At 42.1% G+C, this 71325-nt stretch overlaps 2 protein-coding genes across 3 annotated transcripts; one reads left to right on the top strand and one right to left on the bottom strand.

The window, feature by feature from the left end:
- Positions 1-16842: 16842 nt before the first annotated feature.
- GPALPP1 (GPALPP motifs containing 1) lies at positions 16843-39098 on the bottom strand. Its single transcript, XM_074859627.1, has 8 exons — positions 38947-39098; positions 32628-32772; positions 31517-31612; positions 27458-27566; positions 23769-23903; positions 23374-23538; positions 22857-22955; positions 16843-20627 (listed from the first exon to the last, which is right to left on the bottom strand). The coding sequence occupies exons 1-8, from the start codon at positions 39029-39031 to the stop codon at positions 20409-20411; spliced, it is 1053 nt and encodes a 350-aa protein (XP_074715728.1). The 5' UTR covers positions 39032-39098; the 3' UTR covers positions 16843-20408.
- Positions 39099-39192: 94 nt separating this feature from the next.
- Positions 39193-65273, top strand: NUFIP1 (nuclear FMR1 interacting protein 1). 2 transcript variants are annotated; one of them, XM_074859626.1, is made up of 10 exons: positions 39193-39789; positions 40057-40145; positions 41267-41371; positions 41997-42059; positions 42384-42460; positions 49454-49546; positions 53462-53718; positions 57729-57857; positions 59640-59872; positions 63008-65273. In XM_074859626.1, exons 1-10 carry the CDS (start codon positions 39312-39314, stop codon positions 63344-63346), a joined length of 1863 nt encoding a protein of 620 aa, XP_074715727.1. In that variant the 5' UTR covers positions 39193-39311; the 3' UTR covers positions 63347-65273. The 2 variants fall into 2 exon arrangements, with proteins under 2 accessions (XP_074715727.1, XP_074715726.1); XM_074859625.1 differs by lacking the exon at positions 57729-57857 and having other exon boundaries at positions 39229-39789.
- Positions 65274-71325: the final 6052 nt, after the last annotated feature.

The following is a 71325-nucleotide window of genomic DNA, read 5'->3' as shown; positions in this document are numbered from 1 at the left end:
CTGACTTTCACTTGGGATCATTGAGCCAGGAAGGAGACTATTCCACCAACTGCTAATACTCTGACTTCATTCATTCCTGTCAGACAGCCTTCTCATTAGCAAATTAAGGTGAGCAGGGCACTCATTTTGGAAAACTAATGGAGTGAGATTGTTACAGAGCTGCTTGTCCTACTCTGTTACAAGTACCGCACAGCATCAGCAGAGCTCTGCTGGCCAGCAAGGGTCTTTCCTATAGCCTGAATGTCTGATTTTTCAGCCAGCAAAGAACTCATGGCTTCACAAGTTTGCAAGAATTAAATTTCAAAACTACCATTGAACTGCCGGGGCATGCAAATGGCAAACTTTTGACATCTTCAACTGTGATGCCTCATTCTCTTGCTTGCACTGCAGATGGTCTATGTAACCTGGAGAAAAGAGAGGAAATAATCTGCAGAGAGGCAAAAAACTTCTGGGCAGAACATGATCATTTATTTTTGAATAAGAGAAAAGAAATCTGTGTAGCTTATTCCTGAAACAGAGCATGGGCCATCTATTTCCTCCGGCAGCAAAGGATTCTCAGTGTGCCTCTTTAAGGCCAAACTACATGTTGCAGCCGTTGTGTTTTCAGATTGCCTTTGAGCAATACATTAATAACAGACTTGTTCACCCCAAGCTGTTCTGTGTCAGACAGTGCAAAAACATCAAGCTCATGGCAGAACTCCCATTTCAGTACACTGCTAGGCAGTATGAAAACTTAAACATCACACTTCTGCCTGAAAACACAACTCAAACCCCCAGTTCTGCTCAGACTGCAATCTTCATTCATTAATTAATCCTTTTTAATTCTTTCTGTATGTTTACAGCCATACATGTTTATGTAGAACACCTAGTTTTCAGGTTAGTGGAATTGCAGCTGTGCTCACAATTTCATCTATACCATGTTTTCCATCACATTAACAACGTGCAGTGAGTTTAACTGTAGGCAGCTTGGCCTCTTGTTTGTCTGGATTTTCACCATATCAAGGAATGAAAAAAAGAAAGAGAGAGAATGGAAAGATGCAGCTGCAAAAATTTTTTAAAAAATGGAACACGACACTTGCCAGAGAATTTCAGAGATACTTGATCTGAACATAATTTAAAATAATTTCTTAAAACGTGACCATAAAATTGATATTATCACTTTAACTCAAGGTCCCTTTTGCCTCTCTCTGGCATAAAAAATTATTAGCTAGCATTTTTCATCAGCGTCTCTCAAGAAGGAGTTTTAAGCATGCATCATTTTTAACCCAGTAATAGTACAAAGGTAATGTAAGCTCTGAGCAGGTTGTTGCTTTCTAAAGTACTCATTGTAGATGAGTAGAAGATGTTACATAGAACTGAGTGCTACCCATTCTCCAGTCCTCCACTCCTTTATCTTTTTTCTGATCCTTGAGTTTTCTCTGGTGATGTACTACCTCAGCACAAAAGGTCAGCGGTACCTATAACCACTCATCTCCTGGACTTTCTGCTAATGACAGTGAAGAGTGGGGCATTTTCTGTTCAGCTACCAAAAAAACCATTTTCAATGGATTTATTTCCCTTGTGTTATAATTAAACAAACATGATTATATGCCAGTGATATCACCATAATTATGTCAGTATAGAAAAGGATGGTTGCCAAGGTATATTATTGATATATAAATTATCTCGTGATGGACTACTGTTTTGCACAGGGAGCTTTCCAATGACTCTAGGACAAGACTGTGTGACTAAGCTGAGTTAAAACAACATTAGTGACCAGAAGAACAAATCTAGAAAGCTACTAAAGAAAAACAAGTTGGTCCTGTGGGGAAGCCAGCCAGCCTTTTGTATAGGGGTTTGAACATGTATACAACTGGCTGACAACCTGCAGATGCCCACGGTTGAAAGTGTAGGCAGGTATATACAATTTTGATATTGTGTATATATATAAATGCAATAAAGGCATCTCGTTTGTGGGTGCCACTGCTTCGGAAGTGATCGCTCTGGTACCCTGCAATGCCATATATTTAAGTGCTATCATTAAATGAAACAAACCACAAGTATTTGGATCCAACCTCATATCCCACCCTTGCACCTGCTCGCAGCTCAGCCACAGCAGCGCCTCCCAACAAGCTCAGAATGAGATAATTAACTGGAGACATCAGAGCATCTGCTTCATTACTGCTGAGCACCGCCTGCAGGTTCCCTCCAAAGCCTTTCCACCTAATGGCCTATACTGCCAGCTCTCTTTTTTCTCTAAGTGCCGATTGTTGGCACTTCTCTCAACAGTGCTAATGATCTAATAAATATGATTATACGTGACTGGTTTGTCTCCTCACTGCATAAGCCAACAATGCTACTACAGACCAGAGCAAAATATGTTCTCTTTGCCACGGAGAAAGGCTTTCCTGCTAAATTGAAATGAATAAACTGGAATGAGTAAAAAGTGTTACAGACCTACAAGTGGATTCTATTTTACTGGATTTCTGTTGATGGATGAGGTTAAATAAGGTCTGAGATTTTGCCTTCTAGTTAATTATTACGAGTTAAACATGAAAGAAGAACAGAAACGACATTTCAGTCAGTGGGAGGAAAATAAGCAGGAGAGGAACAGAGGGAAACAGCAAATAAAACCAGTAAGGACAAGAAGATCCAATGAGAACCTGGGTGCCAAAGGTTGGTGAGAGGGGCAGGGACCGCAGCTAATCCTGACGGCCTCATGTTTCTTTGTTTTCTCTTCTGGCAAATGGCACATGGGGCTGGGGGAAAGAAATACAATGATTCTGGGATTATTTATCATCAGTCTGCTTCTTGCTGAAAACTGCAGGTTTATCACTGAGAACGCTTTCTCCTGGAAACCAAGCATTTGGCAGCAGCAGCCATCAAATCAACACTTGCAGCTTGCAGGATATGTCCACCTCCCTCCAGAAGCTCACACCCTGTTTCACACATGCTTATCATGTTATCATGCTTATCATACCCAGCCTGATCAGGAGTTCAACTCTTTGTTTCATATATTCTTAAGGATGAATCACTGAAGCTTTATCTAACAAAGCTGAATGTTAACTTCTTTCTTAAAGTTACCAGGAGAAAAAAAATAAATAACAAATGGCCATTTCTGACTGCAATGAGATTTCCCTTCAGAGCCTGCAATACTTTTACTAGCTTTGCAAACTTCTCCCTGCCCCAAGGCTCGCAGGACCTTTCCTCCTTTCATCCTCTGTTTTACGGTGGCTCTCATTGCTGTTCTGTCAATTCAAGCTCTTGGCCCTCATTTTATCATGTTACTTAATCGCACTCCTTTTTAACATGCATAGTTGTCCTCACTTAAATAACCTTCCCGGTTGTTACAGATTTTTCAAGGCTTTACCAATATATTGTTATGCATACGCCTTCCTAAAATCCCCATCTCCCACGCAGCACCAGTGCTACATCAATCACAGATAATATTATCCTTTCAGGATTCTTATTAGCAGAGAATTTGCCTGATCTGTCCTTCCTCAGTCTGGGGCTCAGAGCTCTTCAGCAAATTAGCAACGTCTTGCTTTTCTACACTCTTCTTTGAGAAAGAGTATTCCCTCTCTGCCTGCCTTGCCTTGCCCCACGGATCTGATTCATGCCTGAATAACACATTGCCTAGTTATTTCTTAGAGAACAAATGGAACATAATCATTTTAGGAACACCCCGATATGAGCCACAACATGTCTTCTACCTTCAACATCTCTGCCTCTAATTTACTGATTTGCTGTTAAAGATTTGCTGTTGTTGCTGACTCTGAGTCAGCCATCTTGCAAATAGACACCAAAGAACAATGCTGGCCCCAGCTGAGCTTCTCGCTCATCTTGCTGTCCCTGCTGTGCATCATCAGCACCTCCGATGGCCCCTGGCTACCACTGAAGATCCTAACACTTTTGATCAGGAGTTGAGACAGCAATGACTTGAAGCCAGCCATAGGCTTTATCTTCATTTGCTGGCATGTTATGCTAGGCAACAACATCTCCCTAACAGCATGGTGGTTAAATTACCTGAACTTTCTTTGTTCGTGTGGAGATCTTCTAGGGCAAGAGAGAAGGCATCGTTCTGGCAGTGTTAGGAATAATGAAGTCTGATTTCTCATCCACCTGTGTCTCTTGCTTGACTGACTTTGAGTCCTTCCCTTGTTTTGAACAGGACTTCCGAGTCCTTCCCTGTTCCCTTGGACAGGTTTTCCCCCACTGTTAAATATTAATAGTACATTAACAGCTAAATGTTACTTTTCAACATGTAGAGGGTTAAAATTGAAAAAGGGAAAGATTTAAGGATTTTCTCACCATGTGGAGAGTGGCAAAGCTGCGATGAAATTTCTGGGACTTGCCTTCCTTGCCCTTTTGTTCTGATCTCAGTGACATACAGCTGTGCTTCTGCTGGAAATCCAGACATAGGAAGTCCCTTGTGCCTTCTAGACCATTGTGGGCTTTCTACGCATACGGAGTCCGTTACAAAGAGGAGTCCACTGCTGTATTAGAAATGTGAACAACATAAAATCATCGAGATGACTGCTCAATAAAACTCAGCTTTTGAAAATCAAGGCAGGTGTCCTCACTTCTCGATGAGTTGTAGGTTTGGCATGACCTCCATTTCGAGCACTTGTGAGTCAAGGCATTTTCCCTTTTTTAAAACATTATTGAACCACAATTATGGTTTTGATGAAGAAGTTTGAACTGGCTGTTGGAGTAGCAGGTGAATTCACACAGAGAAAAGCAAATGTAAGAATGGGTAGCGGTTTCCTTTGGCCCAGATGTGTACTTATCTGACATGTCTGTGCATAACAAAAGGCCTGGATATTAAACCATCTGTTGCATCTGCTGAGTGATGGTGCAAATTATTTCTGACAGCTATTCAGAGGTGCTTCAGTTAAGCACCCAAAACCGTGCAGCTCTTCACTAGAAAATTGCTGGTATTTTGAAAACATTGTGATACTTCCCTAGTCTCAGAAATCATTGACAACCTGTCAAAGATAAGAGTCAGCATCTAAGTCTCTGCACTAATAATTACTCCTGTAACCTGCTAGAGAAAGTGCCAGATATTCACCTTTCTCTTAGGAAATATGAAATCTCTGGCAGCTAATAACATATTTTTAACGTATTCACACCAATTGTCCATTCTGACACTCTCCAGAAATGTAGCTGCTGTAAGCTGCTTTTGAGAGCACTGGGAGAGTGCTGGCTGGTGGCAGATTCCCGTTCTTTCACTGTTGTTATTCTGTACTTGTAAACAGTGACCCAAAATAGAAACATGAGTGTTGTTTGAACAGCTAATATTTGCTATGAAGAAAGCGGCTCCACAACTAAGGGCAGATCCCACAGCCTCTGCTCAAGTGAGTCATCTCTCTGTGCACAAGTGGTGCTGTCAAGTTTAACAAGATTGTCCGTGCAAGGCTCGACGATCAGACTCATCAGCCTCCTGTCATTTGTGTCATGGGGACAAAGATGTGGATGGCTTTTGCATTGCTGATCCTCTGCATATTTGTGCACGTGTTCGTGAATCTACTCTTAGTGGGGGAGAGTGTGTGGAGGAAGAATGAAAAAAGGTGAAAATCAACACAAAATTAAAAGGCATCTTCCTCCACCTAAACACATGCCATCAAAGTTAACGTGACATTGCACAAGGTATTGCATTGCATGTAAAAATGCTTCCTTGTAAGAGTCATTAAAATTGCAAAGTCAAGTAGCCAAAGGTTAAAAGAGGCCAAAATTTAGGCTGCCCACACAGCATTATTTCTGTACATCTATGTTTCTGCATTATAACAGAGCCTTGAATGTCATGATTACATAGCATTTGGCTGGTTTTCCTACGGGAAGGAGGTCCCTGTGATCATGCTGTCTGTGTAGGTGTATGTCTGCTTGACAGTTGTCCCCTCCCTAGCTTTTGAAACCATCCACCAGTTTCAACCAAATCTCAACGATACTATACTGCCATAAATATATGGAAATTGAAGGTCCAATTGAGGAAAGAGATCCTGCTAGAGATCCACTGAGAGAGAGAGAGCAGTGTAAACCAATCCCTTACTAGACACCTAGAGAAGCAACTTCAGGGAAATGCTAAAAATACTCCAGGTATGAGAAAAGCCTCAGCTGGTCTCTATGCTTTATTAAACACTTGGCCACAGTCAAGGTTTACCTCCTCTGTTGGTTCTCTGAATGGGATAAATACATATTACAGTGATACTCCTTCATTCAGTAGGTCACCCTGCAGGCTGGCTACCTGCTGGTCCAGAGCTCCTCGCTCTTCTGTACAGTGTGTTGGGTTTGTGTGTGTGTGACGGGGGTTTTGGTAGTGGAGGAGGGGCTACAAATGTGGCCCCTGTGAGAAGCCTCTCGAAGCTCCCCCAGCTCCAGGTTGGACCCGCTGCCAGCCAAGGCTGAGCCAATTAACGACAGCGGCTGTGCCTCTGTGATATCATATTTAAGAAGGGAAACCTGGGACGAGGAGGAGTTGTGAGGGACAGACCTATGCAAATACCGAGGTCAGTGGAATACAGGAGGAGGGGGGGTGCACCAGAGCAGACTCGCCTGCAGTCCGTGGTGAGAGGTCAGACTGTGCCCCTGTAGCCCATGAAGGTCCACAGTGGAGCAGATGCCCACCTGCAGCCCATGGAGGACCCCACGTCAGCGCTGGTGACTGCACCCAAAGAAGGCCACAACTCTGTGGGAAGCCCCCGCTGTTGTAGTTCAGTGCTGGGAGAACTGCAATATGTGGGAGGTACCCACGCTGGAGCAGTTCATGAAGAACCACAGCCCATGGGAAGGACTCATGTTGGAGAAAGTTCGTGGAGGACTCTCTCCCATGAGAGAAACCCACTCTGGAGCAGGGGAAGAGGGTGAGGAGTCCTCCCCCTGAGGAGGAAGGAGTGGCAGAAACAACGGATGATGAACTGACCACAACCCCCATCCCCTGCACCGGTAAAGGGGAGGAGGTAGAGAAATCAGGAGCAAAGCTGAGCCCAGGAAGAAAGTAGGGGTGGGGAGAAGATGTTTTTAAGATGTGGTTGTATTTCTCACTGTCCTACTCTGGTGAATTAAGCGTTGGTGGTAGTGTTGTTTAAATTAAATTGATTTTCTTCCTAATTGAGTCTGTCTTTTGCCCATGACCATAATCAGTGAGTCATCTCTCCCTGTCCTTGTCTCAAGCTCTGAGACTTTTGTTGTATTTTCTCCTCCCCATCCCTGAAGGGGAAGGAGTGAGTGAGCAGCTGCATGGTGCTCAGTTGCCCTCTGGGCTCAAACCACGACAACAGCCCAGCCCCATACGGTCAGCGCTTCCCATGGGGAAGCTACAGCATTGGCTTAGCCCACATGGCGTGGAGTCCCACATCCTCTGCCCTGCATGCTGCCTTCCACGAGCAATACTCTCTCTCCGTGGGATCTTCTGTGCCAGCTGCTGCTTTAGCATGTGAGGGCTTCGCAAACCTTGGGTAAGCCATGTTCAGAAGCTCCCGGTGAGGACACCTGGCTTCAAGGAAGAGATTCAGGTCTTCTCCTATTGCGGAAATGCACAATAGGGGTATTATGCAGGTGCCCTGGAAGGTATTGGTAGGACACACTGTCCTATTCATGCAGTAAGTTGTCAGTCAGATGCTGTACAAAGCCCTGGAGGAGAGCAGTGCGGAGGAGAGCAGTGCAGGTGGCTCCCTGCAGAGAGACTGGCCATGGTCAGAAGCAAACAGGAGCGGTGATGGATAAGCAGTGGGGGTGATAGCAGGCTGGAGTGGGTAAGCCTGAACCTGTCTTCCCAGGACTGAGGGAGACCATTACCTTTTTACTCTACAGATGGGATTACCTTTTTTTTCTATAGATGGGAAACTGAGGATCAGTGAAAGGGCAGATCAGATTTTGCTTCTCTTCCAGACAGGAGAGTCCTGAAGAAAGAAGAGGTCTTTCTTCCAGGCAGGGGCTGAAGGAGCGAAGGGGAGACTGAGCTGCACTGGGGCTTGTAGCCATGGATCAATGTTGGTAGTCAAAAATGAACACTGTTTTTAAACTAGTGCTTAACCCCCACTGTGTCCTGCAAAATAGAATTTAAGATCTTCTGTGAAGCATGTCATAGTGTTACACCTCTATTTTTCATAAACCAGACCCAGTTGCACGCTGCTCCTCCTATTTCCAGTATACGCAGCCTTTTGGCATGGCAGTATTGTTAGAGACAAAGGTTTAAAGATAAAGATTTTTATGTAGGTGTAACAGCTTTTATGAAGCTAGTTAATATAGCTGGAGAAGGCAGATAAGGTTTGGGGCATGCATGCACCTCAGGAAAGACACAGTGAATTTCAAACCTAACTGCACATGGGGAACAATTGTTCTGGGTTTAATTAGACCTGTGTCTGAGCTAGACATCTGACAGCACCCGTGGAATATAAAGAGGATATTGGTGGTTATCTCCTAAGGGGAAAAGAGAGGCAGGTAATTTGTAGAATAATAGTAGCACAATGTAGAGCACTGAGAGATTAGTGGGAATGGTGAAAAGAGGAGGATGGTAATGTGCTCTAAAATGTTAGTATTCAGAAAAGTGATGAGATACAGTTCCCAGATTTACCTAGGGAAGGTTTTGTAGGTTTTCTTTGAGAATCAGGGCTGGGAGATCAGAGGTGGAATGACTATGCTGTAAGAAATGTTGCCTGTTGGAAGCATTTCATCCCAGCTGACTCGTACGAAGATTTGAAGATTGTATCTTTTGACAGGTTGAGAAAAAAGCTTTCTTTTGCCTTTGCAAAGTTGTGCCTATTGCATTTCAAACTCCCAAGCATTTGGCAGATCTTCACTGTCTCAGCTTAGCTGCTAAACCAAGAATTCCTCCCTGTGAAGGGTTTTTAATGTGACTTTGCAACCAAAACTGCTCAGCTGCTAATTGAGGGGTGTGCAGCAGTCAAAATAGGATGACGCCTCAGCTGCCTGCGTCGTGTCTTGTCTCACTCATTGTTGATATTTGGATGCTGGTGGGGGTCCCTGCCTTTCCTGTGTGCCTAAAGCCAGACGAGAGGTTCCAAGTCCACTATCCAGCAATAGGACATAGGACAGCAGGGATACAGGAGGTGTCAAAGGAGGAAGCCTGATGTTCATGTCCCAGTATGTATCAGACTGTTGGGCTGTGCCTATCTCCCAGTGCCAGTGAAGATCACCACCAGCTGGTGGCCAGGCAGCTCCTTCCACCCTCAGTTTTCCAGGATCTTGATGAGCAGGTTTCGAGACATGGGGATGTGACAGAAATTTCTCTGGTTGCCTCAGCTGATGGTGAGACATCATTTCATCCCAGGAATGGACAAGGCAAAGCGTGTATCACTGTGTCCTTCAAGAGATTCCTGCAGGCCAGCCCAGCCACATAGGGGGAGAAGACTGGTCCTGTGGGGTAGTCAGGCTCCCTGCTGACAGATCTGCTCAGCCTGGCATTGCTGCAGCTCCTGCCTGCCTGGAGAAGGAGATGTCAGCTGGCCCCCTTGCCTGGGGGCCAACATCACCAGTGCAGGTCTCAGGGAGCTGCTCCTTAAGCTTCAGCCAGTCTCTTCTCAGCATCTGCAACCTGAGAGGGTCCAAGGCTTGTAGATGGGGGTAGATTTGATAAAAAACTAAAAAATCTAGTGAGACTCCCAAATTTACCTCTCCCAGACTTAAATCCATATTCCAAACCAGAGCTTCTCAACAACACAGAGCTAGGAAATCTTCAATATCAGCAGTGCTACCAGAGTTTGTGCTCTGAAATATTTGAAAAAGAAAAGTGACGTGGAGCCTTGTTGGTGGATCAGAACTGACACCTGGGGTAGGTAATGCCAGCTGACAGAATACTTCAGGAAAGCCGCAAATACCTGGAAAGGAGGGCCTCTTGATGCCAAGTTTTTCCGACGATGTTTGCAGCAGGTGTCATTGCCAGGTCCCCTTCTGGTTCCTGACCATGAACTGGTTCCTGCCAGAGCATCAGTACTGTGCAGAATCCTCCTCAAGAGCATCACCCATAACCCTCAGCACTGCGGTAGTGGTCTTGGGCTAGCTTCTGCCCTAACAGGCTCAACCTGGCACCTTCATCCCTCTCCCAGCCAAGGCCTGGGCTGCGTGAAGGTGGTGGAGAGAAGATGCTGGACCAGGGGCAGCAGCAGTGCCACAACCTGGGCGTGCATCCGTGAGCTCTGTGGGAAGCTGGCATTTTTGGGGTGGGGTCCCTGCCTGTGCACAGCATGATAGTGATAGGAAAAACCATGTGAAGCCTTTGGCAACAGCCTTGGTTTCTCTGCTCTTGGAAACTTTCTTTTTGTGGAGAATAATGTGTACCTCAAAGAATTAAAGTATTGCATTCACTGTGAATGCATCCTCTCACTGCTTTTGTTTTCCTCTCTCATGCTGGTTTTGAAGAGGCAATTAAAACCCAGTGGCTTTTGTAGCAGGCGGTCCAGAGGTAAGCAGCACCTGACCCGTGTGATCCCACACATCTATAGCTACCTGGTTTTCCTGTGACAGCAGCCCAGCTCTCTTGTGGTTGCCATGGAGATGAAGTTTGGGAAGTCTTTCCCCAGAAGACCCCGGGATGGCCTTGAGGCAATGGTAGGGCCCAGCTGGTGCTGATACCGGCCAGTAGACTCATAGATGCTCTCAGGTGATCATGCAGGGAAGGTCAGAGCCACACAGCGTGGGCATTGAGGAGCTGCGTGTTAACGGGGTCCCTGGGCTCTCAAGTCATGACTCCAGCTGGAAAGCCACCTATGGTAATTTTGAATTACCTGGCTTCCCTCTGGCAGCAAATGACTCGTGATGGTTCAGTCGCGGTGGCCGAATTCCTCGTTCCTGGCACTTTGCCTTGGTGGGCAGGTGTGGAAGGGCAGAAGGTGACAGCTGCTAGCGGAGCAGCTGGGGTAACAAATGGCATTTTGTGTGCATTTCGTTTTCCACCTCAGATCTACTATTTGTATTCTGCCCACATGCTCATAAAGGCTGGGCCTCACCTGGGTTGCAGAAGATGGAAGTTACCTTGGAAACCACAGCAAACCCTTGATGATTTCTAGACAGCTTCCCTCCAGGCTGCAGGCTTTGTCTCCTTTTCCTGAAGTTGCTGTTTTTCCATCATGTCTTTTCTCCCCGGAATGGGAACTGACCACTTTGACTTACCATCTCCTGGTGCTCTGGGGGCATCAGATGCCGAGGGCATCGCTCCAGGAGGCTGCAGTGGGAGGTGAGCTTGCTTGCTTTCACACAACGCAGACATTCCTCCAGGTAAGGCCAAATCTTCATTGCCCTGACAGGAGAGGTACAAAGCAGCCAAACAGAAAAAACAAACCCCAAGCAATGGAAAGGATCATTAGTCTTCCATGGCCTCAGTGTAAGTGCTCTCCAGGCCTCCTGCATTTAGCATGGTCAGATCAGCCTGCGCGAGGTAGAGTGGACCCAGTCCCCATCGCACTTGCCGAGCGCTGTGCAGTGGCTGTCCCTGACTGCCGGTGAGGTGGGGACAGCCTGCCCACTGCAGCACCAGGCAGTGGGAAGGGAGAGGCTCATGCTCACATGGCTTAGCGTATGGCTGACTCATTTGACCCCGTTGTGTCCTTCTTGTCATCTGTGCCTGCCTGAAGGGCCCGTGAGGCCAGTGTGTCATCCACAACTCCCTCATGCACCGTGCAATGGGAGGAGGGAAAAGACAGGCATAAGAGGGAGATGACAAGAAACACAACTCAAAAGCACAGTAATGGCACATGGGTATGGAAGAGCCAGGAGGGGAAACACCACCCTCTGTCCTCTCCTATGAAAATTGTTTCTTACAAGGAGTCTGGCTCCTTTTCCAACACCAGCCTCTACTGGGGTCCTGGAGACCCCACTCCCAAACTTATATTTAGCTCCTTAAAATTACACTATAGAAGTCCCCTTGTGAATGACAAATGGCATTCAGGAGCTTCCATACCTAACACCTTTCTTGTGTCCATGGGCAACCCTATCCCCAGAAAACCTCCTTTGCTGGAGGACTTCATGGGGGAGAAGAGAGATTCAGCAGCAGTAGAGCTCTGATGAGAAGCACAGCATGGTGTGAGAGCCCCTGCAGAGCATGGACATGACCTTCTTGTGGGTCATGGAGAAACACCTAAAGGTATTTAGGACAAGATGATGGGTATAAGACTCATTATGGGATGCGGTGGGAAAAGAATTTTTGGGATTGTCTACAACTTATTTTGGGTTGTTTTTAAGGGGCTTGTGGGAATGTGCAAGACTTAGTTTGGGATGTTGGGGGATGGACTAAAAGTGGGGAAAGGAAAAGAGCGAGGTGGACTGGGAAGGAGCAAGTGTGGGAAAAAAGAGGATAAAAAGGGCAGGTCTGTATGCTCGCCTGAGCCTTGCCTGCACGTGGTCGCTGCAATCTGTTCTGTATTCTCATTAAAAACTATTCTTATCTGGTTAAAACCAGAGTGTGCTCTCTAGTCTGAGTGAGTATGTGTGAGCACAGCAAACGTGATGCTGGACTGGTTGGTGAGCAGGAGAAGAGGGCTGAGTACCGCAGGGCTGTGAGTTGTGGGCTTCATGTCCAGGTACCAGCAATGGGGAGAGCAGGGGATCAGGGACCAGCTACGGGATGCTGTGTCCAAGGACAGTGCATGTGTGTGTATGTATGTGTCCACATACTGTTAGTGGTCTTCAACTCTGATCAGTCATTGGGGAGGAAGAGGATGGGGTGACAGGCTCCTCTGGCAGGTGAGAAGACCAACCTCCTCAGAAGAAGCAATTGTCAGCACAGCAGGACAGATCTGAAGCTTTGCAGAAATCCCCAAACCTTCAAATTCATCACAGTTCTAAAGATGGGAATTTTTCCTGTCAAAGGTCTTAAGATTTTCTTGTTCTGGGCTTTTGAGTTCCCAGTGGGGGCTTTTTTTGTTTTGCTGCAAAATACACGGATTGCACTAATACAAAAAAGTTAAAATCAGATCTACAGATTTGGAAGAGACAGAAGAAGGCTGTGCTTTTTTCCCTCATAAAAATCAGCCATCACTAGGAGGAAATAATCAAAGGAGTGTACCAGGAGGGAATGTTACCACATGGGACTTCCACAAGGCTCAGGAGCAAACCATCCACTGGACTGCCAAGGGGTCTGCCACTAACTGTGGGGCAGAGGAGTGGCCATCCTTGATTCTCTGATTTCTTCTGCTGTATTTGTAATGAACACATTCAAAGTAGTGCAGGACATGGGATACCCTTCATATACCATCCTGTTTTAGAAATAATATGATAGTTCTAGTTGCTGCAAAATACCACTTGAAGAAAGTCTACTTCGATGCTCTACCACTGGAGATGAAGTTGAAAGCATGTTTCAAAGGTCTACAAGACATTACACCAAAGACAGTCTTTACAAGACATTACAAGACAGTCTTAGAGACTCATGTAAAATAAGCTTTAGACTAAATTGCAGAGAGGAGAAAATGGGAAATTTTTTACATATTTGGAGCAACATTTATGGAAGAGTTTTAAACTTTGTGGGGTGTTTGAGCTGCATGTATTCCATGGAATATACCATATATGTTATATTCAAACAGAAAAAGGTTGGGCATTGCTATTTAGAATTGCAAATAGCTGCAGGTCTGGAGCAGCAGCAGCTCAAGTGTGGTCCCAAAGGCTGCACTTTCATTTAGAGGCTGGGCTGGGGAGAATTGCAATCACAGTTTTTATGTTCTGTAATAGTCTTTTTAGCTTCAGTTAAAGCCTGGCACTGCAGCCCGTGCTGTCAAACTGTGGCTCATGGGGAGATGTGTTAAGCCCTCACAAACATTTTCTTGCCAAAAGGGAACAAGTAGGTTACAGGAGCTTTTATATATATATATATATATATATATATTTGTCAAGTGTGCAGAAAAACAGAAACCTCTTCAGTTTCCAAGGGTATGCCTCTTAATAGCAAATAAATGTCTAGAAGAACACTGCTTCCAGGGCCACAGCTCCATGGCTGTTAGGCAGCACTGAGCTCAGCCATGCCCAACCACCTTGAGGACTATGAACGCAGCGCTTTCTAAAAAGAAAACTGAGGTCCATACATATAGTCACAGGTCTCCAGGATCTGTAGCAAGTGGAAAGAAATTCAGTCTTGGCAACAACCACAATCTTGATTTACTCATGACTAAAGCAGTGATGGTGAATGGCCCCAGGAACTGCAAACACCAGCCACCAGCTGCATCTTGGTGTCTTTGCTTCTTTTTGTGCATGCCCCTCCATCCCTTTCACACTTATTCCTGGGGATGCTCTTCCCAGGACTTTGCTCTGTGTTAGAGGATAAAACTCAGGAGATCGTTTGGTACCTGAGGGTTAAAGCATGGCAGAGCACAGATTGCTGTGTTAGTTAATCCTGGTTCCTCTCAGGCAACCCAGGAGTCCGCCTCCCTTTGCCTCTGTTAGCAGATTGCCTTGACGTCCCACAGATGATGGCATCTTGGCCTGTTTGCTCCTTCGCACTTGTGCTTCTCCAGCTTTTTTTGGCTATTTGCCTCTTCCAGGGGAGGTGACCTCTGGAAAACATTAATTAAAGTATGTCACCAGTGATGGGAATGAAAGCCATGCAGAGATGCATCTAACGGGATTGAAATCTGGTGTGCTAACCACATGTACAGCCATTGCAGCTTTAACAGTGAAGTTTTATAATTTATCAATAACCAACATGGAGAAGAAAGAGGAGCCACACCACAATTTCCTTTGAAGGCAGAGTTTATGGTACTACATGTTTGTGTCTTCAGCATCTCCTAATACTATTAGAAGGAGAAGGAGGCTGGCTCTTGGGGCAGCTTGTGCTGTTGCAATTCAAGGGTTGTGGCTGGCAAGGCAGTAACATGGGACCTCCCTGGGACCAACAAGGGGGGACACTTCTGGGGGTGATTTTGGTAATGGGTGCCCCAGGTCCCCTGGGAAAGCCCCTCCCATCCCCAGTGCTGATGTGCTGCAGGGAGGGAGGGTATGGTTGGGTTTTAGCATTGGCTAGGTGGACAAGTGAGCTCAGGTGGCTCCCTGCATCGTGACCAAGGAGACAACCCAGGTGTCTTCACAGGGCTTTTAATTCCCTCAGTCCCAAACCCCAACTAAAGCAGCGTGGCTCTGCAACATGCACCAAGCCGGTTTCAAAGCACTCACTTTGGAGACTGCTTCCTCAGAGGTTCTTAAAAAATCAATAATAAGAAGTCACGGTGGTCTTAGGTCAACCTATGTTGAGTAGACTGTCAGATGCTGGCCATGTGACTGCACCCCTTCTCTTCTCAAAGAGATGGCAGGTGTCAGAGGGTGTAAATACCCACAGAGATCTGAGCCAAGCAGCCCAGCAGGACCCAGCCCAACAGTGCATGACTGTGGGTAGCCCCCCTGGGCCATCTGGCCAGACACCAAAGAGAGGTATCTTCAAGAGGTTCATTGAGGGCAGGGCATGGCTAACGCAGAGATGGGTCCTGCTGAGCAGCGGAGCTGCTGCTCAGGCTAAGGAAGGTGGACGTGTACCCGTGGGAATCTCCTGCTCCAGGATTTCTTGTGCTTGAACCAACATCTGTCTTGAGAGACTTAACCAGGGCGGTTGCTGAGTTTAGGGTGGTGTCACAGCTCTGCTGCCTTACCATAAATCCTGTTATCAAGCTCCAGGGGGCAAAAGGTCTTCTCTTCCATGAGCTGAGACCAATGTAGTAACTCAACACTTGTTCTCTCTCCATCATGGCTGGACTCAGGCAAATTCCTTCCTGAGCCTAAGCTGGTGATGGGTGGCAATCCCACACAAGCCAGCAAGATCTAAGGACAGATCCTAGGGAACATAAAGGAGTAGCTGCAAAATTCTGCAGTTGGCTGGTTCTTAGAGCCAGGCCACCAGGAGGACTGATGGGGAGAGCTGCAGTGGCTCTTCCAGGGCTCACACAAGTTGAGATGTACATCAAGTGTTTTGTAGCAGCTTAGTTACTGGCAAAAGTAGAGAGCAAGGCTGGAGAGAGAGACAGTCAGGAAAGGAGAGATGTAATTTGCCCCAAGGCTAGGAAGTTGTCAAACTCCTGGTCAGGTGTACACATGCAAGCAAGTGGCTACAATCCTATGAAGTGAAGCAAGCAATTGCAATGTTAAGCAGATGAGAGCCTGGATCAGCCACTTTTTTTTTCCTCCCTCTAAAGTCTGCTTATAATAATTGCTTTTGAATATTTATGTTAGGATTGCTTATTTGAAAGAAGTCACAGCTGCAGCTGCTCCTGCTGAAGTGACAGTCTGTGCTGCTGTCTCCTAGAGACCTTAAGTTCCCACTCTAAAAGAAAGACTTTTTTTTTTTTTTTTTTAATAAGACTTGATTCAAAACGGGTATAATTTCAGAGAGCAATGGGATTTATTACTGCTTTAAAGACCAGTGTAAGAAAACAGATGATCGGAACCACAAGGAACAAAGACGGGATGATGGAGAAAGGACTTCTGCCTGATGCAGTGACAGCCACTGTGGGAGGACCCAGAAGTGGCTGTTGTGAATGGGTCAGCTCTGCACAGGTAATACCTGTCTTCACGTCACAATTGAAAAAGAACAGAAATGCCACATCTGGGTGAGTTATTGTTGAGGGTCACCACTTCCCATTCAGCTGCCAGAGCTGGAAGCACCAGGAAGATGCGTTTCACAGGTGTGCAACAACCGGGGCCTGCACCTGCCTTCCTCACTGACTGCAGTGACACCCTCTGCATTATTGAGCACTGAGGAAAACCTAAAGCTGTTGGCTGAAAGACACCGCGTAACCTTGTTTTTTTCCCCAGCATATAAAATGCTGCACACAATTCATAAGGACGTGTTTTATTTGAGAATTAGGTAATCACACAATTAGAAACTATATGCACTGTATGCGGGTGGGGTGGCTGAAGTTAAGGATGCACGTACAGAAAGTTTTCACAGATTCTGATTTTTAATGCTATATTACTCTTAAATCAACATACAATTTATAATTGGCTGGACAGAAATAACAAAGTTTACATTTCAGAAACAAAACAAGTCCCTGAGCACAAGTAGCCCTGGACTCCTGGAGCCCTCCGGAGCATTTTCAAACTTCTTTTATGCAGAAAACCCCCCTTTCCTACTCAACAGAAACATATCAATGTTTCACCTCAATGTTTCTTTTGAAAAGAAAGCTATTTCGACAATGCTGCTTTTGTGCTATCAACATGACACCATCAAATCCCTAAATAAAATGTATTTCTATTGCTGTTGATTATTTGGGAATGCACTTCATGCAGAAAAGCCAACGCGCACAGTGCATCCACTGACTGCAACAGCAGAAGCAAAAAATAACTCTCTATAAATAGGTGTTTAAATCAGAAGAGCAGAGATTTTCCTCAGGTGACAGTATTGCTATACCATATTCTAACAAAATTTTCCAGATCCAACATCATGGTAACTCAGTATTTTGTCCTGAAGATACTTACAAAGAAATCATTAAGTCTTGTCTTTATTGCTTTTAATTGTTCCTTGGTAACAGCAAATTCAAGAGGGTTTTTTTATTTTTTGCTAATAATATATTCCTTAAAATTCCCCTTAAACATCCAATTTATCATATGCCTACCACAAAAGCCTTCTTTTTATTGACTTCACTATGAATTCCCCACCTATTTGACATCTCAGGAGGGGACACTGCTCTTGAACCGAGATTTTTAACACCAGTTTTAATAAAGGATGTCTATGCCAGCACAAAACAAAGGCGAGAGCTTTAAAATCTAAGCTGATAGGCTTTTCACATCCAGGGAAACCTCCCTGACATTTTTTTACAAAACAGTTTCCTGATGTGCCTGGAGTCAATATGCTGCGACGCAGGCTGGCAGCGCAGAATAGCAATAGAGTCCATTAAATCTGCATCGGGAGCCAGTTACCAGGAACGTTACATAGTAATTATGGTGAGGATTTTCTGTGAAATAAATTCTGTTTTTTCAAATGGGATTCTGAAAAATCATCCATTAACATTTCTGCAGAAATGCTCTACAGCTTGTCCAAATTGTAGAGGACAGCTCATCTTTTCCCACAAAAGCTTACAGACCTTGTAATTTACTAAGTTACTGCTTGTTCTAATGACTATTCCAGGGAATGGTTTGGCATTGGTAAGAGATTAGTTTGTGTATTAATGCAATTTAAAAGTTCACTCAATTTACACAAAGTAATGAAAGCTTAATTTGAACTCTCAACAATTCCACTTTCCCCCTATCTCAAGTTCATAACACGGATTTCATCGAGTCTTCAAGAGGCTGCTTCAGAGCAGAAAAAAAAATTAAGCAGATGAGAGAAAACACATTCCCAACTCACATCAAGGCTTGACTAATTAGAACTGCACACACCACATATGGAAGTGTAAAGTACCACCGCATGACCACAAAGGGCTGCCTGCGCTCCCCTTACAAGAGCTCTCCTCTTGAGCACGCCTCAGAGCCTCCACTCAAACACGGCCTTGGAGAGGGCAGGAGACCATGATGGGGCCAGGGAGGGCAGCAAGCAAACAGCAGGGGTACAGCTGGATGGCAGGATCTGGCCATCTGTGACATCTGATGACTGGTCCTCAGTTTGGAGGAGCAGGGACCAAAGAACAAAAATGAACACAAAGCACAGAGCAACAACAAAATTTTGATACAAGCAGCCCTCATCCCTGCTACAGACTTGTCTGAATCAGTGAGGACTGCACGATGTGCTCATGAGTTCAGCTCTTTCAGCACAAGGCAACACCTGATAATAAACTGATTTCCCAAGGCAGTAGGATTTCCAAAAGTGGGCATAAGGATCATTTTTCGTCAACCATGAAGATTTAGCTAGTCACGCAATGCTCACCCTGTCAGTGCTTTAGTTGCCTAAAAAACCCCTAAACATTCCTAATACTGCCTTTCCAATTAAGAAATCTACATCTGATGAATTGCTAGAGAGATGTTATGTAAGTCCCAGCTGCAGAGGAGCTATCCCAAAAGGGGAAAGAGACAACTCAGAATGTAGAAATCTAGTGAGGCTTTGCTTGCTGAAGCAAAAAAGCACAAGACACTAAGAGAAGTCTGTTTCAGGGAGGAAAAATAAACAACCCTTATTTAAATGCTCCTCTTGCCTCAAAATGAGAAGACTCAGAAACTCAAAACTGATTAAAGAAAAACCAAACATAATACAAAACCAGTCCCTCTTCCTCCTCAAGGTAGATTTTTCAGATAGCAAAATAAATTGTCTAACAAAAAACAGTGCAGTATCTAAATATATTGTACAGAAGCATTCATTTGTGACATTGAAAATTCTCCAAGACTTCTCAGCACATGGAGGCTGTGCCTTGGGCTCATGTGCTCATGCAATAAAATAAGACCAAGTTCTTAGCCATTCATTTCTGGGGCTTGTTGGGGGACTGCTCCGTTAACATGAACCAACCCAGACACTGTCTGTCACAGCCTTTTTTCAAATTATTGAACCCCATGGTATTTAATATGCAAGATGTGTCACACTTCCAGACAAGTTGCCAGCATCTCATATATAAAATTATTTTCATATATAGATACTTTCAGTAGCTTCTCAAAAAGGATTCTAAACATTACTTGAGAGAAAAAGGATGAAAGTACAAGTCTCATTTTAAATAAGTAATACAACTCTCCCTGCAGCTGCTCCGCACACACATAGAAGAGCTAAAGAACTCTAAGCATGGATGCAGATTTTTTAAAATGTAGACTTATTTCCTTTTTGATACCAAAGAGCTGTTCTGCTTTGCAAATTAACTGACAAAACAAGCTTTATTTTGGCTTGATTTTCACATTGTATTTGCTTTAAAAAGATGATTTTCTGATGATAAGCCTTACAAATTGAAACTCAAATCAGATTTTCTCTTCTTGTATGCTACCATTTTATAATTATATCTGCAAATCTTAAGGTTTTACTACTTCTGCTACTATTAGCTCTTCCTGCTGTAGTACAGAAATTATACTGCATACATATAAACCTGTAATTATGTACAGACACAGAATCATAGAAATAAAAGCACCGGGCAGACATAAAAGCTACCATTTGAGTTTATACTCCCCAGCAGGAACTCCAGTCAAGCAATGTCCTGCCCACAAGCCTGAAGGGGATTTTTCCATGGCCTTCAGGTCAGGCTCAGCAAGAATAGCTTAAGCATGGCAGGAGAAAAGGGGAAACTGCCAACTCCATTGCAAGACCAAATCTAGAGCTCCTTAAAATAATACCTATTTTAAGTAATTATTTTTATAGTAAAAAAAAAAAAAATCAGTTTTAAAGTAGCAAATTTACATTATTTTTTTTATACCAGGACTTTACCAGTTTAGTTTTAGTACACATGATCCTCCCTAACAGAGTATTTACAGACAAGGAAAGACAGTTAAAGATCAGGATATTTATTTTGCATACAAATATTTACAGAAAAATACTTACAAAATTAAGTATTCAAAGTTTAATTGACTTCACTTCAAAAAAACTTCATGCTTTTATGTTATAAAAACATATTGCCTTTACTGTGCTCAAATTTACTATTTAGATCTCTGGATTTTCTTATAAGAGCTTTCTTCTGTGCTTCGTCAAATCGATTGATTTTGAGATCCTGATCTCGGTCAAATGGCCTTCTTTCTTGAGGTTTGTTCTTTTCTTCGGACACTTTGCTCTTTAGCTTTTTCTGATGTATGTCCATGAGAGATTCTGACCTCTTCGACTCCTGGAAAAATGAGAAGAAAGAAGAGGAAATAAAGTATTACAAAATACCAACAACGTACAGAAAATCCAAATGGAAAGATTGAAGTTAGGAAGGCTAAAAATTCCAGAAAAAGAAGACAGCTTAGTGCCTGGAAAACAGAATGGTAAATTTAGCATACAAAGAGCAGAAAGCTTGTGTAATCTTATCTACGCTTAACAAAATACTAATAATTCACTGACGTTAAAGATACCCATAATGTTGAATCTCTGCTGACAGTGGAGAAAATAATAAAAATAATGCAAAAGAAATATAAAAGTTGCTCTGCCATTATTAGCAGAGACAAATGAAGATAACACGTCACGAGAGATACCTCAAAGTACAGGGCCAGTTTCTTACACACTTCCCCCTAAGCATCTGGATTTGGTCACTGCTGGGGGCAGGAACAAGCTAGATACTCTTTCGATCTCACTCTCACACACTACTGTGGTTCTAATGTGGGCTCCTAACTTTTCAGTATTTGAATCATCTGTTGCAAGCCCACAGGATAAAGGCACGGGTTTTGCCAAGTCAAGGGCTTTAGTTGTGTTTATTAAAGAGCATGATCCAGCCCAAATAGAACATAACACCTTTGCTGATTTCACTCAGGAGCAGGATTAGTTCTCACAAGACTACATGGCCCCTCCATTACTCAGGTAAAGCGTATTTGTGTATCCCTAAGTAGTCAATTTCTCAGACTCTCAAATCATTACAAACTACCAAAAGATCAGTCCAAACCAATTCTTTCATCAGAAAGAGCAAAAGATGGGCAGCTCTGTTTTCTCATGTCTAGGAACAGGAGATCTTTATTCCAAAGGTTCATTTTCCTTCACACCCTGTGCAAACACTTACTTCAAACACACAAGTAATAATTCATACATGACATAAGAAATTATTCTCATGGAAAACAGAAAATAGACAATACTTATTCATGGTGTAACTGTGTCAGCGTTGACAGAATTGCACCAGAGAACGTATACAGCATCAGCGCTGAAAGAATTAACTGTAAGAAACTATTTTAAGAATTAAAGCTCCTGTTCTATGAAAGTATACTTGATAAAGTTCAGTGGAGAAAGAAATAAGAAAAAATAGAGGAAAAAACTTTAAAAGAAAAAAAACCCACCTGAAAAATCAGAAAAGAGCTGATCTAAAAACCAAATCAGACAAAAACAACCCAAGAAACATTGTTCTTAAACAAGATGCCGCCTTCAATTTTTTTTGAGAGAACTCCATTAACCTTAGAAACACTAAAAGGCCTATATATGTATTATTCTGGCAATGGTACATGAAAATTATTCTACTATATTCATAATGATAGTAAAAACAGACAATACAGAAGAAATTTAAGACAGTACGCTAATAGCTCTGAATTTGCAAGCCTCTAAGTCAAGAGGGACATGTGATTTAATGAACTACAAATAAATTATTAAAAGTGCCAGATAAACTTCAATCATGTAATATAAGCCAAGGCTGCAATTCTCAAGTTAATTATACTCTCAAGAGACCAGACTGCCTTCCATAAGACTTCAGACCATAAATCAGGGAAAAACTGGAACGAACAGCTGTAAGGCAGGCAACAGTCCACATACTCTGGAGGACAGGGCTGGCAGACAGAAAAGTGAGAGGGAATTTGACACGGAATTCAGATTTCTAGTAATCAACACCTGTCTGTGAAAATTATCTGCTTCTGCAGAGAGTGAGGAAAATTTCACGTCATAATGCTGATGTAATGAGCAGTTAATGTAATTAACTACATAGTATAATTAATGCATTGATCTGCTTAGCCCATCAAGCTTCTTTTGGGTTAATGCATGTTTTGTCCTAAAAGTTAAACCTTTACTACTGTTTTAATCTTGGGACGTTGGTAATTCAGTAAAGTAAGCTAATATTTGAATTAAGGTTGTCTACTCCCAGCAACCATGGCTTGATGTGAAGATGATTTAAGGAAAACACCACCTAAAACTGAGACAATATGCACAAACCCCAACTCTGTCCCACTGTTTTCAGCAGCAGCTGGAGGACCCAATTCTGCTCTTGTTGAAGTCAATGGCAAACGTTCTAATGACTTAAACAGCAGCAGGTTTGGGCACTAAAAGCGAAGACTGTAATGGCATCACCATGGAAACCAGCAGCTCTAGAAATGAGAACCAGAAGAAAAGAAGTGAAGAATTAAAGGAAATGCAGGAAGAGGAACTCTGTTGCTATTACACTTACATTGTATGAAGTCACCTGCTCAACAAGTCTCTTGTCTCTCCCAGATAATACAATCTCTTCATTATCCTTACTGGTTGACTTTTTTGCCTCTTCTCTTTCCTGATGAGTAGAAACAAATCACAGGCTACAGTAATCAGAATGTCTGAAGCAAAAAGCAAGGAAATCTATATTTACTTTAATTAAATCTGAAGGGTAGAGGCCATGATAGAGGCCACCAGACATTTTTTTCTCAGCTTGATAAAAGAAGGAATTGGACACACTGTAATTGGAAATTCAATGAGCTGATATTGAGTACCTGACTATGCAGAAGGGAGAGGGAATAAATTAATATCAATGTTACTTAAAATTGTCATTTCCTTGCCTTTACCTTGAAGCCTGAATTAATAACTTTTGATAACAAAGAAAAATCTGGAAAAAAAATTTCATTTAACAGCTCAGGATATCTTTACTTTGTTTTCACAGAATATCAACAACATAAATACTGCCTGCAGGTATATATGAATGAAGAAATGCTCACTTTGGCTTTTCTCTCTCTGTCAGCGGGAGTATCTGTCCAAATAGATCTATCTCCTGGTTTGTCATCAGCTCTTTTCTTGAATGTTCTTGGGCCAAATCCAAAGCTCTTCAATTCAGGTGGAAGCTCTGTCATCCACGATTCCCTGGTAACTTGCTTGGGTTCATCCTTTACAAAGAAATGGGGGTGGGGTGGGCAGAGTAAATAAAGCATAAATCAACAATTGCTGTCTGAATCTCTTAGCTTCCAGCAGAAATCATGGATTTTTCTTTGTCTTAACAATTGCAAACACTTAGCATCCCAAGCAGAACTGCAAATGGGTTAACACAGAAATAGGCAAAGAAAAACACAAATGCAATCCAGCACCAAAATATTAGAAATTAAGAAATCCAACTTACGCTGTCTGCTGAATTAAGTTTTTCCTTCATTCTCTGAGCTCTGCGTTCAAATTCTTTAGTCACATCAGACTCCACTGGTCCTTTTGCAGGCATTGGGCCTATAAGATTGTCTTCTTCCTCACTACTATCTGTTACCTTCCAAAAATAAACATTTCTCTCAACCATAGTGCTAAGACTATCAAGAAACACTTTAGCTTCATAGGATTAGAATGATTTTGTCTAGAAGAGCATATAAACATAATGCAATGCAACTGCCAGTCAGACAACAAAAACTTGGATTAAAACTCCAGATTTAGACCTGTTCTGGCACTTTAGCATGGATACTTAGTCTCCGTCTTTCCAAAAGCACTGTATCTTGTCTGAGACAAAATTGCTGGTAAACACAGTGGCAATACACAAAGTCCTGCTACTTTACATTGCTCTACATGCAGCCACGTGGCCTCTGTGGCTATAGGTAAATTTAAAACACACAAACATACATGTTTGATATTTGGGCTTTACCATCACTAGCAACATCTGGATGCATCTCCATATTAAAGATCACAATTTCATACTGCAAGAACTGTCTTGAGCTGAAATTCTGTAAGGATGCTAGAAAAATTAACTTGCAAGCTAGGGTACAGTGGCATGCATGGTACTACACTCCTGGGTGTACCGTATCTGCCAGTCTAACCTTTTGGTTCCGTCATTCGCTTCTTTGATCCTTTTGGACATTGCATTCTAAGCACTTGGAGAACAGCTCAAAAAACTAGGTTCAAAAGGGACTAGATGTTAGTAAGAATCTTTGTGGATGCCAGGGGTTTTACAGAAAGCTCACAGGTCCCTCCAAGTCAGAGCAGTACAAATGTGGATGGAGGCAGAACTAGACAGAAAATGGTGATGCCACAGCGTGCTGGAAGCAAAGCTAAGGTGCCCACTGTCTATGAAAGTGAAAAGATTTAGCTACAGCCTGAATGCAGGTGATAAAGCCATGGGAGTAGGATGATGACAAGGCTGTATACTCAGGAAGCACAAAGCATTACTTGAGAATACAAGGTGGTGACAAAGAAGTTTCAAATGAAGGATGAAGAAGGTGGGGCAGGGGGTGGTTTGGTTCTGTCATGCCAAACTTTGGTTACCAGGTGGACATCATAGAACCAAGACATGACACCATCAGCACTTAAGGACTCAAGAGCAATAAGTAGTGGAAAACAGTATCAGGAGCATTCTAGGTAAAATAAGGTGCCCGAGGCAGAGGTGACCCAGTGAGTGGAGTATACAAGAATGCAGCACAGAACCTCACTAGAAGAGTCACCTAATGGGAGCACGGGGAATGGAGGATGAGTGAAAGGGAGGAGGAGAGCAGGAAACCCTGCTACACTGCTACACTGAGTTCAAGCCTAATACATCAGGTTGCTCATAGCTGGCTGTAGAGGGATTTGGGCTAAGGAAGACAGCAGGTGTGAAATAAGCCACTTCACTCCTATGTGGGCCATTTGCTACAGAAATTGGTGTGCTTTAATGACACTGCTCCAAACTAGCCAAGCCCACTGGCCCCGTCTGCCTTTAGGAATCAAAGGTATGAACAGCGGTGAAGGCAAGCTTCAGGTAATGACACAGCTACATATGGCTGTGGACCACAAGGTGCAAGGAGAGGCTTAGCAAATTTAATGGCTGTATGACCAGTTGCATGAAATGGATTTGAATGACCAAAGAGGGTGAGAAATAGCTGGTCATTCATAATCACCATCAATGCAAGGTGGTAATGTCAATTTCTCTCATCATTTTTCTCAAAACCAGTTACATAGTCAAGCTTTCACTAGTTATCTACCACTGCAATATTGCTCAACTTTTAGAGAATGGGGAGACTGCATTCTCTCTCGCCCTACTTTTTTAAATGAGCTGGTGGGGAAGAGGAATAACCATCTTGAGAAACCATGGTAGTAAAACACTTCCCTCTCTCTGTGTACAGACAAACAAAAAATGCAAATATGTAAGACTTTCAAAATAAATTGTACTGTAATTAAGGATGAAAGACAAATTCCACGCTGAGTTTTAATTGAAGAAGCACATATCATTTCCTTTCTCATTAGTCTTAAGTTCAACTCACTCCATTACCACCTGCCTCAAACCAGATGAAATTAAACAAACATTAAAAAATACTGCCTTGAAGTTTGAAGGGGAAATCGATATAAAGTGAAGAGTCAGCATGCAATACAATGCCTCTGAAGATGTACTAGAATACAAAATAATTGAATAAATTAAAACAAAATTAAAAAAATACTCATCATATTAAAAGGTAAAATTATTAGGAAGACAGAAAAAATAAAATAAGGTAAGTTCTGTAATAGCTATAACAAAGCTGATGCTAGAATATCTATTTAGGGGAAAAGAGACTTTTTTATTTGTAAAATACATAAGCAAACCAGTTTTGACATCCCTGCCTCAAGAGATCTGTCATCATGATAAATTGCTTAATCGTTATTTGGAGTTATAATACAATGAGTACCTTAAAAATGTCACACAATCATTCATCATGAATGATTATGACAACACTTGCTATTGGAGGCTAGAGACTGATACACTTCACCACTACTTATCAAAAAAGTGAAGTTCCAGAGCAGCCTTTGCCTCACTCCTTCCTAGCATGTCTAGCATGTCCCACAGTGTCTGGGAGTTAAACGTAAAAATGTTTTAGAAATAAACAAAATAACTGTTAATTCTCACAAGGAATTAATATTTCATTCACAGCATGAGAGAGATTCAATTGCCTAAACACTGGTGTCCAGCACCATTTTTGATGTCTTAGGGTATCCTGCCTGGCTTAAGAGGTGCTGCTCAAGAAGGATGCAGGCTCCTCTAAAGGTGCTACTCCCTGTCTGACAGCCAGCTGCAGACGATTCAGATACTTCAGAATGGTACTAGAGACCCATGTTTAGGGAGCTGAATCTTCCCCATATTTCTAGCTGTATTTTATCACACATCGCATTCCTGAATGTTCTTTAGTAGTACATGCATTACTTTGCTAGGGATTAGACTAGGACTTCTATTTAGCTTTTACCTAACCTGATGAGAACAGTCAAAAAACATGAACCAAAAAATTATGTCAGTGTCACTGTCCTGCTCTGCCTTACTCCCAGTTACAGGTATCATCTTGCTATTGGTAAGAACAATTAGTGACATTGTAGCATTATTCCTGATTGCGTTCTTTTGGATAAACTTATTTAATGCATCCACTAATAAACATTTTTAAGGAGGTGAAGATATGTGAAATATTTGATCATTTTGCTCCCCTGTCAGCAAAGGAGTAAAAGTACAAAAAAAAAAAAAAGTTACCTTATTTCTTTAATGTCTTTAAAAATTTGAACTTTGCCAAGATGTTCAGTTGTGAAGGACGTCACATCAAAAGAAAGAATGAAAAAACATCAGGAAGGATTACTGTGACTGTAGTTTTGGATGCCTAGATCTCGTGTTAAGCGAGTGCATCATCTGTCTAACATCAAAATCACAACAAACCAGACCAGCCTTTTTCTTTTTTAAGGCTTATCTATGCTTCAGTATTTGACTCAGACAAAAATATGCCAGACACTTTTTGGTCTAAAATTAAATTGTCATGCTGAAAAGTATGTCTAGTACACTTTTTCAGGCTCCTACTTGTTTAAGCATTTCAGATAGCTTGTACTAAAACAAAGGCTTCTGCTTTCACAAACCTGGGTACGGAATTCTGATGAAACAGACGGTCCTATAGAACATCTGCTATTCCTGGTGTCCTGCAAAGGTTTCCTAAAGCCAGGTGGTAATGCAGGACCTATAATGGGCCTTGAGGGAGGAAAAAAAAAAAAGAAAATCTTAGTTTTAAGTTGAGGGGAAAAAAAGAAAAGGAAGTAACATAACCAAGATGGACTGTACATTAAATGACTGCTTGCTGTAGGAAAAAAAAAGTAATAGTTTAATATAAAAATAAAAAGCTGATGAGAAGTGTTATTCTCTTTCCTCCCCATGCCAACTGTGCCCTCTATGTGCACACCACAGAAATAACTGAGTAAGAAGAGTTTCTCCATTTTCCATAAGGACCTCTGCAGATAGTTGGGATGCAAGAAAACCAGGAAAGTTGCAACACATAGTCAAGGAAATTCACTTTCTTCTTCCCTAGCTTCCTTCACCAGATTAAAGAGCAATGAAAGGTAGGAGGACAAATATACGCTATTCTTCCTCTAGCAACAAAGCCAATTCTGTTCATTCTTGCCTTGCACCACAGTTCCACTGTCCTTCAATAAACAGTGAACTGTTCTGATTTTAAGTTTATTTTCCCTTGGTGTGGGGATGAGAGAAGAAAAGTTTTGTGATCCCAGGTAACTTCACTGATTTGTTTTCACACAGCAGCTCTGCAAGCAGTATAATTCAGTTGTCTCCAGGAACACAGAGAGGTGAGAATCTCTTTTCAATGGTGAAAACAGTTCAAAGCATACTACAAACTGTGCTTGCAGGACTGAAAAGACTTTTGAATATGAGTTCCTCTTCATAATTCACCATCATATTTTTAAAGCTAATAAAAGCTAACTAAAACCCCAAACAATTATCACCTGAAGAAATATCCAAGTGACAGTATCCTCACAACATATCAGCCGCGACTTTGTTTATTATGATCTTCAGTTTCTGAGCTTTAGGGCAATCAAACGTAACACAACATGAATTGAATTATGCTAATTATGGTCTTCTACTAAATCCCACATAATCTAATCAGTACAGCCCCACTGCAGTGGTATTATTGCAGGATTTGAAGAGGGGAAATAAAAAGCAGAAAGTCCTGCCAGAAAGCCAACCACAGATAGACAGTCAAGCGATAAATGTGAGCTCAGGCCAGGACAAGAGTACTAGTGAGGTTTCAAACACAGGCAAGAGGTCTGGGTTAAATTTGAAGTTCCACCCCCACCTAGCTGCTGCAAAAAATAAGCAGCTTTTATTTTCCTCTGTTCCCTTCTGACTGCTTTCTTGTTAAGACCGTATTTTAAATTCCCAATATAAAGAGATTGAATTTAAACCTATATAGATATGGCCAAAATAATGTTTTATTTCAGTATACAAGTACCTTTATTTTGCATGGAGAGACAGCTAAGCCATACTATAAAAAAGCTTTCTACAAAAATACATAAGAACGTCTACGTTGTGGGCTGTATCTGTGCAACTTGTGAAAAAGAGCAGATCTTAAAATCTCTGCGTTGTTTCTGTAACTGCTCAAAGGCTCTTCCAAGGAATAGAAAAATGGTTCCCATATTCATCCCTCCCACGCTTTCCATTTCTATGTTGTTTTTTTTTTTCCCACGTGAATAACCCTGTTGCTCGGGTCTTTGCAGCACACAACTGACATGATTCTTGACAGTTTCCTGGATGTCCAAAGGCTCTCTGAACAGGTGAAGTGAATCTAAATAAAGCTCTATTAGTTGGCAACTTCGGTACCTACCTATACACATTCAAAAAAACACCCCAAACTTATCATGAATTAAGCTTTCATTTAAGGAATACTGAATTTCATATATGGCAAAGAATGCTTTCCTGTTGTTGGACTCGGAGTCCTTGCTAATGCATGTTTCAAGATGGGTATTTCAGCATTCTTCTGATGTATAACATAAAATTTTTTAAGATAACCTTTGCTCTTTACCTTGAGGTATGAATATTTCAGGAATATTTACGAGTGCTACAACTCTGTCTAACACTGATAACCAGCAATATCCTTTCCAAAGTTGAAGGAAATCTGTTCATATATAGATTTTATGCTGGAATGATTCAAACAAATTTTAACAAGCTGCAAATTGCCACATGAGCTGCTCCAAATCATGAATAAGTTGCTTTGACAAGTCTGGAAAAGATGCAACAGAACAAAAGCTTTTCTAAAAGAACGAGTATGTCACACAGAGCTTATAAACAGTATGTCCATACATTGAAACAAACAAAAATTTGTTTCAATTATTCATGGCTAGATCATCAGCTGGCAATCTGCTCAACACTAGGGGCAATGCAGCGGGGAGACATTTAACAGCATTGTGTCTACACCCTGCACAGCGTGTACGCCTCAGTGTGTCAGCACAACTAGACTGCCAGGTGTATGGGGGGTGGAAGATAGACAAGGATCTTCCCACACATCACACCTTTCCCACCTATTCAGAAAACCAGCCTGGGTGCAAAACAGCTCTGCTCAATCTGCCTTCTCAGTACGTGCTAGGAGCAGTTGTATGGTGAGCTAGGACAAAAAAACCCTCAACAAAACTAGCAAGTGCCTTTTACTGCTTTAATCTCATACTCAGAGACACAGAGCAGACTTTTGCCCTCTGAATGTAAATGCAAATTATCTAGCATTTTGGAAATAAACTGCTAAGCAGAAATAAAAGTTGGGTGAACATACAAAAGACTAAGATTATATGATGGGTGACCAGCTGTGTTACTGCTCATCTCTCTAACCTTCAAACTACAAGTTGCCTCTCTTCTTCCTCTTTTCTTTTGCACACTTTGATATAACATTTTACCACAGGAATATTCATGCCAAAAATCAAGAAAGCAAGAAGGCTACCTCCGCTGATATTAAAAGCTACAAGCATTTATTTGCTTTATTAGAGATCACATTCTTTTTAGTGACTTTCTAAATTTTAAAGCTTAAATAACACATTGGGCACATGAAACACAAGCTAAAAAAATGCTAGTTACTCTTGGGACCATCAAAGCACCAAACGAGCCCACTGATCATGATACCCACAATTACAAATGAGTTTGTTGATCACAGCAAAGTGTAACCAAACAGATACGAAGAGGATATTTCCAAATAACCTTAGTTACATAAATTCTTGTATTTCTAACTGCTGCCAAGCATCATAAAAATTTACCCAAACAAAAAAAAATGTCAACTTTGAAATCTCCTTTGAGATGGTATACTACACATATAGCTTGACAACAAATTGAGTCACTTTCCTAGAATTAAGAACTCATACCTGACAGGTGCATATTGATTTAATTTATCTACCAGCTCCCTATTGCTCTGAGGAAGGTAATAGTGATCAGGGGACTCTCTCGTACCTTTCATCAATAAGCATCCCCCTGGAAGTACCAATTTCACTATGGGTTATCATTTCAAATTATAGAAGGAAGTACCCGGATTGATATAAAGACTAGAAGGCTGTGAGCCATGGTTAAGTTCTGCATAGAAAATCCATATTTTATAATTGCATGCAATCAAATGGAAAGTTTCCTGATAGAGGCTATAAATAACGCTTATTTGCTTAGCTATGACAGCTTGCTTTCTAGAAACCTATACTGTTCAGATTAGTTTTCCACCTGGAGACACATAAACAATAATCCTTGGCGCATTAGCAAACGACAAATCCAACAATCCGCATTGTATTGTAACACAGAAAAGCTAACTGTCCTACTCCCTCGCAGCCCAGAATGAACTACAGAACTATGGGTCCTTGAATCTGTAATTTGTTTTTTCTTATGATAGATCTCAGAGCAGGCAGAAAAGGAAGAATTCGACATTAAAATACAGATCAGACAATTCACATTTTTCCTTTTTCTCTCCAACCTTCCAACCAGGACTAGGAGGGCCATGTGTTCTGTTTCAAGGGAATGCTGTTGCTGTTCCAGAATGTGGAGGAAGCAATTCTAATCATATGAATCTGAAGTGCACAACTGAAGTGTTCTGTAATAGTGACACAAAATATTTTATCTAAAATAATTGTGTTTTAAGGAAAAGAGTCTGAATGTAATTCCATTTTAATTACCTCTCTGGAGAATCATCCTGTTTTTTAAATCCAGGAGGAAGAGCAGGCCCAAAAAAGCCATCATCATCATCATCTTCATGAATTCTTTTCAGCTTTCTGCAAATACAAAGATTTCACTTAATAATTACCTTGACATGTATAGCAATTATCTACATTTTAAAAAGGGAAAAAAAAACCCTATAAAATTATTTCAGACAGTTTTATGTACTAAATATCCTGCTGTTACCAAGGAAACAGTGCAAAAGGATCCAAAATAATTTGAAGCAATTAAAAAATTGGGAGCATAAGCTTCACTCCAAAAATGCTCTGACATTTAAAAAAACATTAAGGATGCTTTTGCTGTAGAAAGAAGAGTAGTATAATGTTGAAATACCAGTTTCTAGTCACAAAGTGACTTTAAATTCAGCACACGTTCTCCATTTTTATACACTGTCTGCATTTTGACTAGTATTTTTCCCAGTTAAATTCTAATTAACTGAAAAACTGTTCAATAAGACAAGGAAAAAAAGAGAGTAATAATTACTCTAACACTCATTAAGATGATATAATACCCTTCCAAGTCCCTTATACAAGGCCTAGCACAAATACACAAGTTCTTAACAGAGCAATTGTGAGTAATCAATCTCACCAAATGAAAGTATGTGCAGACTCCTGTTATTTGCTAAACAATTTTTTTTTATTAGAGTTGACTTAATTGAATGCATAAATTCATGCCCATAATAGTTCTTATGACTTCTCAATGAGAGGTAGTATACCAGAAACAGGGCAAAACTCAAGTACCAAACACTTACATACATGATAGGTGGTGTCTGTCCTCAGTATAAACAAGCAAAACATTAAAGATTTTATTATTTTAATTGCAGAACTAAAATAAAACATGTAAATACAGAGAATTGACTGCCCTAAATAACTTAATTCCACTGTAGGGTGTCAAACAGGTCAGCTGAACATTCTTGACCGCAAACAACATGCAGAACATCATCGAGTTTTACGCAGGTACAGGGTTTACTTTTTTATTTATATGAAATACTGTCCCTTCCTCATAATTTATGCAGACACATTTCATTTGCAATACGATGTAAATATACAAATAACTGAAGCACAGACTTACTTGGGTGCTGGACCTCCTTCTGCCTCCTCTTCAGAATCGCTGTTTGCATCTCTGGGTAGAGGAAGAGATTCCGAGTCGTCATCACTGTCAGGAGTTTCTGAGCTACAGCTGCTTTTATAGCCTGGGGGCAGTGCTGGTCCTGCAACTGAACATTCAGAGTTATTTGGGATACTTATTAAACATTTCAAATGAGCATGCTCTATCTTGCTATTCCCAAAACACGTATCTACCTAGAATTAAGTTTATTCAAACATTGCTCTGACTAGCATTTAGAGAAGATATCTAAACAAACTTCTAGAAGTTATTTTTTTCAGCATCATATTTCAATGAACAACCCCTCCTGAATTAAATTAGCACATCACTAATCTGTTACTACATGAGTGTCTCCTGGAACAGGATTAGAAAGCGCTGTATTATCTAACAACTGGTTTACAATGCACATGCTATAAACTGGCATATTTAAAATAAATCACCACCTTAATAAAGCATTTGAAGCTTTCTAGCGAAGAATCACATTATTTGTACATACACAGAATGGGAGACCATAGATTCGTGGAATTTAATTGCCAGCCTGTTTTAGGAATGGTTTAACAATTAAGATTATTCCCAGTTCAGCTAAGCATGAACAGCAGGTACAGACTTAAGCACTCTGCTGAAAAATGGATGAATTAGGCATTCAAATTTCAAAGAATTGTTGCTGTCAGAAGGCCAGAGCAGTGGATGGAGATCTCATGCTCCAGTCAACCTTTCACCCTCTGGAGTAATGAGGAAGGGGGGGGTACCCCAGCAAAGAAAAAATTCAGACGCTAACACTGCTTACCGGCCTCAGCTGTTTCTGGCACTGTCCCCACTAGCAGGCACAGTTCTTCATAGACTTATTTGGACATAGTACCATGTACACTGGGTCCAGAAGCAGCTTAGCCACTGACCTGACAGCAAACGGCCCCCAAGCGAGACACTTAACACAGATACCCTCACAGGCTCAATCAACACAGAGCCAGCTGGAATAAGCAAAGACCAGCAACAGTTGCAGGAGAAGAGCCCTTCCCAGATCCAGGGCAGCGCATGCAGGGCCAGCACCATTTACACACACAGCACGAATAGCCATCTGATATAATGGAGATCTGATCCTACTGATGATTTAGCATCCTAAAACACAGACACTGTTCCTCCTTTTAATATTTCAAGCACTGAGTCCAAGAATGACAGGACAGAAAGATGTTTTGGTGGGGAACATTGTTAGCTTTATGAATAGCCAAAGGTTAGATGAAAAGATGAGGTGCAATAAAACCACATAAATGAAGGGGACCAGGAAATTACATCTCCAGTTAAAGAACTATGACTTTTTGATGGTGTAAAATAAAACCTGATACAGATTATGGTCCATTGTTAGCTGACAAAGGCTATGTAGAAACTGAGTCCTTCAAGTGAGCTTCATAATGCTTTTACTCATCTATAGCACAAGACACAGAGCAAGGACAGTCTACTCGTTACAAAGCATCCAGACAGATCCGCCACTTATTTTGTTTTCTGTTTTAATGGGAAAGACTTTAACCAGGACATACAAATCCATTTCAACACTTAGAAAAAAAAAAACCCACACAACATCACAACAGATGAATGATACATAGGACTAAAAGACTGCTATCAAGAAGTCTCCCATTTCGGTATGAGAAACATCACTGGGTAAAAAGCACTTAAAAACCAGACAAAACCTGCACAACAGTTTTCTCCAGCCAGCTGGTGCCCTGATACCATGAAGCTCTGAATGCAGATAAGTAAGAGACAGGACTTGGAGTGAAAGGAGTAAACTGAGATGCAATTTGATTAATCTGATACTGCAGAGGAAGAGAGAAATTGAGAGCAGCTTTGTGAGCTGGAAAGAACTAGTAAAATCAAAACTATTTAAGGAAGGAGAGTGGTCCCACTGATACGTTGTTCAACATCAGGGCTAACTTACATGATTTGCTTTCTATCCCAATTCCTCTCCATTATGCCAGCACAACTGTTTGCGTGGGCTATGCAATGAACTGGATCAGGGAACTTAGGAGGCATAAAAATAATGCTGTAAAACCCAGCATTCCCCTGAAAGAACTGTTTGTTCATGGAATTGCAGCCTAAGCAGGACAACCAGAAATAAAATAGAGACAGAGACTGGTTCATGAAGGGAAAATGGCATTTAAAGCCTGGGGAAGGAAAAGTCATTGGACATGGTGAAAGAAGTGGAGGAGAACGAGACTTGGGAGAATGGGGATTAAAAATTAATACGGTCGTGGTACTGACTGAGACTGATAATCAGCACAGGTGAGGATACAGCTATGCATCAGGTTGGGGTGGGGAGCTGCAGGAATGAGTAGAGAGGAAGGAATGGGAATTGATGCTGAGAGCAAAGAAAGGAAACAGTAAGGAGGGAGGGCAAGATCTAATGGGAAGTCTGTGAATTAAATTCCCTGAAAGCCACCGAAAAGTGGACAGATACAGATCAAAGGAGGAATGGAGGAGAGCTCAGAATCTCAGGAAACTAAAACCAATGAGATGAGGGGAGAGAAATGGTTGTAGCAGTGGTAGAGCAACAGGAAAGCGAGGAAGTAACCGGAACTCAGAACAATTCAGAGCAGGACCGTGGGGTAAGAGAGTGTGAGAAGAAAATTTTTGGGATGGAGAGGAGAGAAACAGAGCCAAGGATACGTCTCAAGTCAGACTGAAGGGAATGGTTCACAGCTGTTAGAAGTGGCCATTCTACTATTGTTGCTCTGACTTGCCCTCTCCACTGAGCTGGTTCTGGTGACTATCCACCTGAAAATGAAGTAATTTCAATTCAGAAACCAAATTAAAAACTACGTTTTGATTTGGCTTTGCTAGGTTATTTTCCATTGTATTTGGCGATTCTAAGCAATCTACCATGCCGTCAGACAGGCACTGGGAACCCCTCAAGGACAGACAGGAGTAGGGCCTTTCACCTTCAGCAGCAGTGAAAGATCAACTCTGACACATCACATCAACGCATCTGCACTTTAACAAATGTGGCCTCAATGCCGAAATAGATAAAACCCCCTTCTGCATCTCTGGTTATTTTTAGCCATTCCCTAGCATTTCTCTCCTGCTGGTACAACAACAGCACAGAGGTAGGGACAAATGGGTCAAAGGAAGTATGATTCTTCCAGCAGAAGCACATTTAGGCCAGCTCTGGAGGATCATCATGAGATAAAGAATCAGGAGATGACTGTGTCCCATGGGTTGGACAGTGACAAGCTGAAGAAGGAAAGGTAATGGATTTACTAGGGATGAACTTCTGAGTCTGTCCAACCACCAGTTGCTCCCATCCTGGTCCTGGCAAAGTCCATTTCATCTGCTCCTGTGCTGACCTACCGTCGGAGCAGCAACTGGCACTTTACCTTGGTTATTCCCTTATCTTCCGAGTCAGGGATAAACAAGGAAATGAACAAATGAGCTTTTAACCCTGCTCATGTCTCACAGTGCAAAACACCATGTTAACATCAATGTGATTACACAGGATACAATTACTACATCTTCAGTTATAATTCATTTAAAAAAAAAAAGGCAAAAATTTGCATGCTCTAAGTTACAACCATTAACAGAGCTGTTATGTCAGGGGTTGGAACTAGATGATCTTTAAAGGTCCCTTCCAACCCAAACCATTCTATGATTCCATGTTATCCATATAAAGATGAAAGAAATGCAGATTTAAGAATGGATCAGCAGACATTTATTTTGTTCACTACATCTAGCACGGCAGTGTCATATTGCAGACTGAAGACAAATGCTTATCTGGCAGCCAAGAGGGCAAACTGCACCCTGGGGTGCATCCAACACAGCATGACCAGGCGGTCAAAAGAGGTGATTATCCTGCTGTATTCAGTGTTGGTGCGGCCTCACCTTGAGTACTGTGTGCAGTTCTGAGCCCCACAATTTAAGAAGGACATGAAGGTACTCAAATGCATCCAGACGAGAGCAACAAAGCTGGTGAAAGGGCTGGAAGGAATGTCCTGTGAGGAGTGGCTAAGGACTTTGGGCTTGTCTAGTTTGGAGAAAAGAAGGCTGAGGGGTGACCTCATCCTCTCTACAGCTTCCTGAGGAGGGGAAGTGGAGAGGGAGGTGCTGAGCTCTTCTGCCTGGGATCCAGTGATAGAACACGTGGGAATGGTTCAAAGCTGTGCCAGGAGAGGCTTAGACTGGACATTAGGAAGCATTTTTTTACTGAGAGGGTGATCAAACACTGGAACAGCTTCCTAGAGAGGTGGCCGATGCCCCAAGCCTGTCTGTGTTTAAGAGGGATTTGGACAATGCCCTTAACAACATGCTTTAACTTTTGGTCAGCCCTGAACTGGTCAAGCAGTTGGACCAGATGATCATCGTAGGTCCCTTCCAACTGAAACAGTCTATTCTATTCTTTTATATTATAGTTCTGAATTAAACCTTTTTGACAGAGTTCTCAGAATGGCTGCTCAAAGTCCTACTTCGTTGCTGTTGGGAGGCAGAAACTATTAAAGTAGAATAAAAAAACCAAGCGTTCTTAAAGAAAAGCAAAGAGCAGCTCAAATATCAGTGAGATCAGAAGGAAAGAAAACCTACTGAAAAAGCCATTTAGCTTTAAAAGGTGAAGTATCTCTTGAAATAGCTATAGAATACACGAGGAAATAGTTACAGAACAACTTCTAGGGCCATTCTGTCTCAAGACCCAGCAAGTGTTACAGCGCAGAAGACGCCTGTGGCAGCCCCACTACACCATTTTGGCACTCAGAACCTCCAGGCACAGGGCTCCAGCTGGAGCTGTACTTCTGTACAACAAAGTGTGTTACGTCAAAGTACTTGCTCTCTCTTCCTCCTCTGCACCGCAGCAGTATGCCTCATGTGTTGAGCAGGTACACTCAGTTGTTGTGCCAAGCTATTATAAGTCAGGAAAAGTTTATAGAAGTTATAAAAACAAATAAACAACCCCCCAGTTGTTGTTTTTTGGTGGGTTTCATGGTTGCTTTTTTTTTTTTAAAAGCAAATGAATTCCTTCATCCAGTTCACACAGAAATCCCCAAGCAGATCTGCCAGTGTAACTGTACTACGATAAAGCAGATGTACAGTGGACCAAAGAGTAGACAAACTAGGCTGGATAACCTAGACTAGATACTGCCAAAACACTTGGTATCATGAAACCACAGCCTAATGATAAGGTTAACTTATTTTGTTCAGTGGATTCATACACAATATAGATATTTGCAACACATATCAGTACGTTGATAGAAAGTGAGTAAGCCATCAACACAGATATGAATAGGAAAGGCTGCACCATCTCAAGCAAGCCTGTAGTCTGGGCTTCAGTACAAAGCCAAGCCATGGACCTGGAGCTTGATGTTGCTATGGTGTCAACTAAGGCAGCAGCTTTGCTCTCCCTTCCTATTGCTCCCTCTTCTGGATTAAAAAATTAGAAGAACAGATGAGCACGGCAAACCTTCCCAATCGGAGCTGCTTTGTTTGGAATAACCCAATGCTCACTGAAACACTGCCAGAAATTTAATATATATACTAGTGACTTGAACCTGGATTAAAGACAGGGAGTACTAACGCTCGAACTGCTACTCCCAGAGATATTATTGACACAGAACGTGCAAGAATTTAAGTGGGGGCAACTGAGCTGCACTGCAGAAGAGCCAGCCTGCCAGTCTCCAAGACACCCCACTTCTGCTGTGACTGCTCTCAACCCGGCCGGTGAGGCACCCCAGCCCCCCTGATCACAAGCCAGGTCTGCACCCCGAGGAAAGCCGACTGAAAAACGATAGTTTCATGAAGTGTTTTGGTTTGACAAGGGAAAGCAAGCTCCAAATACCTAACCACCACACCTTCTTTTTCTGCTCGCTAACTTCACACTCACAGCTCCTAAAGAACACAGGCCTAAAAGCGCATATGCGATTTGAGCAAGAAAATCATAACCAAATCAACGCAGTATTTTTTTAAAAACATGTTTTAGACCGTTTCATATCAGTAACACCCCATCAGATTCCTTTCCTCCGAAAAAGTCAGTACAAAAAACACCCGTGAAGCTGAGCTCCGCCGAGGCGCCCCACTGGCGCAGCCCGAGCTGTGGAACACTCGCGGCGCAGCCACGTTACTCCCCGCCCCCACGGAGCGGCCGCGCCCCGCCACCCTACGCCGTTTTCAGCACCGCCGCGCCCCGAGGCTGGTCCCCGCCGCGCCCCTGCGGACCGGCGAAGCGCGGGGGCACGGCCCGGCCCCACAGGGGCCTGTCCGCGCCTCCCGGCGGGGCGGGGCGAGGCGGGGGCCGCCCCCAGCCCCCCTCGCGCCTTACCCTGGCTGAAGTCCTCATCCGGGTCCGCCTCGGCGCAGCGCGGGAAGCCGGGCGGCAGCGCGGGGCCGATGAGCTCGCGGGCCATGGCGGCGCCCGGCGCATGCGCACCGCGGCCCTCGCGCGCGGCTCGGGAGCGCAACCCGGCCCCTCTGCCCCGTCCCACTCCGCTCCCCGCCCCGCCCCTCCTCACTTCCGGCGCTACCGGATGACGTCATGGCCGCCCTGGCCGGGCAGGCTTAACCTGTGGGCGCGTGGCCGGGCCCGGATGTGAGGTAGTTGGTAGCGACCGCGGCCGTGGCCCCACGCGGTGGGGGAAGCACATCGCGGAGCAGGGGCTGCGCCCGGGCGGCCGCTTCGGGCCTGACATGAACCCCTTCGCCTGGTACCCGCCGCCCCCGCCGGGGCTCCCCCCGCCCGGGATCCCCCCACCTCTTTTCTGCCCGCCGCCCCCTTGGGAGCCTGGCTTCTGGGCTCCCACCGGGCCCTACCCGCCTCCCAGCAGCTACCCTCCTCCTGATAGCTACCCGCCGCCCAACAGCTACCCGCCCGCCGAGAACTACTCGCAGCCCAAGGGCTACTCCCAACCCGCCGACAGCTACTCGCAGCCCAAAAGCTACCCGCTCGCCGACAGCTACTCCCAGCCTAAAAGCTACCCGCCCACCGACAGCTACTCTCAGCCCGCCGAGAACTACCCACAGGCCGAGAATTACCCGCCCGCCGAGAACTACCCACAGGCCGAGAATTACCCGCCCGCCGATAACTACCTGCCTCCTGACAGCTACATGCCACCCGCCGCCTGGTACCCGCCAGCCTACAGAGAGCGACTAAAGGACCCGCATGGTGGTGAGGGACGTGGGAGAAGTCGTTTTTCAGGCCCATGGACTCCTTCCCATTCTTCACTGGTGGGGACCCTGGGGCTGTTCCTAATCCTTGGGGGGTGGAGGGCTCCCCCTCCCTCCCAAGTATCTGCTTCCCTGCCCATGTTGGTTGTGCAGCCCCAGCTCATCTCTTCCCCAGGCCCTTCCCTGCCACAACAGGCCCACCGAGGTAGCAGGGGTTGTATTTTAACGCAATATGTATAACTGGCTCTTTTGGGGTTTTTTTTGGAAGGTGGAAATGGCAGTTTCTCCCAGAAACGGCGAGGCGAGCAAGCACCTGGATTTAATAAACGTTTGCCAGAAGAAAATAACAAGCCAAAGGTATGGACTGGGGTCCCCAGCACAGGAAAGACATGGATCTGTTGGAACGAGTCCAGAGGAGGGCCATGAAGGGGATCAGGGGGGTGGAGCACTTCTGCTATGAAGACAGGCTGAGAGAGTTGGGGTTGGCCAGCCTGGAGAAGAGAAGGCTTCAGGGAGACCTTATAGCAGCTTTTTCAATACTTAAAGAGGGTTTGTAGGAAAGATAGGGACAGACTTTTTAGTAGGGCCTGTAGCAATAGGACCGGGAGGATAGATGTAGTTTGGACATAAGGATTTGCAATGAAGGTGGTGAGACACTGGCACAGGTTCCCCAGAGAAGCTGTGGATGCCCCCTCCCTGGAAGTGTTCAAGGCTGGGTTGGACGGGGCTTTGAGCAACCTGGTCTAGCAGAAGGTGTCCCTGCCTGTGGCAAGATGGTTGAACTGGATGGTCTTCGAAGGTCCTTTCCAACCCAAACCATTCTGTGATGGTGACAGTTGTGGGACTTGCCCTGTGGTACTACAGAGACCCCATACTCTTCTCTAACGTGCCTGTTGTAAGGTGTTACAAGAGGACAAATGTATGACAATCAAACTGCAAATCTTGAGACCGTTGAAAGAAAGATACATTTGAACCAAATTCTGACACAGGTTTACTTTAGAAAAGCCCTTACCATGGTGATGCCCAAATGTCTAAATCATATTAGTGCTCTGTTATATTAGGAGGGCCAGACAGCTAGAACAGCCTGATGTGTGTAGTGGGAGAAGGAAGGATCTTTGCTGCCCTCTGAGCTCTTACATGCCATGTGAGAACAGGCGTGGTCTGACTTGATGGGGAAGAGATTCAGGGCTGTAGCCTAGCTCTAGTCTCAGCCCTTGATAAATCTGTACCAGCCTGGTATGTTTGCAGAAGCGATAATGGGAAGGTGGTAATGGAAGAAGCTGAGTGCAGGGCATTTTGTTTGGAAGATGAGTGATTTGAACTTCACTTTCATGTTACGTTAGTTTATTTTTGAAACTTTTGAGACATTTTAATTGGTGGCTTTATTAACAAAAAATTATTTCACACCTAATTTAAAATAGGAATACCTTGTAATCTTGTAACTGCAATCTTGAGGTGATTTCTTTTTTATTTTTCAGACCAAAAAGAAAAAAGAACCAGTTTTCTCTCATTATTGTGATACCTGTGACCGTGGCTATAAAAACCAGGAGAAGTATGATGAACATATTTCACAACATAAACAGGTTGATGAGTTTAGCTTGTTTTATTTACACTTTGATTTTTAACTTTGTGTCTGATAAGTAGTTAGCTGTAGTCACTCTCCGAATGGAAGACTTGGCAAAGAGATTCCAGAGCTACAAAAAGTGTTAGCAGGGGATTTTTTCTGAATGCTGTGTGTAGGGGAGGTCTCAGTTGTATTTTTGGTTTTATAGCTTCAGTCACTTTAATGTCTTTCTTGTGAAGTATTGTTAAGTGGTAGGAATTAATTCATTGATATCCATGTAACATGTAAAATTTTTGTGTGAAAAGACTTTGTGGAAAACATTTTAAAAATCCACTCCTTTATTGCAAAGAAGTATCAAAATTTGAAATTGGAGAGCCTTACAAATCTTTCTCTTCAGTTAACTTCATGTTTTCTCCAATTATCAGATACATTGGCTTCACTGGTTATTCTAAAATCAGATGAAATTTAAAAGTATATCTTGCCTTCTTACTGTATTTACAACCACGTTTTGAAACTGGATTCAATTGGCTAAACTTTAAAGGTTCTGTACAGGCATCTGACACTGAGTTTGAAGTGTGCTCGAATGCTTTTTTATAATTTGTTTGTGTAACTTGGTGTCTTCAGTTCACCCCCTTATCTTGCAGTGCACAGAAGAAGGTTGCAGTTTCAGCGCACATGAGAAAATAGTTCAGATACACTGGAAGAACGTAGGTATCCCCCTGGGCCCAAAATATGAGTCTATGTAATCTTTACTGCAGTCCCTTTTCTCATTCTTCAGAGGCTTGCTTTCATTCTTCTGGAGGGAAGATATATCACCTCTGAGTAGAATCTGTTGTAAGACAATATTGCAAATGAAAATACATTGAATACTATGGGGTTTTCTTAATGGATTCATTTTGTAATCACCATGTGCAGTCTCACCACTTTTGGAGATGAAAACAATGTGATACTATAGTTGACGGAATGGTGCTTTTTTTTTCTTGTGGGTTTTTTCTTTCCTTTTAAACAACTATGAAATACTTTTTCCTCAGGCACATGCACCTGGTGCTAAAAGAATAAAATTAGATAGTCCAGAAGAGATTGCCAGATGGAGAGAAGAAAGAAAAAAGTGAGTAAGACTTGTGATCTATTGATTTGTTTTGCCGTATTTTTCCTGTGTGATCATTAGATGACAACTGAAAGGCAGTAGCAGCATGTGCTTGCTGCTGCTGTTCCTTTGACTCTGCAGAACTTTTGTGGTAGTGGTCTGTGTCAGAATGCCTGAGCCAGGAGGGTGTGAGCTGCAGAGACTGTAATCATTTGGATGATTATTATAGAAGGCAAGATATCAGCTGAGGAGGTAGCTTTCCCTGATATTTGATGTGGTACGTTAGATCTTTTCAGCCCAATCACTGACATATTTCGGGTCAGAAACGTGTGTGTGTTTGCTTGGTGTTTTTTTTTTAATAGTTAAGAAATCTGGAACTATTGTATTGATTTATTGTACTGATTATAATTGTAATACATGCTGCTGTGTGCAAATTTCTACAGTTTAACTTGTCCCAGTAGACCCCAATGGGGAATTTTCCTAATTTTTAAGGATTTTCTGCATTGGTTGATGCTTCTCTACTGAAAGAGAACAGAATCCATGAATGATGCTGTCTTAGTAGTCTGACTCACATTGTACCTAGGGTGCAAGGTCAAGTTCGCATGTAAGCAGTATTTCTCATTATTTCTCATTCTGTCATGTGAGGTAGTATAACTTTTTTCTATTGACCAGCACTGAAGTGTTTAAAAATTCACACTGTACTTCCATAGACCTTATCCCACTTATTTTTATTTCCTCAGAGTTGAACAGATTAAGATCTACTCTTTTCCAGCAGGTGAAAGATACTGTAGGCTTTCCTCACTTCTGTTCCTGCCTTAGAATATAGTCTTGCAAGTGATCAGAACATGGGTTTTATTTCTGTGACCACGAGTCCTATATGCAGAGTGGGAAGTGATACAAATTTAACTTCTAGATCACTGGTGATGATCTAGGGCAGTGTACTAGTCACCTGTTTTTTTTAAATTAAAATAAACTCAGTTGTCTGGTGCAGTCTTACTGATGAATCCAGCTTGCATTTATGTCAGAAAGCAATGTTAATGCATTCTTGTTTTGAACCTGTCTTCCCTTAATAAGTCTTTACACAGTGTCTTTGTAAAAAAAGAAAAATGAGTGGAATGTGTGGTAGAAGATTTTTTTTTTGTCTACCATCACTTTTTGCTGTATTAAAAAGCAAAATTGCTTGTAAGTTCATCCCTGCAAGTTTTAATTTTCCTTTGGTCATGGTTTTATATTTTTCTGCAAATTTCAGAAAGGCAAAGGGGAAGTCTTATCACTACATCAGCACATCACAACAGTCAACTGTTGTACCTGCTGTTCATTTTTTACACAGGAAGATAATCTGTAGTTTCCTCTTTTTTTAAAAAAAAAAACCAAAACAACAGCTCATGTTGATATGGAAACAAAAATTTCTGTTCTTTTGTGTTTAAGATGCCATAGTTAACCAGACAAAAATTGCTTGTGATCTGTGCAAGTACAAGTTTGGTGTTAGATTAGTTTTGGTTCCAAGGTTTCCTTTTAATCAAAAGATACTTGAGAGCTTGGTTTTTATTTGCTTTCAGTCTATATATTGCTGTCCTTTTTTTTTCCCAACAGTGATACTTACCACGTCTTTATTACTTACAATATGAAGTGTTAACAGAGTTAGCAAAACTCAAAATGTCCTTAGATTTGTCTGTCTGGTCACCTACACTAACAGTAGTTCAAAGGGAAAAAATCAATACTTAGTGTGCAGAGTCTTTGCTACTCATTTTCAAGTTTTCATATACTTCTGCTTTGGGAGGTGTTTGGGAGAGATCCTGTCTAGTGGCTGATGCTAAAGTTTAAAGTGTTGAATAATGTTTAAGGTGCATATGTCAGTACGTGCTCTGCTGTATATAGGATATTAGGGAAGCAGGAATTGATTGTGCAGCCATGTTTTAGATACTGTTTACTTGGGGACTCTTGCAGTCACGACCACCAACCAAAACAGGCAATATGGGATTAGGACCCTCTAAGCCAACGCCACTAGATGGAGTAGTGCTGTGGTTTATTTTGGTACTTCAGTCCGGTGGGTATCTTGTTTAGTTACAATGGATGGGTGTAGAACAACTACCTGGGTGGCTTTTGTTACTCTTTGTACAGCAAGGAAGCTGTGCTAACGTCCTTTTTTTTTTTTAATGAAAAAAAAGGGAAGAAGAGAAACCCAGCTGAAACTTTTGTGAAGCATTAATTGGGTTGCCAGTAAAGCATCAGTTTAGTACTGAAGGTCTGTTGTTGACTTGCAGTAAACATTGCATTATACAGAAAAAAAGGGCACCAGAGGGAGTCTGAGCTATTAGGCAGTTTTGATTTATAGTGACAGGAAAAAGCCTTTTTGTTTCTGGAGTTCCAGTCAGAGCTAAAAATCTTTTTAGGTCATTAATAGTTTGTTTCTAATTAGGTTGCAGTGATTTAACATGTGTATTTCCATGCTGCATCAGTAACATTTCTGTCTTGCTTGTTCTTTCAGCCTTTTTAAATAATTACTTACAGAGCTGAGGTTTTTATTAATTAGCTGCTGTGTTGCTCAGTTGTGATTCCTACTTAAAATTTTTTAGAAAGAGCCTGTGTTTAAAGTGCAGCCTTACATAGAGAGAAGGGAGAGAGCTGCTAAGGAACAGGTACCTCTGGATGAAGTATGCTGGGTCAGAATGCTGTTCTCCTGTCTGATTCTGTACAATGACCTGTTCATTGCTGCAGCCTTCACGTCTCTGCTTACCTAAAAGATTCTTTAATGGTTTGTGGCCTGTTGAACCTGCTGAGCTGGGCAATCTAATTAAGCGAACAGCAATAGAGATGAAGTTGCATGGGATCTCAGGGTTTCCCTATGTTTTGCAGACAGATGGATGTGAAGTCTGACATCAACTTTGGTGACTACAATTACTTTTCTTGTTTTGGTTTGTCCTGGCCCTCTAAGTGTTGAGAAATGTGCTGTTTTCAGCAGATTTTTTCTTAAACACGAGTTTAAAGGGAATCATCTACAGTGCATTTCCTTAATGGGTCAGAATGAGTTACTGCTGTCTTCCCTTCTTCCCAAGTGAGATCTGGGTCCTGCTAGCCCATCTGTTTCTAACCAACTCTTCTTGAGCAAAGATTGTTAGAGAGAATGTGGCAAGGCTGTTCTGGTGTTAAAGTGAATTGTTAAACTTACTTTTGCTTGGGTCCTAATATAACATTGGAAGATTTTCTTGATCTTGTGCATGGCTTGTAAATTCTCACCCTCCTCCTCCCCTTTCATTAATCTGTTTGGATTTTTTTTTGTTCAGTTAGGGATTGACTGCTCTATTTCCTTGCCAATACAGCTCATAGGCTGAGCATGTGCTTAATGAATGAAGGCCAGTACTGTTAACCACACCACTTTTAATTAATTTGTGGTTCTCTAGTTGAATAATGATAATCCTAGAGTAGCTTGGAATCCTCCCTAGTGTTGCATTCATAGTAGTTAAATATGTAATAAGGAAAATAATTTCTTAGCACCTGGTAAAAGTAGACATAGCTAAGTAGAAGGAATGTGTTGGCAGATCAAGGTAAAAATAGATACAATAAAGTTTATTCTAAACTGCAGGGATGGATTAGCAATGAAACTGCTTCAGCTAACATGTATAGTAAAATCACACTAGAGATGCAGTGCTTGAATAAAATGCCTGTGAGTCTTAAACCAAGATTTTATCAGCTCTCTGTTGGGCCATCATTGTTCCCTTTGGGCTATCCATGTCCCCTTTGCTGTTGGTTGTGTGTATGCAATCAAGACTAGCTCAAGAAATTATTGAGGCAATTTGATCAAAGTGCTGTTCCTATAAAAATGATAAACTTGTATAGCTCTCGACTCAGAAATTCGTTGTGTAAACTGCTATAGAAACGGTCTCTTTTATGTTAGATATTGGCAGAGCTCTGTTTTTCCACTGCTTGCTAAGAGCTAGTTTGCTCTGATGTTTATGTGAGCAAGATGGAGTACACTAGCATATAAAACATGTATGACTCCACCTAATGGCTAGTGGAAAAAAAAAAAATCTATTCACTGAGGAACACATGTTGGTGATTATGCTCAGCATCACCATTCCCTGTCTCTAGACTTTGGTGTATATGTCATATACTCATCTTAGCCTGAAAACCAGTTTGGATTATAGAAGTGTCTCACTGGAAACTGCAGCTGCTGTGAAATGGGACTGCCTTTTTGGGCAGTACCAGCTCCTTCATGAAATGCACTGTGCCAGGCCATCACATCCTGATTTAATTCCTTCTTTTATAGTAATTTGCTTAGGTTTATAAAGCCTTTGTGGAACTGTCTGTATTCAAGCTTTGACAAGTTGTTTGCAGAACCTAAGTGCTGGGCTGCTTCTACTTAGTGGTGTTTGTAGGTAACATTTTAAGAACCTCATTTTCTTAGGGGAGGAGGAGGGCATGCCTTCTGAGAAGGATTCAAACCCAAGTCAGCTCATTGTATTTTAACACATGGCCTTTTAGGTGGAGAGATTCAGTATAGGCTCTTCCTTCTGCATTGTCACACCTCTCTCTGTTCAGGAGCAGTCTTCCTAAACTTAGCTTTCCTGAATAAGAATTCTCTGTATCAGAAAAAAAATAGATTCCTCTCTTCTTGATTTTTGACCTCTCGAGTATTTTGTGGCTGTCCTTAGACAGTGAAGTTTGTAAAGTCTGCCATAAATTTGTACTCCAAGACCGTAACGTTCTCCTTGTTGGCATCTGCCTCCACTTAGGGTCCAGTTGAATTTTGCTGCCTCCATGGGTAGATCGAGCTAGTGCTCAGAGGTGCACAGACCTATTTGTGTGGGGACTGTGGTACCTGATGAGTTGTGGAGTTGCACTGGGCGAGGTACATTGGGGTGGGTGAGTGACTTTGGTCCATGCTTCTTTGGCCTATTTGTTCCTTGAAGGGACAACTGGGGTTGAGTTGACCAGGTCCCACCAGGACCCACTGGTGGGCTTAGCCCAGCCCCGTCATTGCACAGCAGAGCACCCGGGGAGGAGTGAACCCAGTCTACCTTGTACCGAGGCTGGTGACCTGTGACTTGAATGTCTGAAGCTTACTGCCCACCAAGTTCTCAAGTGGAAGATGCTCATTTGCTCATTGTGAATTAAATGAAACACTGCACATGTGCTGTCAAAATAGGTACATTTTCTGCACAAGGTAAAGGTGGTTTGTAAAACGCTATTTAACATTTGAGAAGAGCTGGAGAAAATAAACACAGCCACTACAGGTGCCTTCAGATGTGCTTTTGCAGACATACTCAGATTTAGGACTTGAGCTCTCTTTAGCTGTTAGTTACTGCCAGTGTCAACTGGAAGGGTGGTTTAGGAGAAAGCTGTCTTGGCAGTGAATTGAACTGAAAGCATTTGTGGAGTCCATTATGGTGGCTCAGTGGAGGGAGTGGCAATTCGTAGGAATGAAAGTGGGAGGCAGTCATGTCTCAAATCATGTTGTGAGAGCATGTCTGAATATGTCCTTAAGCAGCATAACTACAGGAGCACTTTGAAGCGTCCTTTGCTCCAGGATGAAGGGTGTCTTCCCTTATGTCCTAAAAAAAAAAATAAATTTCTAAGACAAATTTGGGGCTCTTCTGACCATAACTGCTTATTTTACAGAGCTCTCTCCTTCTGTGAGCCTTACTCGTGTGAAGGAAAGCACCTTATCCTAAAACTGTGGAGAGGTGCCAAGCACAGGGGTCTTCTGTCAACGCAAAGCTCTTGAGATTAAATAATTCATTGCATGCTTGCTCTGTGCTGTGAGTGTTATAACATGGTTGAACAAATGTAACTAACAGAAGAGTGGAGATAAAACATCATATCCCTATGCTCACTTGAGCTGTATGGTGGATTTCTGGGAGAAATCCAATGAAAATAGATGTCAACAACTCATATTCAAATCTTCTTAAAGGAGACAAGTTCTGTGGCATGTTTAGGTGTGTCTCATAGGAAATGGCTTCTCATCTTTTTCCCTTGGTATGTCGTTGAAGCTGTCTTGCATCAGTGCAACACTTAACATTCAAGTTGTAAAACGAGGAAGATGCATGTGATAAGATTAAATATTTAAAGAAAGATACGTGTCCTTTTTGATAGCTATATATAGTGAGTAGCTGTTCCAAGTTTCTCGTTACTCCATTTTAATAGACATCAAATATTTATACTTTGCATTTCTATCCAGAAGCTGGTGGGGGTGTGTGTGTGTTTCTCATTTATGACCTTTATTTCAAAGCACTGGGATTTAGTTAACTAATGTTTACAGGGCAACTAGTGTAGCCATTTTTGGGTTTTGACAGTAATTTGCAGCAGGCTTTGCCTGTTAGAACCAGTGTGGTGTTCCTCCATGGGGAGGGAGGTGGGGAATGAAAAAGAGGGATGGTTTGGGAGGTGGTTATAACAGTAGGTTTGTTTTGATCTGCATGACTTAGCAATTTTTCTTGACACTGGAATTAAAAAGGGGCAGTAATTTTGGTGAACTAGAGGTCAGTGTGCAAGCACAATAGTGAATATTGCTCGAGAGGAAACTTGTGTACTTTTTTCTCAACTGTCACATTAATCTTGTGCACCCAGAAGCTGTTCTTACAACTTTTTTTGATATTACAAGAACTCAGCAGTTGGTTTGCTAAAGGCATGTTGTACCTCTTAAGATGATTCAAATGCTCAAATTGAAGCATTGTAAAAAATAAAATTAGTGGAATGAATCGTTCTGTAATGTGCAGGGGCAGGCAGAAGGTCATAAGCATATCTGAACTGTTTGTCTGTAGTTTGTTTGATGGTTTGGGAAAGGTAATCATGCCAATTCGGTAGAATTGTTGTTGTTGCATGTGAGTATGTAAACATAAATGCACTCAGGTTCCTTTTCCTCACCAAAGCCTTTTTAAGAAGGGAAGAGTCTGTTAAAATTTCATGAAATGTTTTAAGAATCTACTACATTTGTAGAGGATGCTAGTTTGGTAAAGGGGGAATTGACAAAGTACAGTGAATCATTTAAGAGCCAGGGAATTTTTTTTCTTCTAGAAATTTTCCTACATTGGCAAATATTGAGAGGAAGAAGACAATGCAGATGCAGAAGGAAGAAAGGGGAGAAGTACTGACTACCCAACAGTTTGGGTAAGTGTTTTGAAACAAGCTTGTTACTTTCCTCCTAATGAGTTCAGAAGTATGCTCTCTTACTGCGGTCTCCCAGCACTTACTGCTTCAACTGTACACACGATCTAGCTGCCCTTTGACAGAGGACAGGTCATTTGACAAAGTGCAGATGTAATGGTCTTTTGTTTACAGTGCTTCATAGTCCACTTCAGTTAAGTTAAACAATAATTGTATTAGAAATATGATGCTCTCGCTGAATTCTGCACTCTGGCTTGTTTGAGAAAACCACACTCTAGTGGCCATTCATTAGATCAGTGTAACCTTGGTCTCTGAAAAAGAAATAATGGGGATGGAAGTTGTACAACATAGTGAATCCACGTGGTCTAATCCTTTAATGCCTGAAAATGGCAAGAGAGATTTTGAGTGAATGTGGCTTCCTACTCTCTCATCTCAGATGATAAATCAATAATCAAGTGAAAAGGGGAGGAAGGGCTTAACTTTATTTTCATAGCTTAAGTAGTGCTACTTCTTTCTTCTACCCTCCATCATCTTTATCTATCTGCTACCTTTGTTCTGAGCCTAATAACTTCTCCTGGATTTTTATCTGTTCTCTCCCTTACATTGTGAATTACTTTCCAGCATGGTCCTTGTTCTTTTCTCTTCCCTTTAGTGTCAGTGTTATGTGGAACCAGTTGACTTCATTAGCTCTACTTTAGGGCCTGTGGGAAGACTTTTAGAAAAAATTTTGTAATGATCCACTCTCCTAGAATATCACTTTTTTAAACTAGAACAACTGAGCTTGAAGGCAGGAGCAGACTCAGTTCTAAGGGGCTCTTGCTAAATACCATTTGCCGCTGCATGGAAGTGAAGCTGGAGCTTGCCTTGTTTTGTTTTTTTATAGGGCATGACACCAAACAAAACTTGCACCATGGTAAAGCAGTTGAACTAGTGCAGAATAAGGTTCATGTCAGACTAGTATAATTTGCTAAATGGTGGCAGTGCAAATCACCTTGGTGCAGCATGTGCTTCAGAACACCCAGCACTTATCCACCCCCTCCAACCAGTTGCCTTTCATGACTTTGGAAGGTAAGGTTTATAGAAGACTGAAATACAACTTCCTTCAAAGGATACAAAGTTGCAGAAGTGCTTTGGACCCAAGGAACCAAACCTAAGCACTGAGACTAAAGCCACAAACATGTAATACTGTGTTTGGAGATTCTTGTGAGCAAAGATGAGTTTTGCTTGTCACAGTAATAAACTGTTTGGTGTCTACAGGTTCATTTGGTAACTCTTGTGGCTGTGAGTCACATGCATTATGTAGTCTTAAACATCCATCAGCAATTCCATACCATTATATTTGTTAATATCTTTATGTCTGGAAAATTGTTTGGAAAAAAGGCCCCTAAAATTATAGGTTGTTTGCTTTTGCTTAGTGACCTTTAACTCTGGTTGATTTTAGAAATCTCTCTTCTTTTTTCCCCTCCCTTCCCTAACCTGCTGGCACTATAGACTTGATAAACTCTCCAAAAAGCTGTTGTTTCTGCTTTGTATATCAACAGTAGAGATTCCAGAATTGGTGCTTATCTGGCAAATTTACTGATGCATGAGGCAAAAATAGAATACAGCTTGTTTTCTGCAAGCTGTACTATTAAAGCAAATAGCTAAATAAGATTTAGAAAGGATTAGATACTTAACACTTCTATAGCATTTTCCATTTGTGGTTCTCTGCAAGTGCTTTACAACTGCTAATTCTCAACATCCCCATGTATGAGATTAGGGATGCAGAAGGACCACTTTAGTAGTCTGGTGTCTTGCAACAGCTGATTAATAGCGCATGGCTCTTCATCCCCTCTGAATGGGAAGTGAAGAGTAATATATCTTTCATGAGGGGAAGGCAGAAGGGAGATGTCAGGCTGATGTTTGTTGGGGTGTGTTTGTGACCTTGGGGTTTCTTTCTGAATGTTTGAGGCCCCAGGGAAATCAGAATGTTGTTTTTAACCCTTGGCCAGGGATAACACCTCTAATTGAGCTTATATTTGCTCAGTATCTTCTAGGTTATACAACAACATCCTGAATTTAGAGCCCGGTTGTACAAATTCAGAAATGCAGTTCTCTGTCTAGATGGAGTTGAATTATGGGAGCTAATATTAGCCTCCTTTTGTGGATGAGAGACTGATGCACAGGAAGGTGATGGCTTGCAACTTGTACCACAGGAGCATTATGATGGATGATGCTGTCAGGGCTGAGCAATCAGTGTTAGACACTGTCATGAAATGACTGGAGAATGAAAGGAAATAAGTTTTCTTGCAATATAAAGCCATTTTGAATGCTATGGCAGGCCCTGTTCTCCCCTCAAGAAGTACTTAATTCAGCTGGAAAGGTATGGAAGAGAGGAATGTTGGTAGCGGGAACATTTCTGTACAAAGTAGTGGGTGGCTTGAAGGGGTTCTGTGATGGAGGTCTAGAAAAATTGCATAAGTGGGAAGAGGTGACTAGAATGCAGTTATACACTGTTTCTTGTAACTTGAGGAGGATGGGGATGCCAAATTACCATTTTAGACATCGGAATGAAGACAAACCAAAAGATATCCTTGTTTTCAAAATCTTAACACTTTGCTGTAAGATTTCAGGAATGCCAGGTACACAGCATTCCACAGCATGAGACACAAAACCATCATTGTCTTGGGAGCATCTCTAGTCAGAGAGGGTCTCTAAGTGGTACTTTATGGAAAGATAGGCAAGGAGAAAGGTGACCATTTGTTCTTCTCTTATGCTCTTTTTTTCTTTCCTTGCATGTTGCACTGGCTGCTTATCATTGACAAGGTACCAGGTTAGAAATACACCTATGAGACTCTGCTTGCAGTTGTATGTCTCTAGACCCAGGGAGAAGCTCTTGCCCAAGTATGACATTGAACAGTTAACTAGGGATAACGGGACCTCTGCCATGGTGTAGGTGAGCCTGAGGGAGAGAGTACCAAGCAGAATGAACGATGGGGGCCATTCAGGATGGTAGAACTTGTATGTCTTTTGCGGTTATAATGTGCTGATGATTAGTTGCAGTCTTGTTTTGCTGAATTAAATTTTTGTTGCTTGAAATCAAGTATTTTCAGGAAGCTTAGGTTGTGCCTTCTATAATTACTTTTCTGTCTAGGACAACCTGTTCTTGTATCTGTAGACTTTGAGAGTTTTTTTAAGCACTCCAGGTACCTTCCTATAAACATGTTTTGTGTTTATAGGATAACGTGGAAGATTATGGAACCATGAAAGATAAGTGGAACCAGCATGCTGTGCTCTTCACATATTTTAGGACTTGTTATATTATTTCAGGTTTTTAAAAATCCATTGTCCTGATAGAAGTTTTGTTTTACTCCTTTTCCATCAGAGTGAAAAAGATGAATGGCATCTTTTAGATGGCAGGGGTAGGCAGTCATTGCAACTGATGGTGTCAGATGACTAAATGGGTTTGGTTCAGCAAGATCCTTCTCTGAACTGTGACTGGAAAAAGGAGACTTCAGCAGTGGAAATATGCTTATAGTAGATGCTTCCCTTTTAATTCCACATTCCCCTTGTTTTGAATGACTTAATTGCTTAAGTGAAGGGAATATTTGTTGACTTTGTAATGTGAAATGAAAACTCTATGTCCTCACACTAGATAATCAAGGAACTTGCTTAGCCCATGTACCCTTTACCTTGTTAAAAGATAAAAGCCATGAACTTCAACCTCTTCATTTAGGTTCCAGCTTTGTCACATTGCTCTGCCAGTGAGATGAGCTGTGACTGCCTGTCTGGTCTGTAACTACATGTTAGCTGAGCTGGAGTAAGTCCTGGCATCACGCTGTGTTGCTGAACCTTAAATGTGGGCCTGAGCCATTTGGTTATGTCGATTTTATTCTCATAGCTTGCCATTTGTATGAGCTTTGCATTTTTATTCTCCAGCAAAATGAAGGGGATGTGGAAACCTCTAGAAAATGGAGAGAGGCTTGGACAGCAAGGAAGACAGAGGAGAAGACAAAGGCGCCCATTCTGGAAGAAATTTAGGAAAAATGGTGACGATTATAATGGAACTCAAAACGAAGCCAATGGACTAGAAGACAGCATGTGTGAAAAGGAACATGAAAACCAGCGTATTTTGGTGGCTCAGCCAAACTTGAAGGACATGGACCCTCTCGGTCTTCTAGCAAACAGTGATGTTGGTAAGATGAAGGAACTTGGAGAACTTTTAAGTAGTACTGCTGAAGCAATTACTGACCTTTTGTGTAACTAGCAACTTCTGAGGAGAGCTGGGGATTTCCGAAAACGTGTAAACTCTGTCTTTGACTGAAAGAGGGCTAACTGTGCAAGTATAAAATGGGAAAACTCTCTCTTAGTAGAAGATTCATGCATTGATTCAAGGCTTTATAGTATTTTTGGAGAAGAATACTGGGGAGCCTGTTGTGATACTTATCTTCTCATTGTTACTAACAAAAAAGCCCAGGATTTCTGTCTTGTGGCTAGAATACTGCCAGGGCCAACAGGGTTATAAGTTTGAAGGTAGTCCCACATCCCTGTGCCTAAAACTTGCAGTTGGAACTTACTTTTAAAGGAAAATTTCTGTAGAGAGATATCCTGATTCAGGACATGGTCATCTAAGAAAATTTCCAGTGTGATTATTGTGAAAGTGGGTCTTATCTAAAGGAAATGGTTTAAATCTTGAAGTTTGGGGAGCTTTTTCCCCAGTAGGCTTGGCCTGTTACGGAGGAAAATATCTCAGACTAGAGGTCTTTGAGATACATGTGTGTGTCTGACTGAACTCATGTCCACATGCTGGTAGGAGTAGCTATAACTAGTAGACTTGGCTGAGCTTTGGTTTGCAAAGAAGCTGAAATACAAAGTCATTGAAGAGGAAGAAAAATTCTGATTTGGAAAGGCTGACACCAGAATGTTAAAGATACTACCACCATTAAGAACTTCTACATAAGTTTGCTTGCAAGGCAAGTTGATCATATTATAAACACGCAGGGAAAATCTAGCAGACTACTTTTGGATTTTTTTGGTGAGAATTAGGAAGCATTGAATTTTATTCTGTATCATCAAATAATGCTTAATCTGAAGGGGAGAAGATGTTGGGAGACATGATGTAGGTGTGTCTTGGATTTGAAAAATAACCACACTGGATATTTACTTAGCTTTGTATGTTTTAAAATACATTACTAGCTTTAAAAAAATATTTAGCTAACAAACTGAAGAGGGTTTCTGGGCTCTTAATGGAGCACCTCAATTCTATCTTTAACAACTATTTTAACATAATAATCTTAGTTTACCTGTAATCTCTTGATTAGGAGTGCTTTTTTGTCCAGAACGCTTAGCTGGGAGAGGCAGCAAAGGGAAGGTGGCTCAGGCCATAGAGAAGTGATACGGTAGTAACTTTAGGAAGGAGAGGAAAAGAAATAGCATCTGAGTTGTTTTAAGTTTAGATGCTGAAACTTTTGCTTGCTAGACAGGGTTTTGGAAGTGCTGCCATAAAGTTTGTGTGCAGTATTACATGTTCTGACCTAAATACTGTACAATAGTCGAAGGGATGTGCACCAATTTAGGTTTCTAAACTAATATGTAAAATAGGAAAATCTTTATAAAGCCAGAAGAAGACTAAAGTATTTTAACAAACAATTTATTTTTTAAAGGCTATTAAATATCCCTTTGTGGTTTTGAAAATAATGGTATTTAGAATGTGAAAACAAATTAATTTCCTTGTATGAGTTAAGTGAATTACTTAAAACATCAGCATTTTTCTCTTAATTCTGGTTTTTGCTGTATTATCTAATTTACTCTTGATATTCTCCATACGTCTGTGTTCTCTGAAGTGTTGCTGCTTAGGTTTTTTTTGGTGAACATGTCTTGTTTCCACATGTTGGCAGCAGTATAAACTCTCCAGCCATAACTATTTATAATATAGTCAGCGGTGATGCAGTACTATTAGAATATGGCATGTAAGCTGATGTATACTCTAGCTATTTTTAGTAAGGAGGCTAGAATGCATCCCCTGGAAAGACGTCTGATGCTGAGTTTTTCCTCTTGAAAACATGATCTTCAATTAGTGGGAACCAGAACTCAGCATCCCTATGCAATTTGTTTATTTCACTAATCTGTGCGTGTTGGGAAACTTAAGTATACTTAAATAGATGTATTTCCCCACAGCATCTGTGTTTTACTTAATGATAAAAAGTCTAATTACACCAAAGTACAGCTAGTAACTTTTGTTATAATAGGTAGAAAGGAATGTGGTACTTGCTTATTACACATTATTAAAGCCAGTTGCAGTTTTTTATACTATTGAGAAGTACAATCATAACAAATAATAACAAGCACAATGTAACTAAGTAGAATTTTAAAAAAAATATTGTAAAACTGAAGTCCATGATTTTACCGTATAGGTACGTTTTGTTGGAGTATTCAAACCTTTCTAACAGCAGCAGCCCTTTCTCTGGAGGGAATGTATTTTTTGCATAATGAATTCACTTAAGTTCTGTCTAGTGGCTAATTCCTTCAAAGCTAAGAAATTGAATGGGAGACAAGAAAACACAATTTTGTTCTTGGTTTATAAGCAGAAACAAAGTAAGATGATGAGCCTGTCAGGTGTAAAATTTTGAGGGATCTACTAGCTACAAACAATCAGTTGTATTCAGTAGTGCGTAATGCTTTGTCCAAATGTGTTATTCTCAAAGAGAAATTATATTCCAGTAAATGTGTTTTCCTAATTTGCTGAAAAGCAAATTCAAAGTAATTCTTTAAAATTTAAAGAAAATAAAAAGACACCCAGCCACAGTATGTACTCAACATTTTGGATGAGATAGAAAAAAGCAGCAATAAATCAAAATAGCTTGAAGTAAATACTATTTTTATAATTGTTTAAGTATATGCAAGTGCTATGTATTCTCTATTAGAAAAATGCACTGTGTTTAGTATGAGCTTCCAATGTAATTGCAAATTGGCATGATTACTAAATCAGTGAGAATCAACCTTTCTCAAAGAGCTCAAAGTAAAAAGAGGTAGTTAAGTATAATAAATACCTGTGTATTTATCTAAAAGTTGTTTTACCAAAAATGGCACGAGCACTAATGAATCAAATTGCCATTTGGTAGTGATACATTAGAAGAGAATAGAGAAATATTTGTGATTTCACAATAAAGATCTCAAAAGTGTTTATTTCAGTAAAATCTTACGTGTGAGGCAGGCTTGGACAGATGGGATGGGAGAGGGCACAACTCTTCTATTTTGAAAATCAACCAGTCTTTTTTTCTAGAAGTCTTAACAGGCTAGTTTCTCAAAATGTTTCTAGTAGTGTAGGGGGTGTGTGTATATATGAAATCCGTATGCAAGTATGTTACTGAAAAGCATTTCCTAGTTTTCCTTCTAACTCTAGCACTGTTCACCTGAGAGTCTTTGCAAGATTTTAGTGCCTATAGATCCTTTTTTTCCTAACTAAAACCATCACAATTTTACATGTTTGTTTTTAGGAATCTTTTTCTGTTAGGCCTCTTGTTTTCCTGATAATCTCAATTGCAGCATTTTTGGTCTGCTTGCCTCCTATTTTTCCAGTATTCTCTTTTGGGGTAGTTTGAGATTGTAATGCATGTCCGTAATGCTCTGCAGGGATTTAAGTATGAGATGGCCTGAAGTACTACTGATTATCTAATTTCTAACCTTGGTTCTCAATGTCCCTTAGGAGCTATTTTTACTCTCCAAAAAGTTCTTTGCTCTTAAATTCTCGTTTTGAATGATCTGAACTCTCCTTCCCCCCCACCCCCTGCCCTGACTGGCTTTTGAATCTTTCTTCCCCACCCCCCGCCTCCGCAGGACTAAAATACACAGCAAGACTTCAAAACATATTATGAAATCCTCTGTCTCTTTACCTACACTTGATAATAAAACCTGTAATTATGTTTGGTATGTGAAGAAAGAACCAGAAAGCCCAAGCTCTTGTTCAGGAAGCTTTTTGCTTCTGTAGTTTTGCTGGCAGGACTGTAAACCAGTGGTGAGATAACTTTGCCACTGAATGTCTGTAGAGAGTAGGCAAATGAGGAGTTTTTCTGTCAGTCCACAGTGTTGAGCAATGGTGCCTAATACTGGGCTTGCGGAGTGGTGAGATGGGGATTTAGCAGCAAGGCTGGCTGTTGACATGCAGGAGTTTTGGGAAAAATCCCTCTTGCCTTTTCTGTCCCTGCAGAATCCGAAAAGGACGAAGCAGTAGCTGAAGACGCAAGGATAGGATTGACTATTGTTCCCAAGCAGGTCACCTCCGCCCTGAGTTCGTTGTTGGCCAACTACGGCAGCGCATCCGACAGCGAGCCCGAAGGTACTTAGGAGCAGGTCCTCTGCCCTTCTCCTCTCCCCTTGTACCCTATGTCACTGTGCTAGTGTGGACTGCCAGCAATGATAAAACCTGATCACAAATTACCCTTCTTTGGGAAGGGTGGGGGGCTTCACATCTCCTGTATCTGGTCCTTTGCCATCTCCCATCCCATCGTCCAGTCCCTGTGTATTTATAAATACAGCATTATGAGTGTAGTACCCCAGTGGTAGCTCTTTACGGCTGCATCCACAACTACTGAAAGCTGCATGTTATCAGTCAGAACCTATATAGTACTTGCAATTTCTTGAGAAAAAAACTTTTAAGGGAAATCAAAGGTGTTGTAGAAGAAAATACAACATGCAAGTTGTGGCTTTCGTTTAGCAAAGATGTTAAAGTAATGGCAGTTCAGTGGCTATATTGCCAAAACACTTGGGTATGGAAATGCCTTTTGATTTCTGTCCTGTCTACTAGTGCTGTAATTCAGAGCTGTCTTGTGCCTGTCGATTTTTAGGCTTATACAAGTAAAGAGAGAAGCTTGTTAAAGGTTATGCACAAGGATGTTTTTGCAGTCTGTGTACAGATCCTTCCAGTTTGTTTTCAGTGACAGTGCATGCTACTACTGGTGTAAGCCATGCATAAAGACAGGCTGGGAGGAGTAAAAGGATATGTCATTATTCTGCTGCTCTTGTTTCCCTATTCCTCCCTCCTCCCAGTTTTGAACGCTAACCGGGATTACTGGGTGAGCTGTTACTTGTTCCCAGTATGGGGATAGCTCCCAGTCTTGGAGAAGCACCTGGACAGAACACAGTGTTTATGCAGACAGTTGGTGTGCAGGGGTGGCCTTGTCCCCTTGGCCTCTGCCGTATCGAATGCCTTTCCCCCACCAACCCTACAGCATACTTTAGAAAGCCTCAGAGTTTCCTGAAAGACTAAGTGGGTTTTTTTCCCCCTCCCCATGCTCTTTGCTTGCTTTTTCTCAGCAACATGTCCTGGGTTGAAGGGAAGGGGGGGGGGGGTGTAAAATATCTTTGGTTAGGGTGTGTGTCATCGAATTTCCCAAGCTTGCTTTCCCCTAGTTGGAGGGAAAAAAAGCAGCCTGTCTTCAGTCTTGCTTCAAATCATGTTTGAATAGTGCCAGGAAAAAGCTGTTATGCTCACCCTGTGAACTAATTTCCATGTCCTTAAGGGCTTTTTCCACAGAAGGCCGCTGAGTGTTGCAGTAAGACTTGAACTCTCTAGTACTTGGATTTTGTGCTTCTCTGAGTGTATGCATCAGTGTATGGTAGAGAACTGCTGCTGCTCCTTGTTTTTGCAGATAGTTGCTATGCCTTACTTGCTCTAGATGGCCTACCTGAAGTTACGGAGAGCATCTAGCAGGCAAGAAATGGAACTTGGGCATCCTCTGCCCTAACTGTACCATGATTTTCTCAGTAGCCAAATTTGCCCAAGCTATATTGTGAAGCAGAAGCAGTGTACTTTTCTAAGTGATAACAAGGCAGAGGTTTGAAAATCTCATTCAGCTCTTACTCCTTCTATTTTTCTTTTTTGTATTGCAGTATTTAAATATCTTGTTTTCCTTTCTGTGAATGTTTAGAGATTATTCTTGGTATTTTAAAAGAAACCCCAAACCAAACAAAACCCTCCCTTCCTCCAACTGAACTTTAAACATCTTCACATCAGGTTATGTGAGCAAGAATAGTACTAACGAACTGCCAGTGCATGGGAGTATAAGCATGTTAAAGAGGCCTTTAAGTTTGAGATGAAAGTATGTTCTTTTTCTTTAAGAAATCCCTGTCAAGACTGCAACAAAAGCTGAGAAAGACCAGGCTGCGCTCAGAAATACGCCCCAAACTACTTACGTTTCTTGGAGTCGAAACCTGAATCAAAAACGTCCAGGATATGCAGGCACGACGTTAAGAAGCTCGAATTCAAATGCACGTCCCCCCAGAGGGCCTGATAATTGGGGCAAGAAAACATTACCTCTCCTTCCAAAGCGCCGTCCAACTCTGCTGGAAATGGTAACAGTCTTAGTGCTAAAATAACATCTTCTGTGCAAGAGTAACACTATTTGTGAGCAGTTCTCCTCTTCCCTGTGGGAAGTTAGAGCAGTCTGTTAGCAAAGGTCCTGTCTTAAAAATATCAGAGAATTTCATTCAGAGAAGGTGTAGATGCTTAAACAGGCAAATAGAAATACCCTGCTGTGCATTCAGGTAATGACTGACTTTAGTGAGCAAGAGATGAGACCTTAAATCATATGCATAAAATAAGCTGCCCAAAGGACAAAATCTTTATTCCTCGATCTTCCCTCCCTGTGGTAGTATCCAATAGGTTTTATTTGTGTGTGAGCCCATCACCCTTATTCTGATTTTCTTCCCCTTGCTCCTGGCTTTGCTATTCAGCTGCCTTCCTCTGATTGAGGAGCACACCATTTTTTCAGCTGCAGTTAAAGAGATCTTGTCGATAGTTGAAAGCTATCGTTAGTAACAAACTGTAGAGTGGTGTTGAGCTGCAGCCTGCACGTGCATGGGTGTTTTCTCTGTAGGCGTGTTTAGATCAATCTGAGGTGACAGCACTGGTACCTTGAAGAACAGGTTGGTGTCTCAGAAGGGTAGAAACAGGTTTGTAGAGATGAGTCCACAGTGTTACGATTCCATTCTCAGTAATGGTGCAAGCCATCCTATTTGGAAGCTTGGCGGCTTTTTAGTATAAACAAAACTTTGAAGCTTTTATTGCATTTAGTACTCAAAAGCAGTATCAGGTAAGCGATCAGCCTTGTGATTCTGTAAATAGCCAGCATAAAGCTCTCCCACCAAGGGAGGGCTTGCTGTGGACAGAACACAGGAGAAAGCAGAGTGCCACTGACATCAGGGCTCTGAAACAGCACAGGATGTTTAGGCAAGTGATACCTGATAAGGCACATCCCAAGCTGCAGATGCGGGAGAAATCCCTTGATAGTCCTTTTAGCATGTACTACCCTTGCTGCCAAGAATTAAAGCTCCTAGTGACTGAAAAGGAAGTGTTTGCCCTTTGTGTAGCTCCCTAAGCATGCAGTTGTCTTTATCTCTTGCTCTTCAAAGTTGTCGGTGATCAAAGCAGTAAGGACTCTGGAAAAAAAATGTCAGATGAAGTCCCACATGCTGAGAGAAGCTGGCAGAAAGAACACTGGAAACCTGAACTGTAGCTTGCCATTATAGTCCATTTAAAATTGCATTTTATTGGGGTTTTTTTGCCTTTTAATGTTACTCAAAACTGTTGTTAAAGGATGTGTACTGTGGCTGTGAATCACAGAGGAGTGCCTGAGATTCACAGGTAGGATTCCACTGTTGGAAATGGTCAATGTATAAAAACCTTGAGGAGGCAAGGTTGAAATTTTAGTGAGTCACGGCTGAGAATTTATCTAAAAAGTGAGGAGGTAGAATTGCTAAGAAAAGGATGTTGTATCAGTGAAATGATGCTTAAAAAAAAAATAAAAGGGGAGGTAGGAGCATAGCTACAGATGTCTATTGATGGTCATTCAGCAGTGAGGTTGGGCACTACTAAAACATGGTTATTGTAGCCATGCAAACAGTAATGTGTGTTAGCCATTCTGTACACTGATGAAATAAAAATCTCATGTGGCATCACTCCACTGATGCCCATCCCTGGATTAAAAAATACAGTACAAAGATACAGTCATCGATAGGGCGCTGGTGCATCTTATCTGTGCCTTTATTTGGCCATTTGGGAATTTGGCAGTTTCTCCCAGTCTGACAAAGAGAACATCACTGTGCTGTCCCTTCTCTGCCCTAATGTGCCTCTCCTAGTTCAGATGGGAGGTTTCTGAAGGCCCATTTTAGGTGTCAGCTGCTTGTAGCACCTCATAGTAACAGTCTAAATAGAAATATGCACACTTTAAAGTGGCTGATTAAACTACTGTTGAAACTTACAACAACAACAAAAAAGCTTCTTTGCCACATTACAAGCCAAATGTAGCTAGATCTCCTGCAATGTGTAATATAGCTCTCCTGCAAATGATCAGGTTGCAGATTTAGCCACTTGCTTTAAACTTGTTTGTTCAGAGTACTGATTCTGCTGACACTCGCAGCGAGAAGAGGTCCTTTAGCCTTCTGGCTGATTTTTTTTTTTTTAAATACCAAGATGAACTTCAGTGAGGTTAAAGGAGATGAGGGAGAACTCTAGCACTTCGATTAAGCTATTAGACTTATGTTGGTGGATTATAGCCCAAATCAGTTATTGCTATTTAAATCCACAGTCTGGTACCTGATAAAACATGCCCTTTCCTTGTATTTATAAGTATCTTCTACTCATACGGGTTCTGTAATAAAAAAATGTATGAGATACTAAATTACAGATCCAGTATAACCTGGAAAGTTTAAAAGATGCTAATAGACTTTCTATCCTGATGTACAGGAATGTGTGGCCTAGTACAGTCTATGATACAAGAACATCATTCTGGTCTACAGTCAGATAACTGGGGAGAAAAGTATTTAGGTATATTCAGTGATGTTCTCTACACCTGAGCAATTGAGACTGACAGCTTAATTCAAAGGTTTGTCACCTTGTTCTACCTGCCTTAGTGCATTAATGGCGCTAAATGAGTGGTGCTTAAACAGGTACTTTGGGCACACATTTTCCATCCTTTTCAGTGGTGCAATCATGTGCCAGTACCATAGCGAATCATGGCCATTATGAGCCTCTACTACTAGAAGTGGTGTTTGACCACCAACCTGTGCTGCTCTAGCAGCCTGCTACTGCCCAGAAGGGTAGCTCCCTCCCTCCTGCCTCCTCTCCAAATGCCTGATCCCACCTCTTCTCTGCTGTGCTGGGCCTTTTGCTGGCCCTGTTGAGTCTCTGACACATATGCCCCTAAAAAACAACCCCAAACAACAAAAAAATCCCAGAACACCCCACTACTTGCTGCTGTCAGGTTCATTTTCTCCTGGCTGGTGAGTTGAACTGATGCAATAAGTAACTGCTGTCTAGTAAGGCAGCCTCCTGCTCTGTGTGCCCAGGACTTGTGTGAGAAAGCCAACTATTTAAATTCAGAGATGTTCAAAATTACTGAGTAGAGCTGTACATCTTGCTAGCCTTGTATTGGCTACAGAGCAATAGAGGGAAATGTGCATCATCTTCTCTTCTTTCTTTCCTTCCAGTTACTGGCCCAGGACATCCGACACGAAAGGAATGTGATTTTGCAGTGTGTTCGATATCTCATCCGAAATAATGTGTTTGGACTTCATTTTACAACAGAACCACAGGCTGAAACAGAGACTGAACAGTCCTCTACAACTACAGCAGAGCCTTTGATGGACAAACTTGATGAATCTAGTTGTTCTTATAGCTCTGACCTTCAGTTAGCAGGAGAAGATGATGATGCATTATTAATAGCCCAGGGTGAGAAAGCACCCATGGATCAGACTTCACAGACGGCTCACTTGGCAGATGAGGACACATGGGAAACCCCATCAATTCAGTGTGAAGAAGCACTGTAGAGAATATCTGTTGTGGACAATAAAGCAAAGGCTCACATTTTCTACCAGACTGATGCTTTTTGAAAGACATCAGTATAGCAAAATAATCATTAAAGTACATACTGAGAGCTGTTAAAACCACTTTTGTGATCTGTTCTGCCCGAGATGGACATTTCCTTGTGAAAACAGCATCCACTTGAGTAATTGTGTTTCCCCATGGCCAAAAGGCAGCTGTGGCACAGAGTATGACCTTCCTTAGAGCAGGTGCGGATCTCCACTTTCAAGCTTCAGAGCTCTGAATGTTTTAACACGTTATGAAGTGTGTGTCAGTTGATCACCAGAGCCACGTAGTGCTGTGGTAGGATGGATCTTCCTCATGTGAAATCGTGGTCTGGCATGTCTGGGAGTATCTGAGTGTCCAGAAGTATTTCAGTGTACTTTTGAAATGGTAATTCAGTGAACACTTTCCCCCAGCTGTTACTGATGTAATATATCCAGTATAAAATGAGGAAGTGGAATGGAAGCTGTAACTGACATGGCTCTAAAAGTACTGCTTGCACCAAGAGTCTTCTCTCTGAACTAATTTGTTAATAGGCAGAGAAACAGAAGTGAGGGCACAGACTGATGCAAGAAGCCTTTTTTTAAAAAAAATAAAGATACAATAACTGTTTGCATCAGTGCCAGGTTGCTGGTAGACCTCAGGTACCAATATTAAGCCTTAGGCCTTAACTGCTGTTACAGTTGTTGCCTGACAATTCTAACTATTGAAGCAAACTCTTAGTATTAAGAATATTATCAAAGTTTAGAAAGCTTACCGAGAGTAATTGGTTTGTCCCTTTTTAATATGCATTGGGAATTTATTAGTTGGCCTTCTGGAAGAATTTCTTCCGTGGTACGTTGTTACAATGCTCCTTACAGCATCCAGTGACTTGGTTTTTTTTTTATAGATTTTTGCGTATATCCGTATAGTGTTGTGAGTTTAAAAAAGCATCCGCCAAGGTTTAGAAACAAGCTTAGTCTTTTCATTACTTTGTGCATTTGTTTGTCGGAATCCTTTCTTGTCAAGGGCAGGTGTTAGTTTGTCACATTGACACTGAAAACATGCCATGAAATGATCTGTTATCAAAAGTTCCACTTCAGAATCTGCTCTTTGTCTTTTAGTCATAGTTAAATGTTGGAGTTAAATCTCAGGGACTGATTTTATTTTTTTTTGTTCTTTGGTAGAAGTCTAGCCTTTCATTCCACCATCTAAAATATGGAAACTCACATGGGGTTTTTTTGTTGCCTAATAACTGTATTTTCTTTCCTCTAGTTCCTTAACTTGTGCCATACATCTCATTTGTGGTGCACAGAAAACAAGAAATACTTGAAAATTCTGTCCCACTGCTCTGCTATTTATAGCTACGACTGCATATTGTGTTTGTAATGCACTGTCTAAATTTATGGAATTATATAAATATCAACACCCTTGTAAAAGTTGCATGTCTCAAGAATATATGTGCAGAATAGAAGCAGTGATCATAAACATTTATATTTCCAAGGCAGATGATTCATTCTTCCCATGATGATCCCACAAGCCATCTCAAATCTCACTGACTTGCTTATGGCTCTTACAGTTTCATTGCAATCAAAATACCAGCAAAGGACTCTAAGCCACAGAGATCTGGCACTCGGGCAGAACCTGATTTCAGAGTGGAGTGGTACCAGTGCTGTTGAAAGCATGGGTAACAGCTGCAGGAAAAGACATGAATGTCTTAGGATTGCTAATAAATTGCACTTTAAACAACTCTTAACATGCTTCTGTCAAGTTGATGGCAGAGCTTTCTTTGACTGTACACTCTGACCTTGTGTTTAAAAAAACAACCTGAAAACAAACCTTTAATCTGAATTCTTTATACTGTTGTCATTATGGGCTTAAGAATATTAAACTTTCACACAAAACCAAAAACTTTGTCAAAAGAAAATCTAAAAGTCTATTTTGTGTAGATAGGAAGGGGTAGGTTTCTTTTGGGGGAGATCTGTACCGGGAATGAATCAGGAATTTTAACCTAGAACTTGTTGCATACGTGCAGAGCTGCTATTATTCTCATAGTGAACCATTTCTGCCAACTCATACAGCCGACACCTGGAGGCATATGCTGCAGTGATGTTAAACCCTGAATTGCAGTCTTGGTCAATGAGTGGAAGGTCTCTGTCCCTTCCTCTCCCTCACTTTTCTTTTCCTGTTCTTGCAGGCCATGTTCAGACTTCATGTACCCCTTCCTGCTATTCAAGAATGTGCTTTCTTAGTACTTTGGATTCAGCCCTTGGATAGGAAAGCTGCCATAATGACCTTTTCTGGTACTGTCAAATTCCTATAGGCTTTTCCAGTCCCTGCAACTTTCCTGCTCTGGATTAAGGGGGGTCAGTTTTGTTTACTCCTTTCTAATAAGATGCCTCTCTGTGCCTGTGTAAGAAGAACTTGTTGCTTCTGACATGCTGCAGGAACCAGTATCTTGATTAAGCTTTGTGTAGCTCTCAACTTTCTCATTGTTTTGGTATGGGGTGGTGGTTTTGTGCTGAATTTTTTTTTAAATGTTTTTTTTTTTTGCAATGTTATTAGGAAGAAAAAATCCTACTTCTCAGGCTTTGTGACTCACTTTAGATAAAAATATTCCAGTGACAACCTTCACACTTCTGAAATTTTATTTTTAACTTCTTTTATAACTGAGCTACTGAAAATGTAATTGTGGGTGTCTAGTTTAAATTCAGTACCCTTGGGCTTTGGTGGTTTTTTGTTTGTTTTAAATACATCTCACCTACTGAGCTGCAATAAGAGAGGAAAAAAAAAAAATCAGACTTTATTCAGTTGTGCTGGTGCAGCTTAGGCAATCTAGGCTTTGATGTGAACAAAGTCACTTATGCTAACAGCACTCCTACTTATGCTACAGCTGCTCCTGAGATGAGGGTAAGGGAAACAAGCGGTGTGTGCTTCTAACTGGTATGACTGCTTGGTCAGTGAGGGCTTTTGCAGCTGATTTTGCATGTTGATGTTGCAATCCTTGCATTGAGAGCACAGAGGTGGGGTGGTTCGATTAGCCCTGCTCTGAAGGGAGATGCTGTCCCTGCTGTCAGCGCTCTGATCCTCTGTCAGCACCTTTCAACTGGGTGTCCCTCTGCTTCCTCTTGTTCCTGTAACTGCTAATCCAAGTCATGTGGTGCAGTCGTTATTCGGGAACAACAGTCATACTGTCCTAGCAGATCTTAGATGTTTAAAGTGTTAAGATACAAATACAAACTCTTTGGGCAGGTTGTTCTGTCAAAGGCAGAAGTCTGGGCTGGAATATTGCATTCCCCAAGCTATCTAGATGTGACAATCGGGCATACTATGGACTGATGTCATCATGAGGCCACTCTTGAATCTCTTTAAAAGCACAAGACAATTGGGAAAAGTTCCTGAGGACTGGAAGGAAAGCAAATACCACTTCAGGAGGATCTGGGGACCTACAGGCTTGTCAGCTTCGCGTTGATCCCAGGTAAGGTGGTGGAACAGATGAGCCTGGAAACTATTTCCAGACATAATAAGGACAAGAAGGTGTTTAGGTTTAGTTGGCATGGATTTATGAAGGAGAAATGCTTGATCAGCTGGGTGGTCTTCTACAATGAGATTACTTGCTTGGTGGCTGAGGGGAAGGCAGTGGATGTTGCTTATTGTAGCTTGAGCAAGACCTTTGACATTGTCTCCTATAAAATGTTTATTGGTGAAGTATGGGGTGGCTAGGTCAGTGGATGGTGAGGTGGATTGAACACTACCTGAAGTGCCAGGCTCAAAGGGCTGTGGTAGGTCACCAGTAGGTTGAAGGAAGTGGTTCTTTTTCTCTATTTGGCACTGGTGAGATGCATCTGGAGTGCTGGGTCCAGTGCTGAGCTCCCCAGTACAGGAGAGATAGACATACTGGAGCAAGTCCAGTGCAGGGCCACGAAGATGATGTAGGGACTGGAGCATCTTTGATATGAGGAGAGGCTGAGAGAGCCTGGGAAGAGAAGGCTCAGGGGGACCTTATCCATGTGGGTAGATACCTGATGGGGGAAGTAAAGAAGACTGAGCTAGCCTTTTCTCAGTAGTGCCCAGGGACAGGACTTGAGGCAAGGGACACTAACCAAAATACAGGAAATTTCTTTTAAATACAGGAAGAAACCTTTTTACTGGGGGTGGGGGGAGTGGGTCAAACACTGGCACAGGTTGCCTAGGGAGGTTGTGGCATCTCCATTCTTGGGGATATTCAGAACCCGACAGGACACAGCCCTGAGCAGCCTGCTGTGGCTGACCTTGCTGTGAGCGAGAGGTTGGGCTGGATGATCCTGGTGCTCGCTGGCCTCAGCAGCATTGGGAGTCCATGGGCTGAAGTGGATGTGTTGCTCAAGATGACTTCTTGATGTAGGACAGCTGTTTTGGAATGACAGGGCAGGCAAACCCTGCAGGCTGCCTGCACAAGGCTGACAGGCTGCTCTAAGGGTTGAAGAGCAGGTACCAGGGTCCAAACTCAGGGACCATGACAATGGACACAACTCCATGGCCTACATTTGCTTCTAGTTTCTGCCTTTGCGCAGCCTTGATCTTCAGCTCCGTGCATCAGTTTGCAGTGAGGGATGCTAAATCCAGTGCTTTAACTCTTCTTGCAATGCAATTTGAGACAGATGAATGAAAAATGCTGCCTAAGTGTCGAGTTTTGCTGTTACTTGGTGGGGTGAAAAAGTTCTGTCAGTCTGGGTATTCATTGATGCTCTCTGGGAGTGCTCAATACCTAAAAGAAATTCCCGCTCTCCCTAGTTTTCATTATTCTTCTGGCTTATGCTGTGTGCCTCTCTTCCTAAATTGTCCTCTGATTCCTAAATATACCCTTCGGGCAGTGGCTCTTCTTTAGTAAGACAGCTTTCTGGACATGGTATAATTTTTCCATCTTTATGTAAAGGAAGCTGTATAGACTCTATGAGCATGGGCTTTTGTATAAAACCAGTACCAGCTCAGTAAAATAAAGGATTGCATTGAGGAATATCTGATGCACTGAAGCCCCTAAGTGATCACAGGAGCAGTTGTTGTTTTGGGTGAGGGGAAATCCAGTACAGATTTCAGCTGAACATTTTCTTTCAGGTTAATTGATGTCATCATGAAGACACTGATCTGGGTACCTGTTGTGGAAAATGAGATAAGCAATTGGGATAAATGCAATATGTACTTGGAGGAAAACAGCAAATTAATTTTCTGTTTGTCACAGCAAGCGAGGTACCAAGTTGTTGAACCTGCTTCCACCACTCCAGTCTCACCACTTTACTGTCTAAATATGGGGTGGTCTGCCTGAATAGTGGAAGTGTAGCCTTGGCTTTGGGGAGACGAGAGGAAATTGCCACCATCAGTATTTGTCTGTGCTGACCCGCTGCTCTTGTGACCAGCGGGTGTCTGTTCAGACCTCAGTGCCTTTTAAACTCTGCATCCTCAGCAAACGATTGGGCCAAAATAACTAGATATCCCAGTGGATTGACTTACGAATGGATCTGGGCAAGCAGGATTTCTTTTTTTTCAGTTCCAGAGATAGCCTGAATCATCCCAAAGTACACTGGTTCATAATAATTTCAGAGGAGATTTCTTTCTCATGTCTGACCAGAGTGTAACATCTTTGGGACGTTGGTTTTAGATTGGTGAAAACTTTTTTATCACTTGGGACAAAAGCACTTAATTTCTGTTTTAACAGAAATGAGGAAACCAGAGTAGATCCTCTTCAGCATGGGAGATGATGACCCCCAACCCCAGGCTCCCAAGAGAAGGGTGCTTGGAGCAGCGCCCTTGGGGTGTTTGGGGTTGGCTGGCCCCATCTCCTGCCTCCTTGGGACTCCACTTGGCCCGAAGTGCTTCCCTCCCAGCGGAGGAAGAACCAGGCTGCTTTGCTGAGGAGCTGCATCTCTCACCTGGAAAGCTGGACCTTTGCAAAATGGAATGGAAAAAAAAAAAAAAAAAAAAAGCTAGAGGATGCTGGAGAGAGGCAATGTGATGCTTGGAGTATTCCTGGGCAGGGAGCTGTGGGGGTCCACATCCTTGGGACGATTCTCTCCTGAGCAAGTGCTTTCTCTGACTTGCCTGCTAATTAAAGCTGTCTGCTTCCTCCTCCTGTGCCTGGGCTGGGGAGTCTGGTCCATGCTCTCTCATTTGCTGGAGCTATTAAGTAAATTCAACCTGAATTTGAAAATAGCAGTGGGATTATTTAAACCACATTTCTTAGCAAGTTTGCTGTTGCTAAAACTCTTCATCCTGCTGTACTTAAATCTAAACCGTCTCTTATTTTCATTTGGTCTCTTAGCCAAGATATTTTGACTTTTGAGGGCAAGATGTCAGTATTGTACCAGGCAACGTTGGAGGGTAGGTGATTGCATCATATAGCGACAAAACGTTGTTGCAGCTTTCTAAAAGTGGAGACTGTTTCTCAACCTTTCTATTAAAGCCAATTCATTCTGAATTTTGTCTTTTGCACTATTAGGTGCTACTGTTGATACAGATTTTCTCACAAGAGATAATGAAGTTTGTCTGCCCTTGCACCATGGAGAGAGAATACCATTAACACAGGAAGAAGATGCCTTTTTTACTGCCCTTTGGTTTCATGGCCAGGAGCATGTTTTCCATCTCAGTTTTAGATCAGCCTTTCTGAGAACCTGGTGTCTGTTATCCCAGGACCTCCATCCACACATGGGAGCTCATAGCTGGTGTCTGAGTTCCTGTGACACCCTCTGAGGAAACCCCCAGACGACCAGAATCAACATATCTGGTTCTTTCCAAGGAACAGGGTCAGGTGCAGGGAGCAGTGCTTCACTTTGTGTATGTATGTATTTTTGAAGTGGATTTAAAAAATGCTTGGGCATTACATGTGAACATAGGTATTGGTAAAATTACATAAATTTCCAATATTTATGCGATTAATGTCCTCTTATTTGTGGTTCCAGGGCCATGCCAGGCAGGTACTCCATCCCTTTTGTCTGTTGGAGGGCTCCCCACCTTCTGGCATAAAAAGTATCTGAGGAACCCCCAGTGGAAGTATCTTGCTGGAGCCTCTGCTTCACAGTCAGATGTGGCGTAAGAAAAGTAGTAATGTGAAAAGTGATTCTTTTCTTTTGGAAACAACAGAATCATTATTGTCATTGAAATTAGAGGTGGTGTGGAGCACAGGCTGTTCTTGGTGGAGGATTACAAGATTCAACTGGGATTTAGGAACGGAAATGCACGCAGGATTTCCTTTTAAAAAAACCCTGATTAGCTGTTATGCTCCTATGCTAAAAACTAAAAATCTCAGGCTGGTGAGCTGCTTTCTGAATTTTTGGGGCGTTTTGGCTCACTCTGCAGCGTGCCACTGGCAGTGTGATGTACTGGCTTGCAATGCCACATGCTAGAAATGTGTCTCTGTAGTGGAGTTTCTTGCCGAGAGTGCTGTAATGATCTCCTTAATTGAAATACCAGAGTATGCACAGATAAAAAGGTGGGGGCAAGTCACCTGTGGAGGATAATGCAGGGTGCAAGTACCTGCTTCCTAACCCTCTGGCCCAAGGGGAGAAGGAGCACTGGCTGAGTACAGGCAGCTCAAGCTTTTGGTGCAAGTGCGGATCAATCCTGTTAAGACAAGGAGGCCAAGACATCAGCCCACTGACATGTCAGGGTCGAAAGGCCAAGGCGACATCCCTGTGACCCACTTTGAATTTACCACTTAATTCATCTTCTCCAGCACTATAAATAATTCAGCCTGAGGCAGTTCAACAGTGATAAATAGGACAATAAACCTCGTACTGCAGCTAAGGCTACAAAGAGAGCAGCACTTTTTAATTGACTGTTGCGCAGTGACGAGGGAAAGCAGAGCAAACTCACGAAAAGCGCTTCACACAAATGTCACCGAGCACAAGTTCTTTGAGGGCTTTCAAGTTTCCTAGAGTAATTCAGACCTTATCAAAGGACTGTGTTTCACATAATGTTGGAAGTTTGAACT

This window comes from Strix uralensis, chromosome 2 (genome assembly GCF_047716275.1).
Source record: "Strix uralensis isolate ZFMK-TIS-50842 chromosome 2, bStrUra1, whole genome shotgun sequence".
NCBI lineage: Eukaryota > Metazoa > Chordata > Aves > Strigiformes > Strigidae > Strix > Strix uralensis.
This window is presented reverse-complemented; position numbering and strand designations above follow the sequence as displayed.

Bases quoted from the DNA above. Each gene is read 5' to 3' on its own strand.
- GPALPP1 (XM_074859627.1), bottom strand. From the start codon at position 39,031: ATGGCCCGCGAGCTCATCGGCCCCGCGCTGCCGCCCGGCTTCCCGCGC. The intron at 32,773-38,946 runs GTAAGGCGCGAG...CTGAATGTTCAG, and splicing joins GGATGAGGACTTCAGCCAGG to TTGCAGGACCAGCACTGCCC. The intron at 23,539-23,768 runs GTAAGTTGGATT...TTCTTTGTAAAG, and splicing joins AACTTAATTCAGCAGACAGC to GATGAACCCAAGCAAGTTAC.
- NUFIP1 (XM_074859626.1), top strand. From the start codon at position 39,312: ATGAACCCCTTCGCCTGGTACCCGCCGCCCCCGCCGGGGCTCCCCCCG. The intron at 53,719-57,728 runs GTAAGATGAAGG...CTGTCCCTGCAG, and splicing joins TCTAGCAAACAGTGATGTTG to AATCCGAAAAGGACGAAGCA. The intron at 57,858-59,639 runs GTACTTAGGAGC...TTTTTCTTTAAG, and splicing joins ATCCGACAGCGAGCCCGAAG to AAATCCCTGTCAAGACTGCA.